A 72,089-nucleotide genomic window follows, 5' to 3' on the forward strand; every position below is an offset into this window, starting at 1 on the left:
TCATGTCCAGGGACGTGATCTTGAAGTAGGTTTTTGCGGATTGCCACTAGAGCAGTTAACTAGTACCTGATCCGTCAGATGAACTAGCCCCAACTACCATTATCCCTGTACAATATATAATTGTGTGTCTAAAGATATGCAATAAAATCGACAAAGTTATTGGATGATTGTAAAGTTGGAGATTTTCCTGATTCTTCGATTCAAGCAAAATCTCGGGGGCTACTGACATAGGCATCCCTAATGGGCCTGCCGAAGATGGTACCCGGGGTTTACAGAAGGCCCACAAGTCGAAGAATATGAAGTTCGGAAGCCCAGTTAGCATTAAGGGAAGTTAGAGTTGTATTAGAAAATATAGAGACTTGTAATTTTACGGGACGGGTTAGAAACCCTCCCGGACTCTGTAACTTGTGTGTTACAAATCCCTCGGCTCCGCCTCTTATATAAGGGGGAGTCGAGGGACAAAGAGAGGATCGAATCTATTGTCAACATAACCCTAGTTTCTTAATCGTCGAGTACTTTTCGGCTGAAACCTTTGAGATCTACTTACCCTCTACTTCCAACGAAACCCTAGTCTACAATACGTAGGCATTGATAAGTTAATACCTTGTCACCGTTCTGGTTCATGTTCGTAGGTAGATTGGATCTTACTCGAAAACCCTCAACCACGTAAAATATGCAAACCAAATTAGAGGCGTCTAACTTGTTTTTGCAGGGTTTGGTGATGTGATATGGCCATGATGTGATGATGATTATATTTTATGTATGAGATGTTCATTATTGTATTATGACAACCGGCAGGAGCCTAATGGTTGTCTTTAAATTTGTTAAGACCTGCGTGTCTATTCATCATGTAATAACTTTATTTCAAGTAGTTGTTATAGTAGCTATAAGTGATGGACAACCATGAAGTGGCGCCATGGACCTTGGTGCAATGCTGATGATGATGGAGATCATGCTCGTATGCTTTGGAGATGGAGATCAAAAGCACAAGAAGAAAGACCATATCATATCACATATTATGAATTGCATGTGATGTTAATCCTTTATGCATCTTATCTTGCTTAGATCGCGACGGTAGCATTATAAGATGATCCCTCACATTAATATCAAGATAATAAAGTGTTCTCCCCTCGTATGCACCGTTGCTACAGTTCGTCGTTTTGAAGCATCTCGTGATGATCTGATGTGATAGATTCCACGTTCACATACAACGGGTGTAAGCCATGTTGCACACGCGGAAATACTTGGGTTTGCTTGATGAGCCTAGCATGTACAGACATGGCCTCGGAACACAGGAAACCGAAAGGTTGAACACGAGTCATATGGATGATATGATCAACATGTTGATGTTCACCATTGAAGCTACATCATCTCACGTGATGATCGGTTTTGGTGTAGTGGATATGGATCGTGTTCCACTAAACAACTATGAGGGATGTTGTATTAAGTGGGAGTTCATTAGTAATTAGATTAAAACATGAACTAATTATCTTGAACATAGTCTGAATAGTATTTTGAATTAAATTTGTAGAATTGACATCTGTTTTCTACCATGCGCTAGTATTGTAATTGAGATAGAAATACTGTTAAGTCTGACAAGAAACTTTATGGACTGGTACCATATTGTTAAAGAATCAAGAAATAATTAAGTCCTATTGCAAACTTTTAGTAAACCTCACATTACTGATTCAAAGAGTAATGGTTTCAATTAGTACCTAAAATCATCTTGTCTCCGTGAAACTTGAAGTTCAAATCCGTTTGAAAAGCAAGGAGCTGGAAATTTTGTTTTCAGAAATAAGCAAGGTATGAGATATATGTGATATGTAAGACCTTATTGCAAGATGATAGAATATAATTTAGTGAGACTACATAAACTCATAAGTTTTATGGGAATGTACGAAGGTTGAAGACGCTAAGCGTCCCGATCCTCCAACTAGTTGGGCACTAACGATATTCGCATATCCATGAAGTGATTGTCCTTAGTATGCACCGTTGCTAAGACTCGTCGTTTCGAAGCATCACGTGATGATTGGGTGTTATAGATTCTACGTGTGCATACAACGGGTGCAAGCCAGATTTGCACAAGCGAATACTAAGGTTAAACTTTACGAGCCTAGCATGTACAGACATGGTCTCGGAAAGTCGTCATGATTTGATGGATAAAAATTATGAGTGAAATTGTTCATCACATTAAAAGGTTCCTGATAGTGAAATCCGGAACACTTGTCATATGATGATCAACTTCAAAGTAAGAACCTCAAGGTTATTGGTATTTGACCAACAAACCTAGAAGTTATTGATGTTGAAGTGTTTTTTCTGAGAATGAGGAAAGATTTTTGGCAGAAAGAAAGAAAAGACTAGAAAGTCTAGCTCAGGAGTATATAGATGATATACATGTTATGAATGTATTCCTTGTTTGGTCACACAATGAAATTCTTGGGTATTCATATTATCCCTGGGTAACTGGGGGGCCAAACCCAACCACCACACCCCCCTCCCCTCGAGCAGGCTCCCTCCCGCCGCTGCCGCCGGCATCTGCCGCGGTGGCGGTGGCCCCTGGCGCCGAAGGTGCTCGGGTGGAGGAGCGGCGGTGGCTCTTCGGTGCGGCTGGGGCGGCATCGGTGGATCTCGGCGTTGGCAGAGGTTGGGGAGGCGTCCCCAGCCTGGCGGCGGCGGCGCTACTCGCTGATGGCGGTGGCTTTGCTGCGGGTCTAGGTCCCCCACCTAGGCCCGCCGTCCTATGGTGGTGCGGATGGGCGTAGGGCGGTGGATCGATCGGCGGAGGGTTGCGGAGAAGGCGCTACGGCGGCGGCGGTCCTCGGTGGTTGCTGCCGGCGGTGGCCTCAATGCAGCCGGTGGCGGTGCGACCAGGGCTGATCGCGACTGTGTAGCCTGCTGGTTCCCAAACCCCAGGGTCGTCCGTCTTGCCGGATCTTCAGTGTGACAGGCGGTGAGGATGGCCGTTTGCGTGGGGGCTCGGCCTGTGTAATGGCGGTGGTCCTAGGGTTTCTCACGCGCCAAGACGAAGACCTTCTGGAGGTTGATCTTCTTCATCGAGCCGGAGTGATGAGTTCCGGAAGGCTCCGCCGGCGAATGGAACAGTGCATCTTATGTCTGGAGTTCGCTGGATCGGGTGGTATTCGGTCGCGCACACCCATGCTTTTATTCTGACCGTTTGGTTCTGGAGGGAGCGGCGTGAAGCTCTTTCTCTGTGTTGACATCAAGTGACTATGGATCCATGATGAAAGTCGGAAGAAGAGAATTTCATGAAGGCCGGAGGGGAGGACTAACTAAGGGAGGTTCAAGTCTCTGCGCTGTTGAGGGGCTTGCTTGGTGTCTAGGCTTCACATCAGCGGTATGAAAGTGGGGGCGACAACACATGTGAAGCGCAGAGTCCTACCTTTCAGGGTGAAAACCCAAGGTCTGGCCTTAACTGGTTGTGCCTGGCAGTGACCTTGGTGGAGGCATTGTTTTGAGAGTGGGGACTATCTTCAGGGTGAAAAACTAAGATCTTTTGATCGGGCGACGACGGTGTTGGAGCACTGTTCCCTTCTTGGAGGCGTCGTTTTTTGGAGAGCCTGCAATTCAGGTGTTGTCATGGTGGTGGATGTATTGCTGTTGTTAGGCCCGAGACACTGTAGCGGGACTTTTGTTTCTTAGTTTTCTTTTCCTTTTTTTGGCTGTGTGCATCCGTAGTGCCATTAGGGTGGTGCGGTGTTGCAGAGGCTGGGAGTAATTGGTATCTCTCGATATTAATATATTCCCTTTATCGAAAAAATGAGGTGTCATACAAAACAACGCAATACAAGAATACAATGGCCTAAGTGACTGACAAGGAATATGATAGGAATGCACGTCTGGAACAAAATAAAGTGTTATTGTGTTCGTCGTTGGCATTCTACCTAGCCCTTCAGATTTATAATAAAGAACTTCATAATTGTTATTTTGTTCTGGTCAAATAAAAACAATGAGTTGTTCAAATTATGACAGTATTCCATGTACGATGGATAAGTTATTATAAAACTTTATGGTGAAGCACACATGCATAACACTGACGCTAAAATGACATAAGGCAAATGATGTGAATTCCACTTATTTGTGGAACCACCATTTAGGTCATATTAGAAAGGAACGCATGAAGAAACTCCATACAGATGGATTTTTGGAGTCATTTGATTTTTGAATCGTTTGGCACTTGCAAATCTTTTCTAAAGTGAATGACTGAAATACCGTTCATAGGCCAAGAGTTGAATGGGAAATTAACTTAGTGGAAACATACATGATGATGTATGTGGTTCACTAGGCATATTTGTGTGCGGGAGATTCTTCTACTTCATGAAAACTTCCAACAATGAATTGAGTATATATATGTGCATATATTCGATAAGGAAGAAGTTTGAAACATTTGAATGGATTCAAATAAATTTCAGCATGAAGTGGAAATCATCGTAATAGAAAAGTCAAATATCTATGATTGGATCATGGTGGAAATATTTGAATTACGAGTTTTAGCAAACATCTAAGAGAGTTATTAAATTGTTCTACAACTCACGTCTCTCGGAGTATCATAGTGATGATGGAGTATCCGAGAGATGTATCCAAACCTTGTTGGGTTAATGATGAGATAAAATAAAATGATGCCATTATATTTTTGTGCATTATGCTTTAGTGACTACCGCTTTTACACTAAATAGAGCATCATCATAATCCGTTGAAATGACACCATACGAGTTATGGCATGGGTATAAACCCTAATAGTCCTTTCTTAAATTTTGGTATGCATAGCATAAGTAAATAAGTTTACAACCAAAATCATATGTCTTTGTTGGTTATCCCAGAGAATTGATTGGGAATTCTTTCCACTATGGAGACAAAAATAAAAGTGTTTGTCGATGTTTCTTACTTATTTCCAAGAAATTGTTTCTAGTGAAGTATTTGAGTGGGAGGATGATAGAACTTGGTAAGGTTTATGAACCTGAGCATAATGATCTGAGTAGCGCAGCATCGAAAATGGTTCCGAAAGCGGCCACGACGATCATGGCTCCCATGACTACAAAGTGATGTAGCCATGGAGATCGAAGTACCTATTGAACCTTGTAGGTACGGTTTAATTTGTGATCAAATAAATGATTTGTGGACAAAGGATTGATTTTGAACAATGATAAACCAACTACATACAAATAAGTTATGATGGGCCCTGACTCCGTTAAAATGGCTATGCGCCATGAAATCCAAGATAGGTGAATACTTTTTGAAAGAAAATGTATCTATAAAATTGATGGACTTGGATGGAATATCCTTGAAGAAGCTCGACTTGTCAAAAAGTTGTTTACGACAAAGTTCAAAGAGTTGACTACGATAAGATTAGATCTTCCGTAGCAATGCTTATAGTCTATGTGGATTTTTCTAGTAATCTCTACATATTTCTTTTATGAGATATGATAGTAGGATGGCAGAAATAAATTCCTTACCAGAAGTATGTATGAAGGATGTATACTAGATACAAACCAAAGAGTTTTGCTAGTCCGTGAAATACTAGATAAGTATACAAACTTCAATTGGATGAAGTGAGTATCGCGGAGTTGGAATCTTCACCGATGAAACAGTCAAAGAGTTTTTGATTTCATCAGAAACGATGAAGATGCTTGCATTTGCAAGAAATTAAGTGGGAGCGTTGAGACATATTTATAATACTTTATGTAGATGACATATCGTTGATTATAAATGATGTAATTATATACTTGATGTGAATAAAAGGTTTCATTGAGAATTAACTTCAATGAAAGAATATGGACTGAAACATATTTATTGTCAAAATATATGAAGATAGATTGAAACATATAATAAGTTTAAGTCAAAGTACATAGAATGAATATTGAAGTAGTTCAATATAAAAATATTAAGAAGGTGTTCTTTTCCATGTGGAGGTTTAACAAGACTTGAGTGTATTTGACACTCAATGAGGAAAAAACACACGAGTGATTATAGATCACGAATAATATGTACACAATCAGATGTCATGTGCTCTAAAGTGTTATGAGCATGTACCAGAATGATTCATGTGATGATCATTGGACGACAGTAAGAATATCCTTGAGTACTTTAGAAGAACCAAGGATATATATAGTTTTGTATGGGGTAATGACAAACAAATCGCTGTCAAGTGTTGCACCGATATTAGTTTGGTCACATATAAAAATGAATTTCAAATCTCAATTAGGCTAAGTGTTGTTTAAAAGGTAGCACAATGCTAGATTTAGAAGAGTTCTAAATATTGTGACGGATTCTACAAACGAAGGCAGAGTATGTCATTGTTTTGACAATGACTGAGGATGTTTAAGTCGAGGAGTTCTTTGAGAACTTGGTGTAGTTCCGATAGTGTCAGAACTTTGAAGCTATATTGTGTGTGACAATATTAGTGACATATTTCAGACCGCGGAATTAAGGTTCCACCAGAAGACTGAACATATAAGATTAATGCCGACTCATTTGGAAAATGAGTGATGCGTTGAGATGGAATGTCGTCTGATTAGCTTGCAAGCATGTGATTGGTTCACAAGAGATGATATGCCACGGTACGAGTAAAGAGTACTTGTCGATGACGAGGTTGAACAAGGTATCGTGATACCGATGATCGAACCTCGGACAAGTAGAGTATCGCGTGACAAAGGGAATCAGTATCGTATGTAAATGGTTCAATCGATCACTAAGTTATCGTTTAATATGTGGGAGCCATTATGGATCTCCAGATCCCGCTATTGGTTATTGGTCAGAGAGAAGTCTCAACCATGTCTGCATAGTTCACGAACCGTAGGGTGACACACTTAAGGTTTGATGTCGTTTTAAGTAGATATGGTATATGGAATGGAGTTCGAATTTTGTTCGGAGTCTCGGATGGGATCCAAGACATCACGAGGAGGTTCGGAATGGTCCGGAGAATAAGATTCATATATGGGAAGTCATTTTCCGGGGTTCGGAAAAAATCCGGTGTTTTAACCGGAGCTTCTAGAAGGTTTTGGAAGGACCGGAAGAGTCCGGAATATTGTGGAATGTTCCGAAAGTTTCCGAGACTACCCGGGCTGTCTAAGGAAGTCCAGAGGGTTGCATAATAGGTGTATCCATGTTTTCCTTAAGGGTTAAGAAATTTCCCCTAAGGCAGATTCGGATTTGGCAAAAGAGTCCTAGTTCTAGTAGGTTTCGGCTGACAGAAACCTACCGGAACTCTCCCAAACTTTGGGGGCAGAGGTCTTGAACGACCCAAGGACCTTTTCCACTTATAAAAGGAGGGCAAGGGGAGCCCCAAGAGGTGCACAAGTCGCAGCCCTTGCCCCCTCTCCCCAAACCCTAGCCGCCCCTTCCTCCTCCTCCCTCTTGCACGGCTATGGCGAAGCCCTGCCGGAGATCTCCACCACCACCGCCACCACGCCATCGTGCTGGTGGGATTCCGAGGAGGATCTACTACATCTGCTGCCCGCTGGAACGGGGAGAAGGACATCGTCATCAACACCGAACGTGTGACCGAGTACGGAGGTGCTGCCCGACTGTGGCACCGTCAAGATCTTCTACGCGCTTTTGAAAGCGGCAAGTGATCGACTACAACAACAACGAGATCTAATCTTGTAGGCTTTGGAAATCTTCGAGGGTTAGTCTCATGATCTTCTCGTTGCTACCATCTTCTAGATTGGATCTTGGCTTGCTATTCGTTCTCGCCGTAGGAATTTTTTGTTTTTCTATGCTACAAATCCCATCAACTTAAGCATGTTTTCTAATCCGAGTTTGTTGAGTCACTAATGCAACTTAAGCATCATTGTGAGAAATACAAAAAATAGGAATTTAAACTTGGAAATGAACAAGTATCCAACTTAAAACATGTTTGCTAATCCAAGTTTGTTGGCTCACTGATGCAACTTAAGCATCATTGCGGAACACACAAAAGTAGTAATTTTAAAAAGTTGGTGTTGTTCTTTTATTTTGGTGAGAATGCAAAATAGGAAATGAACAAAAATTCAACTTAAGAATGCTTGCTAATCCAAGTTGGTTGGCTAAGGAACACAAGTTAGGCCAAAAAAAGTTTGGAAACTCTAAACTAAGACAACTTAAGCGTCATTGTAAGAAAACCAAGTTAAGCATGTTTTACTAAATCCAAAAAATGTTGTTTACCTTACAGAGACAACTTTAGAAAAAAGCAGTATAAAAAATGTATCACTTAAAGAGTCTTTCTTGTCCAGGTGGGCAGTAGCCTTGTTGAAGTGTTTTTTCAACTCCTTCTCATTCCTTTTCAAATATTTGAGTAGATTCTCTAGGTAGTGAAAAAGCATGTGATTATGAAATACACATGACGCGGGGAGGAAACAAAAAAAACATGGTAGAGCAAGTAGAGTAAAAAATTCGGCTAAAGAAAAATTATGGATTCATACCGTAACCCTCAAAGGCATTACAATCTTCTTCACATTCCTCTCTTTCCTCAACATGATGGACTCGATTCCAAGTTCCATTACATTATTTCTCACTACACCAGAAGGCATCATTGTGTTGGCAAGCTCTTTCAGTGATACAAAAAACCTTTCATAGTTGATAATTATTGGAGATTTGTCAATTTCCTTGCCCCTCGTAGATCTCCGTCCATGGGCCATCACTGCATTGTACAACTCTTTGACCTCTGCTGAACATGTGAACAGGCTATTATCTTCGTACCTGATGTATGGTGATAACTGACAAATAGCTTGCCTAATTAGTCTGTGTCGCTTCTCTTCTGGCCTCTCAGCTGCTGTTGTGCTTCCCTCTGCTTGAGAGCTGGATGCAATGTTGTTTACCGTACCTAGAGGGGTCTTGAACCCACCGCCAGTAAGGACAAAGCTGTTGTCAGTAGTTGGTTGCTCCTGCATGTACCCCTTCTCCCTTTCTACCTTATCAACAACATCGCAAGCTTCTTTCCAGGTTGTTTCATCCCAATCATCTACTTCACTGCCAAAACGTTATGCATCCAAGTCAACTGGTGTTATACCACATGAGTATGGAGGGTTTGTGTCAATTTTTGCAGGGCTATCAAAACCAAGATCAAAAGTCGGAGCATCTGGGGCTCTGGCCAACATAGCACGTTTCCTTGTGACCTCTTCCATATTTTTAATCTTTGGTTTAGGAGGTGGATATCTTTCACGTGTAGGCCATGTAGCTTCTCTGTTTGCTGGAATCCCCTGCGGAAGTGGTGCATGTTTCTGTGGTGCTTGAATTACTTTAGTTTGTGGCACTCGGGAATGAGGCATGACTTGCGGGAATTGCTGATGTTCAACTCCTCTTGAAGATGCGGGCTGAAGTTGATTTGCTTTTGGTGGTCTTGCTGTAGGCATTTTATGGTTGGCAGTGACCGGTACATCGACATGTGCTTCAGCTCTTGCATCTGCACATGCAGTGACATGCTTGTTTCGTTTTTGCATATTTGATGTTCCATCTGCGATCGTTTTGGTAGCTTTTGTTGGCTCCGAAAAAATATGGTTTGATTCTTCAAGTACTCTACTTGGTGGCACTGCACAAAGAAGAAATGGGGGAAACAAAAAAAATTAGAAGATGTCCAACTATCACCCTATAAAAATCAACTATGCAACCAACAACATGCAACTGATTTTGCTTTGGGAAAAACCAAAAACCAAGGCAATACATTTAAAAAAATCAACCATGGGTAAAAAACAACTTTGTTCCTTATGTTGAGGAAAGTTAAGCATTGTTCTGTTACAAGAAGAAAAGAAAGTATGCTAGTAGAGTTGTGTGTTACTGAGACAACTTACTTGGTGGCACTGCACAATGAGGCGCGACTTGGGGGGATTTAGTTTTGGTGGCCTTACTGTAGGCATTTTAAGCTTGGCAGCGCCACGTGCTTCGATAGTTGCCTGAACCCTATAATTAGGAGCTGCAGTGACATGCTTGTTTTGCTTTACCATATTTGTTGTTCCATCTGGGATATTTGTGCTCACTTTCGCTGGTGCTGGTTCGGTTTATAATGTGACTGGGATTGTCGACTGATACGTCTCCGACGTATCGATAATTTCTTATGTTCCATGCCACATTATTGATGATATCTACATGTTTTATGCATACTTTATGTCATATTTATGCATTTTCCGGCACTAACCTATTAACGAGATGCCGAAGAGCCAGTTGCTGTTTTCTACTGTTTTTGGTTTCAGAAATCCTACAAAGGAAATATTCTCGGAATTGGACGAAACCAACGCCCAGGGTCCTATTTTTGCACGAAGCTTCCAGAAGTGCGAAGGAGAGACGAAGTGGGGCCACGAGGTGGCCAGACACTAGGGCGGCGCGGCATGGGCCTTGGCCGCGCCGGCCTGCTGTGTGGGGCCCCCGTGACGCCCTTTGACCTGCCCTTCCGCCTACTTAAAGCCTCCGTCGCGAAACCCCCAGTACCGAGAGCCACGATACGGAAAACCTTACTGAGACGCCGCCGCCGCCAATCCCATCTCGGGGGATTCAGGAGATCGCCTCCGGCACCCTGCCGGAGAGGGGAATCATCTCCCGGAGGACTCTTCACCGCCATGGTCGCCTCCGGAGTGATGAGTGAGTAGTTCACCCCTGGACTATGGGTCCATAGCAGTAGCTAGATGGTCGTCTTCTCCTTATGTGCTTCATTGTTGGATCTTGTGAGCTGCCTAACATGATCAAGATCATCTATCTGTAATGCTATATGTTGTGTTTGTCGGGATCCGATGGATAGAGAATACTATGTTATGTTGATTATCAATCTATTACCTATGTGTTGTTTATGATCTTGCATGCTCTCCGTTATTAGTAGAGGCTCTGGCCAAGTTTTTACTCTTAACTCCAAGAGGGAGTATTTATGCTCGATAGTGGGTTCATGCCTCCATTAAATCTGGGACAGTGACAGAAAGTTCTAAGGTTGTGGATGTGCTGTTGCCACTAGGGATAAAACATTGATGCTATGTCTGAGGATGTAGTTATTGATTACATTACGCACCATACTTAATGCAATTGTCTGTTGTTTGCAACTTAATACTGGAAGGGGTTCGGATGATAACCTGAAGGTGGACTTTTTAGGCATAGATGCATGCTGGATAGCGGTCTATGTACTTTGGCGTAATGCCCAATTAAATCTCACTATACTTATCATATCATGTATGTGCATTGTCATGCTCTCTCTATTTGTCAATTGCCCGACTGTAATTTGTTCACCCAACATGCTATTTATCTTATGGGAGAGACACCTCTAGTGAACTGTGGACCCCGGTCCATTCTTTTACATTAAATACAATCTACTGCAATACTTGTTCTACTGTTTTCTGCAAACAATCATCATCCACACTATACATCTAATCCTTTGTTACAGCAAGCCGGTGAGATTGACAACCTCACTGTTTCGTTGGGGCAAAGTACTTTGGTTGTGTTGTGCAGGTTCCACGTTGGCGCCGGAATCCCTGGTGTTGCGCCGCACTATACTTCGCCGCCATCAACCTTCAACGTGCTTCTTGGCTCCTCCTGGTTCGATAAACCTTGGTTTCTTTCTGAGGGAAAACTTGCTACTGTCTGCATCACACCTTCCTCTTGGGGTTCCCAACGGACGTGTGTTAATTACACGCATCAAGCATATTTTCTGGCGCCGTTGCCGGGGAGATCAAGACACGCTGCAAGGGGAGTCTCCACAATCCAATCTCTTTACTTTGTTTTTGTCTTGCTTTATTTTATTTACTTTCTTGTTTGCTGCATTATATCAAAACACAAAAAAATTAGTTGCTAGCTTTACTTTATTTACTGTCTTGTTCTCCATATCAAAAACACACAAAAAATTAGTTACTTGCATTTACTTTATTTACTTTTTGTTTATTTCATCATGTTTCCTCCTAAGTACACTCTAAAAGACATACCGGTAGGACGTGGGTCTATAATTGGGAGAGATAATATAGAAGATTTTTTCACTCATGTTAGTACCACTGAAGATTTTGAAGGTAGACACTTGGTGGAACTTGCTCCTACTTATGAAATTGCTGCTGCTTCTTTAGTTCACATGTTGGAAACTAAATTTGTTAATCTTAATCCTATAATCCAACACATGTTTCTCACACTTGGTGATATGGAAGAAGGGAAAAAGAAAGATTTTGTTTTAGAAACCCTTCTTAAAGAATTTGGTGGTGTAGCAAGAGAGGCTAGAAAAGTCTTTATTAAATATAAGATGCTTGGTTCTTGCACCAACTTTGCTAGTACCCTTGAAAAGATGGACATTGATAGAATAAAGTACACTAATAATATTAATGATGTAGGGGATATTAAGACATCAATACCTTGCAAGCTCGCAGGAATGTTCGAGGCACTAGAAAAGAATTATGATTGGATTGTTCCTGAAAATTTGTTTAATGAGAATAGCAAGCCTAAGAGTAATAAAAAGGGAGCCTCTGAAACTTACATAGATAAGATAACATGCATTGTTGAGGCAACTCCCAACACCCTTGGTAATAGTGTTGATGCTTCATCTCTCGATAACACTTGATATACACTTTCTGCGCCTAGCTGAAAGGCGTTAAAGAAAAGCGCTTATGGGAGACAACCCATGTTTTTACTACAGTACTTTTATTTTATATTTGAGTCTTGGAAGTTGTTTACTACTGTAGCAACCTCTCCTTATCTTAGTTTTGTGCATTGTTGTGCCAAGTAAAATCGTTGATAGTAAGGTTCATACTAGATTTGGATTACTGCGCAGAAACAGATTTCTTTGCTGTCACGAATCTGGGCAGAATTCTCTGTAGGTAACTCAGAAAAATCTGACAATTTACGTGAGTGATCCTCAGATATGTACGCAACTTTCATTAAATTTGGGCATTTTCATCTGAGCAAGTCTGGTGCCACTTTAAAATTCGTCTTTACGAATTGTTCTGTTTTGACAGATTCTGCCTTTTATTTCGCATTGCCTCTTTTGCTATGTTGGATGAATTTCTTTGATCCATTAATGTCCAGTAGCTTTGTGCAATGTCCAGAAGTGTTAAGAATGATTATGTCACCTCTGAACATGTAAATTTTTATTGTGCACTAACCCTCTAATGAGTTGTTTCGAGTTTGGTGTGGAGGAAGTTTTCAAGGATCAAGAGAGGGAAATGATGCAATATGATCAAGGAGAGTGAAAGCTCTAAGCTTGGGGATGCCCCGGTGGTTCACCCCTGCATATTTTAAGAAGACTCAAGCGTCTAAGCTTGGGGATGCCCAAGGCATCCCCTTCTTCATCGACAACATTATCAGGTTCCTCCCCTGAAACTATATTTTTATTCCATCACATCTTATGTGCTTTGCTTGGAGCGTCGGTTTGTTTTTGTTTTTGTTTTTGTTTGAATAAAATGGATCCTAGCATTCATTGTGTGGGAGAGAGACACGCTCCGCTGTTGCATATGGACAAATATGTCCTTAGGCTTTACTCATAGTATTCATGGCGAAGGTTGAATCTTCTTCGTTAAATTGTTATATGGTTGGAATCGGGAAATGCTACATGTAGTAACTCTAAAATGTCTTGAATAATTTGATACTTGGCAATTGTTGTGCTCATGTTTAAGCTCTTGCATCATATACTTTGCACCCATTAATGAAGAAATACATAGAGCTTGCTAAAATTTGGTTTGCATATTTGGTCTCTCTAAAGTCTAGATAATTTCTAGTATTGAGTTTTGAACAACACGGAAGACGGTGTAGAGTCTTATAATGTTTACAATATGTCTTTTATGTGAGTTTTGCTGCACCGGTTCATCCTTGTGTTTGTTTCAAATAACCTTGCTAGCCTAAACCTTGTATCGAGAGGGAATACTTCTCATGCATCCAAAATCCTTGAGCCAACCACTATGCCATTTGTGTCCACCATACCTACCTACTACATGGTATTTCTCCGTCATTCCAAAGTAAATTGCTTGAGTGCTACCTTTAAATTTCCATCATTCGCCTTTGCAATATATAGCTCATGGGACAAAATAGCCTTAAAAACTATTGTGGTATTGAATATGTACTTATGCACTTTATCTCTTATTAAGTTGCTTGTTGTGCGATAACCATGCTCCTGGGGACGCCATCAACTCTTTGTTGAATATCATGTGAGTTGCTATGCATGTTCGTCTTGTCTGAAGTAAGGGCAGTTTTCACAATCAAATGGTTTGAGTATTCATACTGTTAGAGAAGAACATTGGGCCGCTAACTAAAGCCATGAATCATGGTGGAAGTTTCAGTTTGGACATAAAACCTCAATCTCTTATGAGAATATTAACTGTTGAATGCTTAAGCATTAAAAGAGGAGTCCATTATCTGTTGTCTATGTTGTCCCGGTATGGGTGTCTAAGTTGAAGAATGATCAAAAGCGAGAAGTCCAATGCAAACTTTCTCCTTAGACCCTTGTACAGGCGGCATAGAGGTACCCCTTTGTGACACTTGATTGAAACATATGTCATGCAATGATAATCCGTGTTAATCCAAGCTAATTAGGACAAGGTGCGGGCACTACTAGTATACTATGCATGAGGCTTGCAACTTGTAAGATATAATTTACATGATACATATGCTTTATTACTACCGTTGACAAAATTGTTTCATGTTTTCAAAATAAAAGCTCTAGCACAAATATAGCAATCGATGCTTTCCTCTTTGAAGGACCTTTCTTTTACTTTTATGTTGAGTTAGTTCACCTATTTCTTTCCACCTCAAAAAGCAAACACTTGTGTGAACTGTGCATTGATTCCTACATACTTGCATATTGCACTTGTTATATTACTTTACATTGACACTATCCATGAGATATACATGTTATAAGTTGAAAGCAACCGCTAAAACTTAATCTTCCTTTGTGTTGCTTCAATACCTTTACTTTGATTTATTGCTTTATGAGTTAACTCTTATGCAAGACTTATTGATGCTTGTCTTGAAGTACTATTCATGAAAAGTCTTTGCTTTATGATTCATTTGTTTACTCATGACATTACCATTGTTTTGATCGCTGCATTCATTACATATGCTTACAATAGTATGATCAAGGTTATGATGTCATGTCACTCCAGAAATTATCTTTGTTATCGTTTACCTGCTCGGGACGAGCAGGAACTAAGCTTGGGGATGCTGATACGTCTCCGACGTATCGATAATTTCTTATGTTCCATGCCACATTATTGATGATATCTACATGTTTTATGCATACTTTATGTCATATTTATGCATTTTCCGGCACTAACCTATTAACGAGATGCCGAAGAGCCAGTTGCTGTTTTCTGCTGTTTTTGGTTTCAGAAATCCTACAAAGGAAATATTCTCGGAATTGGACGAAATCAACGCCCAGGGTCCTATTTTTGCACGAAGCTTCCAGAAGTCCGAAGGAGAGATGAAGTGGGGCCACGAGGTGGCCAGACACTAGGGCGGCGCGGCCTGGGCCTTGGCCGCGCCGGCCTGCTGTGTGGGGCCCCCGTGACGCCCTTTGACCTGCCCTTCCGCCTACTTAAAGCCTCCGTCGCGAAACCCCCAGTACCGAGAGCCACGATATGGAAAACCTTACTGAGACGCCACTGCCGCCAATCCCATCTCGGGGGATTCAGGAGATCGCCTCCGGCACCCTGCCGGAGAGGGGAATCATCTCCCGGAGGACTCTTCACCGCCATGGTCGCCTCCGGAGTGATGAGTGAGTAGTTCACCCCTGGACTATGGGTCCATAGCAGTAGCTAGATGGTCGTCTTCTACTTATGTGCTTCATTGTTGGATCTTGTGAGCTGCCTAACATGATCAAGATCATCTATCTGTAATGCTATATGTTGTGTTTGTCGGGATCCGATGGATAGAGAATACTATGTTATGTTGATTATCAATCTATTACCTATGTGTTGTTTATGATCTTGCATGCTCTCCGTTATTAGTAGAGGCTCTGGCCAAGTTTTTACTCTTAACTCCAAGAGGGAGTATTTATGCTCGATAGTGGGTTCATGCCTCCATTAAATCTGGGACAGTGACAGAAAGTTCTAAGGTTGTGGATGTGTTGTTGCCACTAGGGATAAAACATTGATGCTATGTCCGAGGATGTAGTTATTGATTACATTACGCACCATACTTAATGCAATTGTCTGTTGTTTGCAACTTAATACTGGAAGGGGTTCGGATGATAACCTGAAGGTGGACTTTTTAGGCATAGATGCATGCTGGATAGCTGTCTATGTACTTTGTCGTAATGCCCAATTAAATCTCACTATACTTATCATATCATGTATGTGCATTGTCATGCTCTCTCTATTTGTCAATTGCCCGACTGTAATTTGTTCACCCAACATGCTATTTATCTTATGGGAGAGACACCTCTAGTGAACTGTGGACCCCGGTCCATTCTTTTACATTAAATACAATCTACTGCAATACTTGTTCTACTGTTTTCTGCAAACAATCATCATCCACACTATACATCTAATCCTTTGTTACAGCAAGCCGGTGAGATTGACAACCTCACTGTTTCGTTGGGGCAAAGTACTTTGGTTGTGTTGTGCAGGTTCCACGTTGGCGCCGGAATCCCTGGTGTTGCGCCGCACTATACTTCGCCGCCATCAACCTTCAACGTGCTTCTTGGCTCCTCCTGGTTCGATAAACCTTGGTTTCTTTCTGAGGGAAAACTTGCTACTGTCTGCATCACACCTTCCTCTTGGGGTTCCCAACGGATGTGTGTTAATTGCACGCATCATCGACTTCCCAGTATCATTAGCTGATAACCTGCTTCTCTTTTGGTATTGAACTGGACGTTCGCAATGTACCACCTGCTTCTGTCTCAAGCTCTTTTTCTTCTGCTCTTCACCTTGGATATCCAATCTATGCAAATTAAAGCACTCTGTTGTGAGCTTCTGTATTGCCTCGTCACTGCCAAAGGTAGTAAGTGGTGGGTCTCTTTCCAGTGAAGACTGCTTATCCTTCTGTATCACACTCATGAACACTGCCTTTGAATACAAACGGGGATCATTGTCAAAAACTTCAGGGGGTTTTATGTAAGGAAGGTCAATTCCACGTCTTATCTCTGAGCCAACCAACTCTCGTAGTTCAGAAAATGGACTCCAACCTGATACATTTGGTGCATCATCATTGTCATGCTCCTGATCTATGTGCAACTGTACTAAGCATTCTTCCTCAGCCTTCCTTCTTGTTCTCTGAATCAAACCCTGAACTGACAAATCATCCGAACTTGTTTTTTCATTGTCAGAAGGCGTCTTCCTGAGATTGCTAGATGGTCCATCGTTTGATTTCTGAGGTGTCAGCCTAGCAGATCTTCTTGGAGGTGGTTGCAAGTCATCAGCTGGGTGTTTAACTTGTTCATTTTCCCATGTACCTCCAGTGCTATGGTTGCCAGTTCTCACATCTGCATCATCTTCGACTTCCATGTTGTTATCAACTTCATCTCCCCTCTTGTTATCATCTACATTGTCACAAGGCCTCTTCCTGAGGTTGCTAGATGGACCATCATGGGATTTTTTAGGTGTTAGCCTAGCAGATCTTCTTGGAGGCGGTTGCAAGTTGCATGCTGGGTCTTCGTGCTGTTCATCTTCCCCAGTACCTCCAGTGCTATGGTTGTCATTTCTGCCATCTGGGTCATCTTCATCTTCTCTGTTGTCATCGTCTTCATCTTCCCTGGTGTCATCATCGTCTTCGCCATCACTATCTTCTTCAGATTCACATTCTCCATTATTATCATCATCACCTTCGTCATCGCCATCATCCTCATCATGAACAACTGCATCTTTCTATTGCCTCTTCCTTCTACCTCCATGTTCTTCATCCATTAAATTCGCAAACGATTCGATAAATGTGCCAAGTATGTTTGATATGTCTGTGCACAGCTCCCCAACAATTAAAACGATTTTTCTTTTCTTCTGCATATATAAGGAAACTTAGTAAAAATGGATATGAATAACTTGGTTTACTATGTAAGTCAACTTACTGTACCACAAAAAATCAAATAAAACGTACCATGTTTTCATACTTATAAAAATTACTTGATGAACAAACTTAACTATGCTAATACAAACAAATATGCATGTATTTAGGAACAACCTAATGCATTTGTTTTACTCAAAAAAAGAGAATTATTTAATACAAAATTAATAAAAAAATAAAGTAAGTTGGATTCAGTAAGGATTTAAAAATTGTTGAAATAAAAATCTGCTGGATTACTATGCAACTCGAAGGGAGCAGAAAACACATAACCAGTGGAACCATATTAATCGGAAGAAAAATTATTGAAATGCATAATAAAAAAAAGCTCATACAAGTCAGCTTCCTGATAGAAAATGCAACTTAATGGCATGGATTAAACAAACTAAGACAAATTGCAAAATGCAACTTAATGATAATTACTTAACTAAATGGCATGATGTGTAAAGGCAACTTTGGCATATTGAGTATACAATTCAGTTTAGTTGCAACAAATAACTCAGTTAAATCAGTACGCAAACTTTAAAAATTCAACGTGTATACCTCACTTGCGAATTTCTGTGGAAACTTTGAAGATACAAATTTCTCTGCCCTGGTCATTCCAACAAAAAGAGAGTCTCTTCAAGTTGCACCAATTGTTTCTTTCAACTTTTCATGCAACACAAAACGAAAAGACAAATCCGTGTTAGTCAAAAGCAGTATATAAGAGTAATGCACAAAAAAAACCAAAGCTGAAAAAAAAGTTCATTGGTTGAAAACACTTACTCTCAGCTTCCCAAACTCGCCATTGCCTTTAGAGTCCTTGTGCATAACAATTTGTATGAGCCTATCGTTCCATGCTACAGTCCGAATGGGGCACTCTTCATCAGTTGTGACAGGCTCATCAACCACCAATGAATCAAGGTAAAGGATCTGCAAACAGAAAAAACATGATTTGGTTCAGCAAAGGAGAAAGTTCGTATCGTGAAAACACTATAGTATGGATCCCAAAAAAAGGATTTGGTTTGAAGTTTACCACTAGGTGATGCAGGCAACAACACACATATTTCTTCTTCACTCCCATCTTCTTTACTTCAGCAATGATTTGATCAATTGCAAACTGCACGAAGTTTAACCGGTGGAACTGATTGAGGTCAAATAAACTGGTGTAACATCTGAGACTTATACTTGGACTCATTGTATGGCTAATGAAGCAGCTGATTACTCCCGCAAAGTATGCACGGAGGAACTTCATATCTGCTGCTCCTCCCATGTCTGATATCATCTTGCAGCAATCGATAAAGTCTGGTGCTGCGCGATTCCTTCCAAGCTGAACATAAAAAAAGGAATGTTAGTTGAACCAAAAAAAACCATTGAATTACGAAAAAAAATATGTAAAGATTAAACAGAAAGTCCGTACAAAAAAACACACAACCTTAAAGCGTCGGGCAGCTGCAGGCTTCGGTGCTGCATTTCTGGATAGGTCGACAGTTGAGTTCCTGGCTGCGAAAGCAATTGGTGGAGCAGCAGCTGCTGCTGCTAAGGTACTTGTTTCTCGGACAACTCAAGAAACTTGTGGTAACCGCAGCCGGGACCGCTTATCATTGTCCTTATTCATAATTTCAGATTTTTTGACACTGTAAAATAGAGAAAATGCATTAGACAACTCAAAACTATGCAACTATAATCAACTATACAACCAACAACATCCAACTTAATGTGGAGCTACACACAAATCAAAACTAAAAAACTAAGAAGTCTTGAGTTGCGATTCTAAGTTGCATACACTAGTGTTAACTTGCATAGCCACTATTGTTAAGTTGTATATTCACTAGGGTTAAGCTGCATCCATTGTCCAACATAAAAATGTAGGTGTAACAAATATAATTACATTTTCGTACCTATTTTTGTCTATTTTGGGCGGCTTTGTTGATTTGTCCATTGTCCAACTAGGATTAAAAATGGTGCATCCATTGTCTAACTAGTACTAAGTTAGCTAGCACATTTAGGGCGAGGGTGCGAATTGGCAAGAACTTGGTAGTACCAAGAGCCGCAACTTTGCATTTGTCAACCATTATTTCTAATATCGTTTGTGACTTGATTTTTGAGATAGACAACTTAGTAGCAACTGAAATACAAACTACATAGCAAACGGTGCACAATAGGAGCATTGGTAGGCAAATTCACAAATAAAAAATACGTCAGTTCAAAAAAAATATTGATGCTAGCTGAAAATATTGAGCCAAGTACAACAAGGGGACTTAGGCGTACCAATATGTATCTTCACAAAAAAAGGTACGCAACTTAGTACTAATGCTACGCAAATTAAGCGCAGACCTCCATGGAGAACAAACACAACTTAGTGCTGTGAAGTAACAATTTACAGTCGGCAGAAAAATACAACTTATCATCACCAACATACAAAATAAAAGCAACTTATTGTTTGTCCGTTAATTGCATGCATACCCCCGACTAAGTTGCATTTGGTGTAGGCTTTAGTTGATGCTACTTCTTGACATAAGTTGATGCCACTCTTGTACAGAGAGCGTAGCTCCACAGATATGGTATGCAACTCAGCACTAAGGATTCTACAAAAGTTATCAATAAATGGAATATGCAAACTTAGTACATGTGTGAAAAACCAAACAAATTACCGTGTACAAACACGAGTTGACAGATGCGTGAGAGAAACAATTTATTCTTGTGTAAAAAACAACTTATATCATTCCTAGAACCAAATAAATGAATGCAAACATACAAATGCAGTACTACTATCAGCTAGAGCAAAGCGTCACAGCTAAATGCGGAAGAAATTGATGTAGCCCCCTTCGGACTCCACCTCCGCTTCTACCACGGCTTCTGCAAGCACTACATGTTTTTCAACGAGGGAAAGGGCGGGGAAAACAACTGCAAAAAAGCTCCACTATGTTTGCATTTGTTGTAACCTATAGTTGATGCCACATGGGGCAAATCAGCAGTACCAACAGCTTGACAGATACATAGACAGCTGGTAGCAGTTGCTAGGATTTTTGCAGCACTGCATCAATAACTGCTAGCACATAAATAGCAATCGAGCAATACAACCCTAACTATACAACCAAATTACTACTACCAGCACATAAACAAACACAACAAATCAAGCAGTACCACCAAAACTATACGCCAGCAGCCTCCCAGCAAAAATCCCAATGAAAATTAGTTCGTACTTGGCTCGAATTGCTCCTCAACAAACACATACCGAAATAATTTGTAGGGGATTTGACAATAGAAACTACATATGCATCGAATTGCTTCAGAAAAACGTACGAACATCAAAGCAAAATTTGCAGGGATTGGCGCTAGAAACTACCTCTGGAACCCGCCGAAAACTTGGTGACCTCGCACCCCGCCGACGAACGCACCTAGATCTCCGCTTTGTTGATCACCACCATCGCGCTCACCGCCGCGGATCTCGACGCCTGGCTACCGGAGTGCCGCGCACTCTCTGTTCGCGTTGACAAGTGGAACGGCTCGTCGCACGCGACCTCCCCCGCCGAAATACTCGCCGAACCCGGATGGGAAAGCCTCACTCCCTGACGCAGAGCTCGCCGCACTAACGCACGGCTCACACTACGCCAACGAGAAAAGCCTCCCTACGGAGAAACCTTCCTCACTCCCAGCGTCCGAGATCGCCGCCCCCGCCAGCGTCCGAGATCGCCGCGCTCCGCCACCAGAATCGCAGGCACCAGCACCCCCGAAACCCTAGCGCGAGAGGAATTTTGGGACCGCGATGGAGAGAAGGGAAGGAAGAGAAATGGGAGGATAAATTGTCGGCGAGGAAACGGAGTCTCTGAATCGACATGGAAGATGACAAAAACAGGTGGGGATCGGTCTCGGTTTCAGGTGGGAATGGTCTGGGTCCAGGTGGGTTTCGATCGCCAGACCCGCGTGAGATCCGTCCGTCCAGAGCGAATCCAACGGCCCACGAGCGAGTGCTCGGTATGATCAGTAGCATCCAAGAACTTTTTAGCAATTGGGTTTTTTTTTGCTTCAAAAGATTCTGATCTACTTGCCATTTCATAATTATGTTTGCCTTCCATGGAGCAATACGTCAGGGCCGGCCCTCGTCCAGGGTAGGAAGGGTGAAGCCGGGATAGGGCCCATACTGTTTACATTTTTACTTTTGGATGATTTGAAATATCTTAGACTTAGTCAACTTAACCATTGGATTAGCATTGTAATTCATTATACGGGTTCGGTAATGCGTAGGCATGATTGAGACACTTCTCCGATCAATGACCATCAGGGGTTCTGTGTAACGTCCTTGCCGTGGATCTCTCCGCTGGATTTGGGATTCGGGCTGAGGATTGGAGAGGAAGAAGAACAAGGGTAGGAGAGAGCAAAAGGGGATATGGAATCAAGTTTCTATTCAATGCGATAGAATCCACAACTCGAGTCGGATGGCTTGTAACACACCTCCTCCACACACACACACGATGACAACTGGCTAAAACCAACTCACACGGCCCAACAGCCCACTACGGCCTACTCGTCAAAGCCCATCTTCCTTCAGTTTGAATCCTGCCCTGCGTCTTGCTCGTGCCTTCTTCATCTTGCGCTTCCCAGGCACAGCTGGACCCAGCTTCAGCGCAGCAGTTGTGACAGTATCTCCCGCTGAAGAACGAGCTTGTCCCCAAGCTGGTGCAGATGGAAATCGTTGGTGGACTGCCTCATAGTCTTCCCAGGTTGCCAAGCCAACTAGTAAATTGGACCAACGAATTAGGACCTACACAAGGGCCGAATTACCTTTCTTTACCAAGTGTCTATCCATTACTTCTTCTGGGATCAAATTGTCACTGTCCAACGTGAGTGGCTCGGGCAAGGACTTGTACACATGAGTATGGGCATGTACATGTTCTTTGAGTTGAGATGCATGAAACACTTGATGAATTAGGCTACGCTCTAGCAACTGTAGTATGTAAGCTGACTGGCCAATCTTCTCTAGAATTGTAAAGGGGCCAAATAATTTCATGGATAGCTTAGGACATGGTCTGTTGACTAGGGAGGACTGATATATGGCTGCAATTTGAGGAAAACTGAGCCCCTACAAGAAACTCTCTCGGCGATCTGTCCTTGTCAGCATCAATTTTCATTTTGGTCCGTGCTCGGAGTAAATGTTGCTTCAAGAACGCTGAATGTTCCTCTCTTTCTTTGAGCCAACTTTGCAATTCCGTATTTGTTGCTTGAGCCATCTGGGAAAATTGTCCCATATGTGGTTCGCGTCCATACACTGCTTTGAAAGGAGAACATCCTAAGGAAGAGTGATGAGTTGTGTTGTACCGGAATTCAGCTAGAGGGAGCAAGTTTGCCCATTGTTTCGGGTTGTCATGAACTACACATCTGAGATACATCTCTAAGCACTGGTTCACCCTTTCTGTCTGGCCATTTGTTTGTGGGTGGTATGATGTGGACATCTGTAGCTCTGTGCCCCATAGTTTGAACAATTCTGTCTAGAACTTGCTTGTGAATATCTTGTCTTTGTCTTAGGTAATGGTATGTGGCATGCTATGTAACTTGACAACATTGTTGAAATAAACTTGTGCGACTGTAACTGTTGTGTATGGGTGTTTTAGTGAAATGAAGTGACTGTACTTGGTATATGTGTCAACTACTACCAAAATTACTTTGTATCCATTGGATTTTGGCAATCCTTCAATGAAATCCATTGACACATCCTCCCAAGAGCCATCGGGAATTGGAAGGGGACTGAGCAAACCTGGATATTTGCAATGTTCATGCTTGGCCTGCTGGAAAATCTGGCACTATTGTACAAAGTTGGCCACCGCTTGTTTGATTCCAGCCCAGTGGAACAGCTTCTGTACTCGCTGATATGTAGCATGTAGGCCAAAATGTCCTCCCACCGGAGAACAATGGAACACTTCGATCAACTTGGTCTGCAACCCAGTGTTTGCTCCCACCTAGATCTTTTCTTTGTATCTGATCAAACCATTGTTGAGAGAATATAATGGTTCCTCAGTAGGATTAACCGCTAACTTTTGTAACAACGTTTGAGCTACAGAATCCACTGCATAAGAATTAAGTATCTCTTGGATCCACATAGGGTTGGGCTGTAGATACAGATTGTAAGGCAAAGACATGGCCGACACGTGACAAAGCATCTGCATCTTGATTCTCCACTCCTTTATTGTACTGGAAATTGGACTGGAGGCCAACTAATTTTGGCATTGCTTTCTTTTGGACATCCGTTGTCAATGTTAGAGTTGTAATACGTGTTATAGTATGTAATACGTATACCATACATAGATGTGTATTGGATACGAAAACCATGTACTCCTATACCCCTATATAACACGCAACCCGTACGAGATCCAAGTACGGTTCCCTCAAACACTTTTACATGGTATCAGAGCAACCTCTTCCGTGACCTAGCTGCCAAGACACCGCCGCCGCCGCCGCTGAAGATCAGCCGCCGCCGCTACATCAAGCCTTGCCGCCACTGCAGATCATCTGCTGTCTCTGCCCATACACGTCCTACACAAAAAGCCCAAGACATCTCGCCGCCGCCGCTTCCGTAGCCGCCGCCGCCAAAACCAAAACCCAAACAAACAAAACCTACGATCTACATCAAGTCGCCGCCGCCGCACCTATTGTGCCGCCGCCGCATCTACGATCTACATCAAGCCGCCGCCGCCGCACCTGTTGTGCCGCCGCCGCATCTACGATCTACGTCAAGCCGACACCGTCGTGATCACGATCTGCAGATGGCGTCCTCGTCCTCTGCCACAACGCTCGCTGCAGCCCTTGGGGCTCCCCCCACACAACTCCTGACTCGAGAAAATGCTCTTATCTGGAAGGCGTTGGTCGTCCCCGCCCTCCGTGGCGCGTGCGTTCTCGAACTTGTCGAAGGCAAGGACAAGGCTCCTGTCAAGACGCTCGAGACCGAAGATGAGAACAACAAAGCGGTCACAATGACGAATCCTGCATACATGACCTGGATCGCCCGCGACCAGCAAGTCCTTCGCTGGCTCCTCAATTCCCTGTCTCCGGACGTTCTGGCACACGTTGTCGGATTGGAGTCATCTCCTGAGGTTTGGGAAGCAATCAATGCCCATGTTTCTGTCTCCTCGAAGTCACGGATCCAACACCTGCGGACTGCTCTTGTTGAAACAAAGAAAAATGACATGTCCGCCGACAAGTATTTCTCCAAGATGAAAGGCATTGCCCAGGAACTCGCAGCTGCGGGTAAACCACTTGATGATGATGATCTAGTCGGGTATGTCCTGACAAATCTGGGCAGCGCCTACCGCAACTTGATCACTGCCGTTCGCGCCAACCCCAACACCACCTTGTCCGACCTGTTCAATCAAGTTCAAGCCTTTGATCGCCTGCACAAAGATGAAGACAACACCAGCTTCACATCATCTGCAAATCTGGCCCGTCGTGGAGGTGGCACTCCCTCCCGTGGACGTGATGATCGTGGCCAGGATCGCTGGCGAGATGACCGTGGTCAGGACCGTTGGCGTGATGATCGCCCTCCTCGCCGTACTGATGATGGGCGTGGTCGTGACAATGGAGATCGCCGTGGTGGTGGTGGAGGCCATCGTGGCGGCTATCAGGGTGGCAATCAGGATCGGCGTGACAATGGGCGTGACAATGGGCGCCCCCGCCGTCAGCCTACACACTACGTGGACACCACCTGTCAGATCTGTGACATACATGGACATCCAGCCAAGGAGTGCTGGTGGCGTTATGGTGATGATCGCCGTGATCGTGACAATGGAGACCGCAATGCAAGCAAGGATGCAAACTTTGCATCTCATGGCGTGGACACAAATTGGTACTATGACACAGGCGCCACAGATCACATAACTGGGGAGCTGAAGAAGCTCTCTACTCATGACAACTATACTGGACAAGATCAAGTTCGCACTGCTGAAGGCAGAGGTATGCGCATAAGTCATATTGGTCATTCACAATTGCGCACCCCTCATGCATCTTTTAATCTCAATTCCATATTGCATGTTCCCAGTGCATCAAAAAATCTTCTATCCGTTCATTGATTCACTCTTGATAATCATGTTTTCATTGAGTTCCATCCTTTCTTTTTTGTGATCAAGGACCAGGCAACTCGACGCGTTCTGTTTAGGGGTCCCTGCTATGGTGGCCTCTATCCCTTGATGCCCACATCCAGCGTGTCTTCCAAGCATGCATACATCACAATAAAGCCGTCATCCTCTACATGGCATCGCCGCTTAGGACATCCCTCTTCATTCGTGGTTCAACAAGTTCTTAGGCAAAATAAAATAGCTTACACCCCAGAGAGTACCCCATATGTATGTGATTCTTGCCAGTTGGCCAAGAGTCATCAGCTACCATACCCTACGTCTAGTAGTCGATCCACTGTTCCTTTGGAGCAAATATTCTCTGATGTATGGGGTCCTGCTCCTCTCTCTGCTGGGAAACATTCATATTATGTAAGCTTTATTGATGATTTTAGCAAATTTACTTGGATTTATTTGCTCAAGAGTCGTGCAGATGTTTATCAAGTTTTCCTTAATTTTCAGCAATATGTTGAACGTAAATTTGATAGGAAAATTGTTACTATGCAAACTGATTGGGGGGGTGAGTATGAGAAGCTTAATGCCTTGTTTCAAAAAATTGGCATCACCCATCATGTCTCTTGTCCTCATGCTCATCAGCAAAATGGATCTGCAGAACGCAAACACCGCCACATAGTTGAAGTTGGCTTAGCTTTACTTGCAAATGCATCCATGCCACTCAAATACTGGGATGAAGCTTTTCTCACTGCCACATTCCTCATTAATTTGCTTCCTAGTAAGGTTATTGACCTTGAAACACCAGCTGAATGCCTTCTTCATATCAAACCCAACTATGATGCTCTTCGTGTTTTTGGGTGTGCATGCTGGCCCAATCTGCGCCCATATAACAATAGGAAGCTAGCTTTCCGCTCTACCCGATGTGTGTTTCTTGGCTATAGTCCTCGCCACAAGGGCGTTAAATGCCTTGACATGGCCACTGGCCGTGTATATATTTCTCGTGATGTCGTGTTTGATGAAAACGTCTTTCCCTTTGCATCCCTCCACCCCAATGCTGGTCCACTTCTTCGCAAAGAATTGCTCCTTCTTCCATCATCCACGACATCTCCTCATGAGGGTGCCTCTAATGTTAATGATCATGTGTCTATTGTGCCTATCACTAATACTCCGCAGGTTGCTGAACAAGTTGATGACAATCTGCTACACCGCCCTGTTCAAATTCCTCAAGAAACTGACAGTGCCTCTCAGTCAGAACACGACGAAAATGGCGCGGAAATTGATGAAGATTCGGTGGCAGACTCTGGGGAACATTCCCCCGCTCACGCTGATCCCGAAACGCCTCTGTTCGAGGCAGATTCTCCCGCCCTCGGGAGCCGCGGCCCTGCTGGCTCCGCGCGTGGCGAGCACACGCCGTCGCCCCATGCGGGCGCGCCACCTGGTGGCCGTTCTTCGCCCACCGCAGACGACAGTGGCGCACACACGCCTCCTCCGAATCAAGACCCGCCATCTGGTGGCTTGTCCCCGCCTGGGACTGCTGCTGCCGATTCCACTAATGATGACCACACATCGGGCGGATCTTCTGTGCATGGTCGCGGTGGGGCAGTTCCTGCTGCGCCTCCCTCTGGTGTTCGCACCAGACTTCAACAAGGTATTAGACAACCTAAAAAATATACTGATGGCACAGTTCGGTATGGCATGTTTTCAGCTACAGGTGAACCATCATCCCTCTCTAAAGCTCTTGGTGATTCAAAGTGGCATCAAGCTATGAAGGAGGAATACAGTGCATTGTTAGAAAATCAAACCTGGCGTCTTGTTCCCCCAAGCAGCAGCAAAAATTTGATTGACTGTAAATGGGTATACCGTGTTAAAAGGAGAGCTGATGGCACCATTGATAGATACAAAGCGAGATTAGTTGCTAAAGGGTTCAAGCAAAGGTATGGCATTGATTATGAGGACACATTCAGTCCTGTAGTTAAAATTGCCACTGTCAGGATTGTTTTATCCATTGCTGTTTCCAGAGGTTGGCACCTTAGGCAGCTAGATGTCAAGAACGCGTTTCTTCATGGTGTTCTGGAAGAGGAGGTCTATATGAGGCAGCCACCTGGTTTTGAGGATTCCACTACACCACATTATGTCTGCAAACTGGATAAGGCATTATATGGGCTGAAACAAGCTCCTCGTGCCTGGTATGCAAAGTTGAGTTCTAAGCTGTGTGCTCTTGGTTTTACACCCTCAAAGGCAGACACTTCATTATTCCTGTTTCACAAGTCAGGTATCACTATATTTGTTCTGGTTTATGTTGATGACATTATAGTTACTAGTTCCTCTAGCTATGCCATATCTGCTCTTCTCAAAGATTTGAACAAGAACTTTGCCATCAAGGATCTTGGTGACTTGCATTTCTTCCTTGGTATTGAGGTTAAAAGGGTGAATGATGGTCTTCTCTTGACACAAGAAAAATATGCTACAGAATTGCTTGACAAGGTTGGTATGCGACTTTGTAAGTCGGCTCCTACACCATTGTCCACCTCGGAACAATTGTCCCTTGAAAGTGGTACACCCCTTGGCACTGAAGATTGCACACAGTTTAGGAGTATTGTTGGAGCGCTGCAATACTTGACTCTGACTCGTCCGGATTTGGCATTTTCTGTTAACAAAATTTGTCAATATCTTCATGCTCCAACTACTGAACATTGGACAGCTGCAAAACGCATTCTTAGATATGTCAAGAGTACAATAAAGCTGGGAATTACATTTACTTCATCAACCTCCAATTTTCTCAGTGCCTTCTCTGATGCGGATTGGGCAGGTGACATTGATGATAGACGCTCCACAGGTGGTTTTGCTATCTTTGTGGGTCCAAATTTGGTTTCATGGAGTGCCAGGAAACAAGCTACTGTGTCCAGGTCCAGTACTGAAGCTGAGTACAAAGCATTAGCAAATGCTACAGCTGAACTGATTTGGGTAGAGGCCCTTCTTATGGAACTTGGAGTTAAATTGCGGCAGAAGCCAACTCTTTGGTGTGATAATCTGGGAGCTACATTTTTGTCTGTTAACCCAGTGTTTCATGCTCGCACCAAACATATTGAGATTGATTTTCATTTTGTAAGAGAGCGAGTTGCTAGAAATCAGCTGGCCATTCGGTTTGTCTCAAGCAATGATCAAGTGGCGGATGGTTTTACCAAAGTTCTTCCGGTCAAGAAACTTGATGAGTTCAAGCGTAATCTTAACCTGTTTGCAGGTTTAGATTAAGGGGGGCTGTTAGAGTTGTAATACGTGTTATAGTATGTAATACGTATACCATACATAGATGTGTATTGGATACGAAAACCATGTACTCCTATACCCCTATATAACACGCAACCCGTACGAGATCCAAGTACGGTTCCCTCAAACACTTTTACAGTCAAAACTTGATCTTCTAGATGCCAAAGACTCTTATGATCTGTTTTGATGACAAATGGTCCTCTAGAGATATATTGCCTCCATCTGTCAATTGCCATCATGATTGTTAGAAATTCCTTTTCATAAATAGAGAGTTTCTTATTAGATGATGGTCCAAGTGCCTTACTGTAAAATGCCATAGGATGTCCTTGTTGGCTGAGAATTTCTCCAATACCCGAGTCACACGCATTAGTCTCAATACAGAACTGCTTAGTGAAATCAGGGAGCACCAGAAGTGGTGTTGACATCATGGCCTGTTTTAAAGTTTGAAAAGCCTGGTGTCCATTGGAATGCATGTTTCTTTAGCAAAGCTGCCAATGGCTTGCCAATTATGCCATAATTTTGTACAAACTTCCTGTAATAACTAGTCAACCCTAAGAAACCCCTTAATTCAGTTGTATTGGATGGCACTAGCCATTGTGCCATTTCTCTGGTTTTCAGGATCAGTTGCCACTCCCTTGTCAGAGATCCCATGACCCAAATATTCAAGTTGAGGTTGAGCAAATGAGCAATTAGTTTGCTTGGCAAACAACTTTTTGTGTTGGGAATCTGTAGCACTTCTTGCAAGTGTTTAACAGGTGTTTTCAGGTCTTTACTGTAGACCAAAATATCATCCATGCATGGTTGTGGCTAAAATTAAGACGCAACGAGATGTTTTACCGAAACCCATTGAAAAATACAAGAGAATTCGAAAGCTAACTACAATCGATGCGTGCATACGCACATCCATGCATGGTTTTGGCTAAAATTGAGACGCGGTAGTATCTGTGCCTAGTGATGTCGATTCTGGGTTAGGAAGTGCAGCATAGGCTTGTGCAGCTGCTTCATGACCGCCTCCCAGCCAGCCTGCGTCGGGTGCACACTGTCCCAGTAGAAGTACTGCTCGGGGTTGGTGCAGACGGAGTAAAGCTTCTTCGAGTTGTTGCCCAGTTGCCCGCAGTATCCCTCCGGATCAAAACTCTCGCAGCACGGCGTCAGCTTGTGCTCGAATCGCTTCGACAGCTTCGATGAGCCTTCAGCTGCATATATACGTACAGAATCTGATGGAGTTAGCTGATGTAAACGTGTGTGTGCATGCGTGGATGCATATGAACACGAGCACTTACGGGGGGCATGATTTACGATTTTGGTGAAGGCGGTGTTGAGGTCGAGTATATGGACGTTCTTGGTCTTGCTGAGGCTTTCTGTCAGGTAGGTGTTGTGGAAGGACGCGGCCATGTTGGCACGGGCGTCGCAGACGGTGTAGTTGTTGGCCCTCGACAGCCACGGCGTGCAGCCGACGGGATGCAGGTTGTTCACCATGACCTTCTTCACCCCGAGCTTCTGCAGCCGCTTCACGTTCACCGCGATACCGTCCGTCACGTTCCTGATCAAACCGATCATCTGCAAGGAAATTTAGTTAGCCATCGATTATCTGAAGGGAAACTTAGTATAGATATGAAAAGTTGCAGACAGGTAGATTTACTAATTCACTGGTGTAGAACTCACGCTGCTGACGTCGCTGGAGTTGGAGGCGTGCGCATAGTCGTTGCCGGAGACGGCGACGAGCGCCACGGAGTCAGCGAGGTGCCATTTCGTGATGGACCCGTCGTTGATCAGCCTCTTGAAGTTGTAGATCTGCTTGGCAAGGGTCGGCAAGTTGTCGGGGACCTGGTACACGCCCGAGCCGCCGACGGCGAAGGTCATGCCGGACTGGTCGCAGTAGTGCTTCATCGTCCGCTTGTACGCCGGCGGGGCTTCGAGGCGGCCCAGCATTTGCGCTGCAACAACCACAACCCCGATGCAAGGATCGATCAGGGACACGGATGCACGATGCCATTCGCAAATCGTAAGTAGATGAGATCAGTATATGTACCAATGATATCGGACTGAACCAAGTAATTGGAGAAGCGGCCGAGCGGATTGCCGCCTCGACCTCCGTTGAAAGTGCCGTAGGGGTAGTGCCATTGACGCGACAAGGCGCTCCTGCGCGCCGTCTTCGGGAGGTTCCCGGTGTCCACGAAGGAATCGCCGAACATGAACATGGTGTACCAGTGATAGCCTCCCTGAACTTGTCGAGACTCCACACCTGCGGCTGCGTAGGATCGAAACGAGAAACGAAAAGCACCAATTAACCATCGGGACGGAAATGAAAAGCTTACAGTCTAGCTATGTGCGTAAAGAGCTGGTTTGGTACACGCACCGTTGAGTAGGAGGAGGAGGAAACCGAGGCCGCAGACGGCGGGGAGGAACGCCGAAACCTTCATTCTGAGGAATTGGGAGTGGCGTGGTGCCGATGGAGTGAAATGGCGAGAGATGCATGCATGTTCCACATTTATAGACCGGGGGAATGGGAGGGGAAGCTGATGATAAAGATGCTAACAACCACTCCCGCCTACAAATGTGGAACAAAGCATCTCGCCAATATTCGATCCGCAGCAAGCAAAAAAAAATGCGGAGTAGCAGTAGCTAGCAAACCGTAACTCCCGCGTGATCCAGGTCAATCGGAACTTGTTGTTTCGCGCGCGGCAAATTTTGAATAGCGGTGGGCTGCCAATTCATTTCAGAAGAAATAGTTTTGTTTCGCGGGCAATTTTGGGAACGAGACTACTCGAAAGCTCCCGCGCCGATGCCTGTCGCGCGCTTCACGCGAGGGATGCTTGTTTTCCTGAGATATTACTGTTTTTCCTGATTTTTTGGTTGATCTTTCTCGTTTTTCTCTTACTTTTCTTTTTTATTTGCTCATCATGTGCTTCCTGGACTACCCAGTTTATTTCTTCTGTTTTTAGAAACTCCGTGCTGGAGTGCATCCGGAAAACTCTCTGTAATGATTTGTTATGATTCTCAATAAAGTGGCCGAGTTATCTCAAAAAAAAAAAGTAGCGATACAGTGCATGTATACTTCTCTGACGGGGAAATGTTGTTTGCATCATGTGGCATGCATATACCTGGGCCGTACTGGAGAGTGGATACGTAGGCCGCGAGCTACACATACGCCCGTTTTTTGAGTGTGTGAAAATACTATTATTTTAGACATGTTGCAAAATTTTGCAACAAAATACCATCATATACACCATATTGTAATCTACAAATGTGTAAATTTTAAGAACGAAATATATTGTATTTTGGACTCAGCAAATAATAAATCTTGATTTCATCATTGGTGAATGGTAATGAACATTACAGTACTACAATCTAGATTTTGTCATTTTTACTAAGGATAAAATACAATGTATTTCAGTCTGAAAATTTACACATTGATAGATTCCAACATTCTCTACATCTATATATTTTTTTTTTCTAAAACTGTAGAATTAAAAGTTTTGAAGTTCCTGAAAAAAAAACCCAGCTACATGTAGCCCGGGCTACAAAATAGGTTTTCGGGCTGCACTGCCCATATACCTCATGCACGGCACATGCATATGGCACAGACGAGGTGAACACATAGAATTTATGGATGGTGATGCACGAGGACCCTGCATTCTTACTTGATTGCAGCACAACGCCTGCCATCTCAAATACTACTATCGAGGTAGTGCACCCGCGACTGTGCTAGGGGCATCGACTAATTAGAAGTTCAAACATATCCATCAAAAATCAAGAAACTGTAGAATATGGTTGGACACCTAAGAACCCTATAAGATCTCGGGGGTGAGAGGTGCTAGTTAAGGCAGTGTGTCAAGCTATCCCAACATTCTCCATGAATTGTTTCAAATTATCAAAATAATTGTGCAAAAAAAAAAATCTGAGTTGCGTGGCTCGTTTTTGGTGGGATGGTGATGATAAGAAGATAAAAATACATTGGTGTAAATGGGAGAGCATAGCATCCCAAGGAATCAGGAGGGGAGGGCGTTTTGGGATTTGTAACTGTAAGATTGTAATTGTCTCACAATTGATTGATTGTTTGATAGAATTAGAAGACATATATTTAAAGGTCTAATCGGCCAACTACTGCTAACCCTAACTTGGATTACAAGCAATAATAATAGCCTACCCCCCCCCCCCCCCCCCCCCCGCAGTATCAACGTGGGGTTCAACAACGTTGAGACCGAATCGAATATCACTGAACCGTTGAGTAGCAAGCTCCTTGGTGAAAATATCAGCAAACTAAGATGAGGTTGGAACATGAAGAACCCGAACTTGACCCAATACAACCTTCTTCCGAACAAAGTAAATGTCAATCTCAATATGTTTGGTCCGCCGATGTTGCACTGGGTTGCCAAACATGTAAAGTGCAAAAAAAGTTGTCAAAGTAAACACTTTTTTTGAGGCAAATCAGTGGGTTTCCCCACTGTGTATATTTTTAAATTTTCAAAAAGTCACATGGTACAAAGGGTTGTTGCTATAGGATAGCAACAAGAAACTATCTAAAAGACCATAGGTCTAAAAAGAGAGAAAAGAAAATAGAGTTGCCATAGTTATCTAAATCTCTCAACCTAAATTTTGAGACTAGCATAAGACTTCCTAGAAGCCTTATGAACAAGAAAGGCCAGCTCCTCTTTGAATGTTTTCCTGCATCTGTAAACATTGGGTGTTCTGCCCCTGGAAATAAATTCATTCTTCGTCGTCCAAATAGCCCAAGTAGTCAACACAATCAATTCCATGAAGAAAGGTACTTTCAACTCATGTTTTAGACTGGCAATGATATGGTGTATGTCATTCTACTGAGGAGATGTCCAAGAAGGGCAGAGACATTGCCAACACAATTTAGTAAAGGGGCGGTGAAAGAACATATGGTTTCTAGATCCTAGCTCATCATGCTCACACATAATGCAGGAATAACTAGCCCTTCCTTTGTAACATTGCTCTGGTGTTCAAGCGATTATGAACCATGAGCCAAAAGAAAACTTTATGTTTTTGCTGACAACACCCTTGCCATATCCATTTCAAAGCATATATTGTGCCACCAAAGTCCACCAGGGAACTATAAACACAGGAAAACTTTGTTGTCACAGCATTACCAAAAACTTTCCAAGTGTCCATGCCCATAGCTGGCTCAAGGTCCAGGATTAAAGCTTGAAAAAAGTGGAACTGCAGCAATGCTTCCTCAGACAAGGGAAAATAAAATAGATCAGAGGCTTCTGGCACAAGTAATGCTTGCTTGATAGAAATTCCTTCATCCTTGCAGAAGGAGTAAAGATGTGTCCAAGTGTCCTTGAGTGGTAGAGCTGACCATTTATCTTGCCATAGTAAAATGGAGTTTCCTTGGATGAAATCACACTGAGCCACCTCCTTGAAAGCTGGCAGCACTATCCACCAAAAAGAAACCTCTCTTGATCTTGCAGGAGGTAAGGAGGTAGAATAGTATAATTCCCAAGACATCTTGACCCAAGGCAAATCAGCTTTATTATAAAATTTATGCAGGTGCTTTATTAGCAGATAGTCATTTTGCACTGAGAGATTCAAAAGCCCCAACCCTCCTTGATCCTTTGGCCTGCAGACAAGATCATATGCTGCCAGTGGAGGATTTTTCTTCGGTAAATCTTTGTCTCTCCAAAGACAATGTCTTATGTACTTATCCACCTCAGTGAGTACCCATTGATAAACCTTCAAGGAGCATAGATAAAACATGAGCAGTGAAGAAAGGACTGAGTTAAGCATTCTAAGCTTACTCCCATAATTGAGGTACATATCACATGCTGAGAGCCTTCTCTGCACAGTTTGAATTAAGGGTAAGAATAATTCTTTCGTTGGTTTGGTTGTGCTTAAAGGCAACCCCAAGTAGGTGAAAGGCAAACTCCCTCTCTGGCAGTGTAGAGCATCAGTAAAAGGTGCAATTCTATCCTCAACAATATTAATAGGAATGATATTGGACTTTGAGTAATTAACTCTGAGACCAGAGATATCACCAAAATCTTGAAGTAGTTTCTGGAGATGCCTAAGCTGCTGCACATCAGCCTGTAGTATGATAAGAGTGTCATCTGCATATTGAAGTACATGTAATGAGGGTGAGCATTGCAGGAGCAATGGCCTAGTGAGCAGCCCATTATTCATTGCCTCATTTACCAGGGACTGAAGGACATCAACAACCAGGACAAAAAGCAGAGGTGAAAGTGGGTCACCTTTCCTAACCCCTCTCTTACAGTGAAAAGTGAAGCCAATAATACCATTAAGAAGGACTGAAGAGGTAGCTGATTGTAACAACAACTTAATCCAGTTACACCAGGTTGGACCAAAAACTTTTGCATGCAGCACAACTAAAATGAAGGAATGATCCACCTTATCAAATTCCTTCTCAAAGTCCAGTTTAGCTATGCCACCACTTCCTTTTTGGACTTATGACAGTGATGAAGATATTAATAGGCCCATGAAAGGAAATCTTGTATAGTTCTAGATTTGATGAACCCATACTGATTCTCATGAATGATACTCTAAATGACAGTTTGGAGCCGATTAGCCAACAATTTCATTAGCAACTTTAAGGTGTATTTTAGCAGGGAAATTGGCATGAAATCATTTACAGCCTCAACATTATCTTTCTTAGCACATGAGTTATAAAACATCCATTGATATTTTGGATACAAAGATTGCCTTGATGAATTTGATGACATAGATCATAGAAGTATATCTTGATGATTGGCCAACATTTCTTGAGGAATTTAGCATTGAACCCATCAGGCCCTAGAGATTTGTTATTGGGGAAATCTTTAACAACTGCATCAATTTCATGATGGGTGAATGGTGCTTCCAACAGTGCAAGATCCATATCACTAGGCAACAGATGGGCTATAGGAGTAATGGAAGCTGTGGGCTCAGATTGACCAAGTCTTTCCTTCTAAGCCTGTACCAATAGCCTCGCCTTGGCATTATGCTCACTAACAGTGACACCAGTAGAATCGGAAAGGGTAGGGTAGCAATATGATTCTTCCTTTTCTAACTTGAGGCCGTGGAGTGAAAAAAATATGGAACTTTCATCCCAACAGTAACCCATTTAATTTTCCCTCTTTGATCGAAACAATCGGGTATTTTCAAAGATTGGATGCAGTTATTAATTCACGATATTGCATGTACAAAATAAAAATTCCATTCTCGATTCTACGAGAAGTTTTGTGTAAGTGTTTGATTTGCTTCTCTTCAATGTAATTTTCATTTTCTCACAGTTTATCCTAATTATTGGACTATTATTTTCTGATTCAAATTGTAATGAAAAAGATAGACCTTGGTTGTATTTTTCATCTCATCAACAAGTTTAATAATATGAGGTGGTGGCTATGTTGGTTTGCATCGGGAGAATAGATGCACATGTGGGGCCAGGGAGAAGAGACAAAGGTTGGCTGGGGTTGTGTGCTTATGACAGGTGGTGCATAGGACACTTTGGTGAGAACGAATGAATGAGGAGCTACTAAATTTTTCGATTTGCAAAAAATAGTCACAATTTGATAAAATCTTTATAAAAAAGGATGAAAATTGAGGAACATTATTTGGTTTTTGCTCATTTCCTTAAATGACGACTGAGTTAGAATTGATGGGCGCGCGTTGGAGATAGAGAAACCTCGAGGGAATTCCGACAAGTGGGAAACAGAAGAGAAAGGCGCGACAATATCTTCATTCTTAATTCAATGTCATCGAAAGAGGAGGTCGCTACTGGTGGTACAGATCAACAGTGAGGCCCTCGCCGCGCAATACTTGCAGACAATCAATGCATTTTGCGATGCAATACACTACACACATATACATGTACATGGTTGTATTATTACTTGTATTTAGCAAGCAAATCAGAAGATTAAGGAAGCAAATAATTACTAGTACATACCAAGCAAGTCAGAAGATCAAAATTTTGCCAAAATTTTAAACTATGAATGACTAGGAACGACACTTTCGCGAACTGCGCTTGCAACTTTACCAGTACCTCCTTAATCTTATAATTTTCTTGGTACAACTAACTAAACTAACAAAATGAACTAGAAGCGGGGCTTTGAATCTCGCTTGCAATACCACCTATTGACCTAACACCACTTTTTTGGTCTGGCTGAAAATTTTCTCCAAAATTGTCTAAACCCTACTTAATTATCTACGGAAATCAGTACATTATGATGCTGATTGTCTGAAACTGACCGCCAGGGTTGTAACTCACAATCCCACCACTGGAGCAGGATGCTGGTGCGATCGCTGCGTCCGCCTCCCGCGCTGCCTTCGCTACGACCTCGGGCGGACCAACTTTAACGCGCAGGTAAGAACTATTAGAGTTATATTGTACTATAAGTATTGGGTATAGAGTAGTACTCTACCCCAATACGTATTCCTCCTTGTACATACCTATGGGGGCTATTCCTGGTCATATAAACACGTACCCGGTCTAGGGGTACGACCGTTCCTACCAAATTCTACATGGTATTAGCTTTTCCCTCGACACCTAGCCGCTGCCGCCTCAGGAGCTTCTCTCCCATCGCCGCCTCTAGGACCCTGATCGCCGAGCTATTCTCCCGATCGCCAACACACACGAATAGATGTTGGTTCCCTCTGCATTTCTTGGGGATCGTGCCTTCCAAAACCCACAACAACGAACACGACCTAGCCTCTACAGGACAACAACGACACCACCACAATCCGATCGCTTCAATCGCCCATGAACATCCATCTACAAAACCCTAGCCGCCCTCTGCCATGGCAACAAAACGAGCCTTTTTTCTGCCGCGACAACTGCCGTGGCAGAAACACCACCTAAATTCCTGCCACGACAGAAACCGTGACAATCTCAACACCGATGGAATCTTCGTCCACAATCGGTGCTTCGATTGGTGCTCCCCCTGCCAGCAAGCTCACCCGTGAAAATTTTCTCTCTTGGGAAGCTCAGATTATGCCCACTCTCTGTGGGGCTCGCGTGATGAGGCCGCTTGAAGTTTCTGATCCGGCGCCGCCCGAGTTCGTTGATGCCGAGGATGCTGACAAGAACAAGATACATGTTCCCAACCCTGCCTATAATATGTGGATCTCGCGAGATCAGCAGGTTGTGAGCTACATCGTCAACTCTATTTCTGAGGATATCCTCTCTCATGTCTATGGTATGGTCCATGCTGCTGAAGTCTGGAGTGCTATCCACGAGCTATTTTCTTCTCAGTCCAAGTCACGGGTTTCCAACATCCGTGGTGCACTCACCAACACCAACAAGCTTGACATGACAGCCCAGGAGTATATCACCAAGATGAAAGGGTTTGCTTCTGAACTTGCTACTATCGGGAAGACCGTTGATGATGATGAACTCAAGGATTATATTATGAATGGTCTTGATGGCTCCTACAATGTCTTTGTTGCTGCTCTCAAAGTTGTTCCCTCCACATCCCTCAATGATATGTGCTCTCAGTTGTTGTCTTATGAGAATCATGATGCTATGCTCTCCACCACAGGCCAGGCTTCCGAATCGTTTATGTCATCTGTTAATGCTGCTTCTCGTGTTCCGAACCCTGGTAATGGGGGAGGTGTGCCGAGGCCACTAGCGCCAGCGCCGTATCCTCATCATCCTTCACACCAGCTGGCACCACAGTATCCGCCGACACATCAGTACCCGCCGACCCCCAGTACCAGCCGCCTCCGTACCAGTCGGCCCCTCAGTATGCATCGGCCCCATACAAGCCTCCCTACCAGCAGCCGACCCCTTACATGTCATCATACCAGCAGCAGTTTGCACCATCTCCATTTATGTACCCCTACATGCCTCCTCCACATCAGCAGTGCCCTCCACGTTCTCCCTAGCAACCCCCTTAGCAGCAGTAGCGTCCACGTCAGGACCGCCCTAGGAAAGGAGGCAAAAAGGATCGTCCTTCCCACCTTGGTAGGATGGTGTCTTCTATCAGATTTGCAAGAAGCAGGGCCATCCAACTGATGAGTGTTGGTGACGTTATGGTGATGATGATGATGATGACTGATACGTCTCAAACGTATCTATAATTTCTTATGTTCCATGCTAGTTTTATGACAATACTCACATGTTTTATATACACTTTATATCATTTATATGCATTTTCCGACACTAACCTATTAACGAGATGCCGAAGCGCCAGTTCCTGTTTTGTGCTGTTTTTGGTTTCAGAAATCCTACACAGGAAATATTCTCGGAATTGGACGAAACGAACGCTCAGGGTCTTATTTTTCCACGGAGCTTCCAGAAGACCGAAGAGGATACGAAGTGGGGCCACGAGGCGCCCTAACCATAGGGCGGTGCGGCCAAGGAGGGGCCCGCGCCGGCCTATGGTGTGGGGCCCCCGTGCCTCCTCCGACTCTGCCCTTCCGCCTACTTAAACTCTCCGTCGCGAAAACCCTATTACCGAGAGCCACGATACGGAAAAAGTTCCAGAGACGCCGCCGCCGCCAATCCCATCTCGGGGGATTCAGAAGATCACCTCCGGCACCCTGCCGGAGAGGGGAATCATCACCCGGAGGACTCTACATCACCATGATCGCCTCCGGACTGATGTGTGAGTAGTTCATCCTTGGACTATGGGTCCATAGCAGTAGCTAGATGGTTGTCTTCTCCTCTTGTGCTATCATGTAAGATCTTGTGAGGTGCCTATCATGATCAAGATCGTCTATTTGTAATGCTACATGTTGTGTTTGTTGGGATCCGATGAATATGGAATACTATGTCAAGTTGATTATTGATCTATCATATATGTGTTGTTTATGATCTTGCATGCTCTCCGTTGCTAGTAGAGGCTCTGGCCAAGTTGATACTTGTGACTCCAAGAGGGAGTATTTATGCTCGATAGTGGTTTCATGCCTCCATTGAATCTGGGACAGTGACAGAAAGTTCTAAGGTTGTGGATGTGTTGTTGCCACTAGGGATAAAACATCAATGCTTTATCTAAGGATATTTGTGTTGATTACATTACACACCATACTTAATGCAATTGTCTGTTGTTTGCAACTTAATACTGGAAGGGGGTGCGGATGCTAACCCGAAGGTGGACTTTTTAGGCATAGATGCATGCTGGATAGCGGTGTATGTACTTTGTCGTAATGCCCTAAGTAAATCTCATATTAGTCATCATGATATGTATGCGCATTGTTATGCCCTCTCTATTTGTCAATTGCCCAACTGTAATTTGTTCACCCAACATGCTATTTATCTTATTGGAGAGACACCACTAGTGAACTGTGGACCTCGGTCCATTATTTTACATCTGAAATATAATCTACTGCAAACTCTGTTCTCTGTTGTTCTTCGCAAGCAAACATCATTCTCCACACCATACGTTTAATCCTTTGTTTTCAGCAAGCCGGTGAGATTGACAAACTCACTGTTAAGTTGGGACAAAGTATTTTGATTGTGTTGTGCAGGTTCCACGTTGGCGCCGGAATCCCTGGTGTTGCGCCGCACTACACTCCTTCACCAACAACCTTCACGTGGCCTTCATCTCCTACTGGTTCGATAACCTTGGTTTCTTACTGAGGGAAACTTGCTGCTGTACGCATCACACCTTCCACTTGGGGTTCCCAACGGGCGTGTGCTTTACGCGTCAACAATGACAAGCCACCAAAAGAGACCAAAGGTGCCTATGGAGTTGATACAAACTGGTACAAAGACACGGGTGCCACAAATCATGTCACTGGTGAACTCAACAAGCTCCATGTTTATGAACCGTATCAGGGCCGTGATCAAGTTAATAATGCTAGTGGACAAGGTATAGATATTGCTCATATTGGTCATTCTGTTTTGCACACCCCTGATAGCTCTATCCAACTTCCTAATATTTTACATGTTCCTGATGCATCCATGAGTTTACTTTCTGCTCATAAACTTGGCCTAGACAACATTATTATATAGAGATTCACCCCTTCTTTTTCTTGATTAAGGATCAGACAACGAAGCGTACTTTACAGGTCCTTGTCATGGTGGCTTATATCCTCTAGTTCCAGTGTCTTCAGACCTCTCCAAGCATGCTCTTGCCACCATCAAGCCTTCATCCTCCACGTGGCATCGTCGTCTAGGCCATCCATCTTCATTTATTGTTCAAAAAAATCTTAGGAAGCATAATCTTTCATGTTCTTTCTAAATAAATCCTTACATATGTGATCCATGCCAACAAACTAAGAGTCACCAGTTACCCTATCTTGTATCTACTAGTGTGTCTACTGTTCCTTTGGAACAAATATTTTCTGATGTATGGGGTCTTGCTCCTTTGTCTGTAGGAAAACATTCATATTATATAAGCATCATTGATGATTTTAGCAAGTTTACTTCGATTTATTTGCTTCAGAAACGTTCTGAAGTGTATCAAGTCTTTCTTGATTTTCAGTAGTATGTTGAGCGCTCATTTGGTCGAAAATTTCTCACCATGCTAACTGATTGGGGTGGTGAATATGAGAAATTGAACAGTTTCTTTCAACGTGTAGGCATTGTTCATCATGTGTCATGTCCTCATGCTCATCAACAAAACGGTTCTACAAAACACAAACACCGTCATATTGTTGAAGTAGGCCTTGATCTACTTGCTAATGCTTCTATGCCTCTCAAGTTCTGGGATGAGGCCTTTATCACAACCACTTTTCTTATAAATATGCTTCCTACCAAAGTCCTCAATAATGATACTCCCATAGAAAAACTCCTCCAAGTCAAACCCAACTATGAGCCTCTACGAGTTTTTGGTTGTGCTTGTTGGCCCAACCTTCGTCCATATAACAAACACAAACTCTTTTTTCGTTCCAAACGTTGTGTTTTTCTTATTTATAGTACTCTCCATAAAGGAGTAAAATGTCTTGATGTGACCATTGGTCGTGTCTATATTTCTCGAGATGTTGTCTTTGATGAGAATATTTTTCCGTTTGCTTCTCTTAATCCTAACGTTGGTCGCCGTTTACGTGAAGATATGCTTCTTCTTCCACCAGATAAATCCTCTTCAGCATGTAGCGATAGGGGTGTGCACACCAATGGTCACTATTTGCATCTTGTTCCTCTTGTTGTTTCTCCCCAGGTTAGTGCTAAAGAGTCTACAACTAGTTCAGAATCGGAACCTACGCAAAATTCTGCAGCAACAACATCAAATGGCACATCAAATAGTGCATCAGGTGCTGAGAACAAGACAACATTCGACCGGGACGATCCCGAGGCGAATCCTGCAAAAAAATCGGCATCGGATCGCCCGCCATCAGCCCCTGGCGCGGTCTTCCTTGCCTGCCCACGCGCGACCCCATCCGCGGTCGACAAGTCGTGCACCGACAGCCTGTCTCCCGCGCGTTCCCCATCGTCCACCGCTCCGCGCCAAGCGTTGCCTGCCATGTTGCTCCGGAACCGCGGCGCTCTCGCTCGACAGCGCAGAGCGCGTTCTCGTCGCCAGCTTCCCCTGCAGATTCTCCTGCAGCCAATGATTCTACCAATGATGGTGACAGCGACATGTCCCAATCAGATTCTATTATTCTGTTGCATGTGGAGGCTTCTCCTCCGGGATCTTCTATGCCAGCTGCTCCAATGCCTCCTCCTGCGGTTGGTGTTCAAACTAGGCTGCAAAAAGGTATTAAACATCTAAAAAATATACCAATGGCACTGTTCCCTATGCTTTTTTGTCAACTACAGGAGAACCAAAAAAATTGTCCGAGTCTCTTATTGATGCAAATTGGAAGCATGCTATGCAAGATGAATATGATGCTCTTGCTACCAACAATACCTGGCACTTAGTGCCTCCAAGCTCCAATAAAAATATCATTGATTACAAATAGGTTTATCGCATCAAGAAAATTGTTGATGGCACTGTGGACAGGTAGAAAGCGCGTCTTGTTGCAAAAGGATTCAAACAACGATATGGTCTAGAAGTAGCAGTCCTATTGTCAATGCTGCTACTATCAGAATTGTTCTTGTTATATCAGTTTCTCGAGGTTGGAGTTTAAGGAAGCTAGATGTGAAGAACGATTTTTTACATGGTGTTTTGGAAGAGGAGGTTTCCATGAAACAACCACCAGGTTTTCAGTCTTCCGCTACTCCAAATTATATTTGCCGACTTGATAAAGTTTTATATGGTCTGAAACAGGCTCCTCGAGCTTGGTACTCTCGCCTCAGTTCCAAGTTACATACTCTTGGTTTTCTCCCATCTAAGGTTGATACTTCTCTGTTCCTTTATGGTAAGTCAGGACTTACTAGGTTCCTATTCATTTATTTTGATGACATCATTGTTACAAGCTCTTCTGATTCGGCCATATCATTGAGTTATGATTTTTCTCTCAAGGATCTTGGAGATCTCCATTATTTTCACTACAAGAAAAGTTCTGATAGACAACGTCTCAAAATCGTCCGCTAAGGGGTATTTTTCGTCGCCTATGGGCCTAACCCGACGATATGGGTTCTGTTGTGGAAACTGCGTCAGGCAAAGTCCAACGACGTTTTTTTCGGTCCGTCGCGCTTGGGCGCCCTTCCGCCACGGAAAATCGGACCGTTGCGCAAGTGTTTCCGGGAGCCCGTTGACTGCTGATGTCATGCAAACTGACACGTGGCGTACGCAGATTAGCGCGGTTAACGGCGTTAACAAGCTGAAACCCCGTGGTAGATGGTAGGCCCACACGAGGCCTGCCATGTCTTAGCGGGCAGAGCCGGTGACATAGTTTGACCGGTCAACTATATAGCTGGGCTGGTCCATTAGTTACGTGGGCCGGGCCTAACCTCTAAGGTTGACTGGTCAAAACTTAAATGGGTCGGCCCATTTAACATGTGGGGTCCACCTTACAGCAACTGGGCCGGCCCAAGAAGCAAGTGGGCCGGGCCAAAACACAGGTGGGTCCCACTTTCCTGTTAAAGGGCCGGCCCATTTAGTGTGTGGAGTCCACCATATAACAAATGGGCCGGGCCAAAAACATAGGTGGGTCCCACTTTCCAGTTAAAGGGTCGGCCCATTTAGTATGTGGGGTCCACCATATAGCAAGTGGGCCGGCCCAACAAGATAGTGGGCCGGGCCAAAAACACAGGTGGGTCCCACTTTCCTGTTAAAGGGCCGGCCCATTTTCTCTGTGGGGTCCACAATAAAGAAATTGGGACGCCCAAAAATGAAATTGGGCCGGGCCAAAAGCACAGTGGGTCCCACCTTCTGTTAAAAGGCCAGGCCCATTTAGTATGTGGGGTCCACCATATAGCAAGTGGGCCGCCCAACAAGATAGTGGGCCGGCCAAAAACAAGTGGGTCCCACTTTCCAGTTAAAAGGCCGGCCCATTTAGTATGTGGGGTCCACCATATAGCAAGTGGGCCGGCCCAACAAGATAGTGGGCCGGGCCAAAAACACAGGTGGGTCCCACCTTCCTGTTAAAGGGCCGGCCCATTTACCATGTGGGACCACCATATAGCAAATAGGCTGGCCCAACAAGATAGTGGGCCGGCCCAATAAGCATGTGGATCCCACTATCGTGTAACCGGGCCGGCCTACTAAAGAAGTGGGCTGGCCCAAAATGAAAGTGGGTCCCACACTACTGTAAGTGGGCCGGCCCAATCTGTTGTAGTGCCCTACTTGTTTGACTAGTCAACTTGCATTAAATTTCATGAGCCTAAAATCTGATATCAATGATACACACAATTACATACACAAATAAAACAAGTAGGAAAATTACAAGGCAATTAATGTGCCCAAATAAAAAAATTACATAGAATCATTGAGGACTTCTATTAGCATCATCAATAACACGTTGACATTTGGCAATCGCCTTGATTGAATCTTGTGTACTCTTTGTCAACATATCAGCTACAGATCTTAAAGCAGCAATACCATGTCTTTTATAAAGTATAGCCTTGAGATATTCTTGTTTGATGAAAGCAATGGTCTAGGTTGACGGCTATGAGAAGATGCATCGAAGAAATATCGAGAACTTTTTGTGGGCCTCACTTCTAATGAAGATTGCTTCATCACAAGCATTCTGATAATAATGCAAAAAGAGTTAAACGATGAACTATGCAAACATTTATTATGCAATGTAGATATAAGATAATAACAAGTTGCATAAATAAGACAATGTATGGAACTTGTACTAAGCACAAACTTACATCATAATGTTGCACAGTGGTCTACAGATCCTTTTTGGCGACTATCTTCTAATGATGACTGCTTCATTAAACCGCATTCTGGTAACATTGCAAACATAGTTACAACAATTAACTATTCAAACATGTATTACGCAATGTAGAGATCAGATAACTTGACATGTAGCAGAAATAAGCACAAGATAAGATAAGATGCATGTACTAAGCACATCTTGGCTCATTGCAGGTCCTTCTCTTGCGTGCACTAGTCGTGGTCAACATGCCTGTCATTTTAGGTTCAGCCATCAAGTGAAATGCTAATCCTCCTGCTCCATTGTCCTTAATCTGTGTTTAGATATCACATTTAAGACAAAGTCAATTTGGTTTCAAATAACAAAAAACTTGAGCTGCCAAATGAATAAGCCAATATTTACCAGATATCGATTAAAACCAACTAGATGTTGCTTTGCATGAGATACGAATTTCAGACATTCAGATTTAGAGTAGGGTAATGCCAAGGTTTTCCACATAAAGTAAACTCGGCATTAAGAATGACCAAATGTCAAGTTCAAATCACCTTCGCAGCTTCTCCAAGACAAGCATATCAAATAGGCGTAAACATAGTAAAGCATGAATGGCATTGCTATGGCAGGGTTCCAAGTGTTAATCTCTTGCATAAGGAACAATGCATATAGGTTATAGATAATAACGGAAGTAAACTGCCAAAATTACCAACCAAGAACTCAGATTCCAACCTTCCCTAGCGTCCCCGCTGTTAATGTTGGATGTTCTAATAAGTGGTTCGCATGATCAATCCCTAGGAAAAATAACATTGACAAGTCAGTCTACGATAATACAAAGACCAGACATGCACGCAGCAATAACTATATAAGATAAAGACGAGGTATAAGAGCAAGCAGATTGGAAATGCACATAGCATGATTATAAAAGCAGTGTGAGAATAGCAGACACGAGAAAACAGCTAGCAGCTAGCGGTGAGCTAATGACGTGGTATAAGAACAAGCAGATTGGAAATGCCCATAGCATGACTATAAAAGCAGTGCAACAATAGCATGCAGTACAAAAACAGTTGGCAGCAAATGAATGGGTATAAGGCTATAAATATGTGGATGCACACAGGTGTCAGTAGAATGAACATGATGGTAGCGACCGGATAATGCTTTTGTACTGTACAATATTTAAACAAACTTCATGCGAAGCAACACATCAAGAAAGTTAACGGCATATGAGATCTGCAAATAACTACACAAAACATGGCTAAAGAAACACCGCGATCTAACGGGCCAGCGTACTAACCAAGCTGCAGCGGGGTGGACGGGGCGGCAACTTGCATTCCGGCGGCGGCGAACGGGGGAGACGATGAATCGACCCTGTTTCCAGAGAAGCGGGCGTTAGTGAAGCAGATCCGGTTGGCTGGCAAGGGATTCGGTGAAGTTGATACAGCCGCTGCGCCGAGGTAGTCGGTGGCGAGGTCGGCGGTGAAGCAGATCCGTCGGTGGCGAGGTCGGCGGTGAAGCAGATCCGTCGGTGGCGAGGTCGGCGGTGAAGCAGATCCGCCGGTGATGAGGGCGGCGGGGGAGCGGATCAGGTGGGTGGACAGCCAACACGATCAAGGCTACGCTGTGGAGGAGTATGCCGGCGGCGAAGCAGATCTAATCTTGTAGAGAGTCGAGCTTTGGCGTGTGAGCGTACTTTTGAGCTACTGGGGCGAATGGTGGGGGGGTGGGAGTGGGCCCGTGGGGAGGGTTCGGGATCTAGGCAAGATATTTCATTGTTACCGAATGAGCCCTCCATGGTCGGTGGGTTGTAGCTTCCGGACCAGGGTTAAAAGGGTAAAACTGGTCACGGGATTTTCGAATGGATGCGGCGGGATGATTTGGCGCGCGGCCGAAATTTTCAATTTCAAGCTACGAGCAGAACGACAAAAATAATGTTCTTCCCCAGGGAGCTCTCATTTCTTCCTCTTCTCTTTCTCTCTCGAGTCTCTCCCACTCCCCCGGCTCCTCTCCCCCTTCTCTCCGGCGGCCTCGCCGGCCGGAGACGAGGCCGACTTCTCTCTGTATATTGTACACCCTCCGAACTAAATTAATTGATTCAACTTTCCTTAGACGTGTATGTATCTAGAGTAAAAACATGTGTGGATACATCCATATTTAGATAAGCAAAGTTGAGTCAGCTAATTTGGATCCGAGGGAGTTAGTGTTGTTGTAAGCTTAGATCCGAGTGTTTCCCATGAGCGAGAATGGCGCAATGGAGTCGGGGATCTCGTCATCGGCTTCGAGATCTGGCCTATGGTGAATACGGCGGATCTTGCCGGCCAAACCCGATCTGGTGCCATCAATGTGATGGCGCTAACGGTGAGGCTTGCTTTGGTCAGTGCTTCAGATCTGGCCAATGGGGAAGTCAAGCTGCTAAAGTTCACAAGCTCGGGGCATACGACGGCGTCATCCGTCTTGCCCGTGCACATCTTGGCCTTTCAAATGGCCCTTCTCGAGCCAATATGCCGTTGCCGAGGCCCTTCTTCTCCTTCGTCCTGGCGACTACCGGCGACACCGTCCCAAGTGGTGCGTCCCCGGCGACGGAGTTCTTTGGAAAGGATGCGGGCCGATGATCGATGTGCGGTCGAGAAGGACTCGATTGATTTTCTTCTATATGTTTTGGGGTCCTTTTTGTAAAGTTGCAGGTTCTATTAGTTATTGTCTAGTACTTTTGGTCCTCTATGTAATTTTTGGACTAGTTTCCATTGGCAATCGATAAACTTGAATTTTGACAAGTTCACGGGGAAAAAAATTCCTTTGCACATATGGCCTATCATGTATAAACATTCTTGAGATTTAAACTATATGTAATGTGCCATGCATTAACCCTAAACCATATATATGTAACTAACCCTAGCTGATCAAACCCTACTTAATTAAAACAAATAACCCTAAACTATACGCATGCACTTTATGCGCAAAGGCGCGGGTGCCTCTAATAATGTGTGTGCGCACTCGATCGATGATCCCTAAACCTTATACAACCCTGAAACCCTAATCCCTAATCCCTAAACCCTAAACACCCTAAACACTAAACCCTATACCCTAAACCCTAACCCTAACCCTAAACCCTAATTAAACCTTATATATAGGCCAACGACACTTAATTGTGCATCAAGCAGGCCAGGGGTGCCTCGCGGTCCTCTAATTAAATTAAATGTGCCATGCATTAACCCTAAACCATATATATGTAACTAACCATAGCTAATCAACCCTACTTAATGAAAACACATAACCCTAAAGTATACTAGCTATAACCCGATCTAATAAAAACATGCTCTATATATAGCAGGCTAGCTAGCAAACCTTAGATTAACACCAATTAATATATACATGGCCTATATCGATCATGTTGTATAACATATCCACGAGATTCATTAATTAATTATATAATTATCGTGATAAATTAATTAACTCTAATTTTGACAAGTTCTCTCGAATGAAAACACATTTGATTAAGTTGCCTCATAATATATATATAATTAGTGTGCATGCATGGCCTACCATGCATTCGTGCATATATTTTAATGTATATTTGAACATATTCTTGGGGATTTCAATCTCTCTCTCTCGATCATCTATATATCGTTGGTGGCCAAAAAACACACATATATATGCATGCAATTTATGCGTAAAGGCGCGGGTGCCTCTAATAATGTGTGTGCGCACTCGATCGATGATCCCTAAACCTTAAACAACCCTAAAACCTTAAATCTCTAATCCCTAATCCCTAAACCTAAACACCATAAACACTAAACCCTAAACCCTAGACCCTAAACCCTAACCCTAACCCTAACCCTAACCCTAAACCCTAGCTAACCCTAAACCCTAATTAAACCCTATGTATAGGCCAACGACACTTAATTGTGCATCGAGCAGGCCAGGGGTGCCTCGCGGTCCTCTAATTAAATTAAATGTGCCATGCATTAACCCTAAACCATATATATGTAACTAACCCTAGCTAATCAACCCTACTTAATTAAAACACATAACCCTAAACTATACTAGCTAGCTATAACCCGATCTAATAAAAACATGCTCTATATAGAGCAGCTAGCTAGCAAACCGTAGATTAACACCAATTAAAATATACATGGCCTATATCGATCATGTTGTATAACATATCCCTGAGATTCATTAATTAATTATATAATTATCGTGATAAATTAATTAACTTGAATTTTGACAAGTTCTCTCGAATGAAAACACATTTGATTAAGTTGCCTCATAATATATATATAATTAGTGTGCATGCATGGCCTACAATGCATTCGTGCATATATTTTAATGTATATTTGAACATATTCTTGGGGATTTCAATCTCTCTCTCGATCATCTATATATCATTGGTGGCCCAAAAAACACACATATATACGCATGCACTTTATGCGTAAAGGCGCGGGTGCCTCGATCTAATAATCTGTGTGCGCACTCGATCGATGATCCCTAAACCTTAAACAACCCTAAAACCCTAAATCCCTAATCCCTAATCCCTAAACCCTAAACACCCTAAACACTAAACCCTAGACCCTAGACCCTAAACCCTAACCCTAACCCTAACCATCCCGCCCTAGCTAACCCTAAACCCTAATTAAACCCTATGTATAGGCCAACGACACTTAATTGTGCATCGAGCAGCCCAGGGGTGCCTCGCGGTCCTCTAATTAAATTAATTAAATGCGCCATGCATTAACCCTAAACCATATATATGTAACTAACCCTAGCTAATCAACCCTACTTAATTAAAACACATAACCCTAAACTATACTAGATATAACCCGATCTAATAAAAACATGCTCTATATATAGCAGCTAGCTAGCAAACCGTAGATTAACACCAATTAAAATATACATGGCCTATATCGATCATGTTGTATAACATATCCCTGAGATTCATTAATTAATTATATAATTATCGTGATAAATTAATTAACTTGAATTTTGACAAGTTCTCTCGAATGAAAACACATTTGATTAAGTTGCCTCATAATATATATATATATAATTAGTGTGCATGCATGGCCTACAATGCATTCGTGCAAATATTTTAATGTATATTTGAACATATATATTCTTGGGGATTTCAATCTCGATCTCTCTCTCTCTCGATCATCTATATATCGTTGGTGGCCCAAAAAACACACATATATACGCATGCACTTTATGCGTAAAGGCGCATGTAGTGCCTCTAATAATGTGTGTGCGCACTCGATTGATGATCCCTAAACCTTAAACAACCCCTAAAACCTTAAATCCCTAATCCCTAATAATCCCTAATCCCTAAACCCTAAACACCCTAAACACTAAACCCTAAACCCTAAACCCTAACCCTAACCCTAACCCTAAACCCTAGCTAACCCTAAACCCTAAACCCTAGACCCTAGACCCTAGACCCTAAACCCTAGACCCTAAACCCTAACCCTAACCCTAACCCTAACCCTAACCCTAAACCCTAGCTAACCCTAAAACCATAATTAAACCCTATGTATAGGCCAACGACACTTAATTGTACGTGCATCGAGCAGGCCAGGGGGTGCCTCGCGGTCCTCTAATTAAATTAAATGTGCCATGCATTAACCCTAACCCATATATATGTAATTAACCCTAGCTAGCTAATCAACCCTACTTAATTAAAACACATAACCCTAAACTATACTAGCTAGCTATAACCCGATCTAATAAAAACATGCTCTATATGTAGCAGCTAGCTAGCAAACCGTAGATTAACACCAATTAAAATATACATGGCCTATATCGATCATGTTGTATAACATATCCCTGAGATTCATTAATTAATTATATAATTATCGTGATAAATTAATTAACTTGAATTTTGAAAAGTTCTCTCGAATGAAAACACATTTGATTAAGTTGCCTCATAATATATATAACTAGTGTGCATGCATGGCCTACAATGCATTCGTGCATATATTTTAATGTATATTTGAACATATATATTCTTGGGGATTTCAGTCTCGATCTCTCTCTCTCGATCATCTATATATCGTTGGTGGCCCAAAAAACACACATATATACGCATGCACTTTATGCGTAAAGGCGCGGGTGCCTCTAATAATGTGTGTGCGCACTCGATCGATGATCCCTAAACCTTAAACAACCCCTAAAACCTTAAATCCCTAATCCCTAATAATCCCTAATCCCTAAACCCTAAACACCCTAAACACTAAACCCTAAACCCTAGACCCTAAACCCTAACCCTAACCCTAACCCTAACCCTAAACCCTAGCTAACCCTAAACCCTAAACCCTAGAACCTAAACCACCCTAGACCCTAAACCCTAACCCTAACCCTAACCCTAACCCTAAACCCTAGCTAACCCTAAACCCTAATTAAACCCTATGTATAGGCCAACGACACTTAATTGTGCATCGAAGCGAGGCCGGGGGTGCCTCGCGGTCCTCTAATTAAATTAAATGTGCCATGCATTAACCCTAAACCATATATATGTAACTAACCCTAGCTAATCAACCCTACTTAATTAAAACACATAACCCTAAACTGTACTAGCTAGCTATAACCCGATCTAATAAAAACATGCTCTATATATAGCAGCTAGCTAGCAAACCGTAGATTAACACCAATTAAAATATACATGGCCTATATCAATTTTAATATATATTTGAACATATTCTAGGGGATTTCAATCTCTCTCTCTCGATCATCTATATATCGTTGTTGGTGGCAAAAAACACACACGTACATATATACGCATGCACTTTATGCGCAAAGGCGCGTGTGCCTCTAATAATGTGTGTGCGCACTCGATCGATGATCCATAAACCTTAAACAACCCTAAAACTCCCTAAACCCTAAACACCCTAAACACTAAACCCTAGACCCTAAACACCTAAACACTAAACCCTAAACCCTAGACCCTAAACACCGTAAACACTAAACCCTAAACCCTAAACCCTAAACACCCTAAACACTAATTAAACCCTAAACCCTAGACCCTAAACACCCTAAACTAAACCCTAGACCCTAGCTAAACACCCTAAACACTAAACCCTAAACCCTAAACCCTAGCTAACCCTAAACCCTAATTAAACCCTATATATAGGCCAACGACACTTAATTGTGCATCAAGCAGGCCACGGGTGCCTAGCTCGCGGTCCTCTAGTTAAATTAAATGTGCCATGCATTAACCGTAAACCATATATATAACTAGCCCCTAGCTAATCAAACCCTAGTTCATTAAAACACATAACCCTAAACTATACTAGCTAGCTATAACCCGATCTAATAAAAACATGCTCGATCTATATATAGCAGCTAGCTAGCAAATTAAACGGTAGATTAACACCAATTAATATATACGACATGGCCTATATCGATCATATGTTGTATAACATCTCCACGAGATTCATTAATTAATTATATAATTATCGATGATAAATTAATTAACTTGAATTTTGACAAGTTCTCTCGAATGAAAACACATTTGATTAAGTTTCCTCATAATATATATATAATTAGTGTGCATGCATGGCCTACCATGCATGCATTCGTGCATATATTTTAATATATATTTGAACATATTCTTGGGGATTTCAATCTCTCTCTCTCTCTCGATCATCTATATATCGTTGTTGGCCAAAAAAACACACACATATACACATGCACTTTATGCGCAAAGGCGCGTGTGCCTCTAATAATGTGTGTGTGCGCACTCGATCGATGATCCATAAACCTTAAACCCTAATTAAATAAACCCTAATCCCTAATCCCTAAACCCCTAAACACCATAAACATTAAACCATAGACCCTAGACCCTAAACCCTAACCTCCTAACCCTAAACCCTAAACCCTAATTAAACCCTATATATAGGCCAATGACACTTAATTGTGCATCAAGCAGGCCAGGGGTGCCTTAGCTGTGATCCTCTAATTAAATTAAATGTGCCATGCATATATATATGTGTTTAATTTGGGGATTTCAATCGCTCTCTCGTATGTAGATCTCTCTCTACCTCTCTCTCTCTGTCTCTCTCTCTCTCTCGTTAATTGGTGGCCAAGAACACACACATGCACTTTGTGCGCAAAGGCATGCGCCTCTAATAATGTGTGCGCAGTCGATCAATCTAGTTTTGATTAATCATAGCACACAAATAAAGAAGTTGTATTTGAATCCACACAACCTAATCTAAAACACATAACCCCTAACATGGCCTAATTAATTAACCCCTTCTCTCTACCTAATTAGTGGAAATTGCACAAAATCAAAAGGGGTCCCTCACTAATTGTGCATATCTGCTAGATTGTGATAAACTTTTGCCCCATATATATTTGGTGGATGGGTGCATCTTGGCATGTAAAACAATTAGTGTTTGCAAATGGCGTTGTCAAAATTTATGTACAAATGATTTCTTTCCATCCAAAGTGCATAAAATGGGAGTTTTAATGAAGAAAGTACAAATAAAACAGCTCAACATGCTTCCACACCCCGATTTCCACACGAAGTAGAGCATATTTAAAGGATAATTCCAGAGTTTTACTATTTTTCAAGCAACTTTGCTAATTTTCCCCCACTCACATGACTTTATGTCGATTTAACGAAAATATGGCGAATTTAAACTACATGGGCGGGATAGTTTGAATTGTGCGCGCGGCTGTTGCGGTCAGAAACCCACTGGCGAGCAGCGACGGGCAACACAGTAGAGCCGGGAACAACTTAGGGCTGCGGTTGGCCCTGGTCCCTCCGAGCGACGGCCCGCAAAGCCTCCGGCACGCACGTCCGATGCTGGTGCAAGGGCGTGCCACCTGACCTATACCTGGTCAGGAAGGTGATGGAGATGCCTCGCTTAGTTTCCTGCATGGCATACATGTAAACATTAAATACGAGCCTCGATCGGCTCTCAGGTTATCCTGTGAATCGGCTCAAGGAGCCGATCCACCCATGATTCGTACAAGGTGCACGAATATATGGTGGTCCTGCTTGATCAAGATAAAGCTAAAGCGATCTACGACGATTTAGGGTTTTCACTGCATAATCGGATCATCCTACTCACGATTGGGCCTCGCGGTCACGTACGGTGATCGTAAGCCGGTCCTAGACAAGGCCTAAAGACCAACACGGGGTTGATCCTCGGAACATCCTGTCTAGGACTAGCAAACGACACCCTACGCGTCGCTGGATCCTCCAACCCTTTGTAAGGCCTAACTATTGCAGATATTAAACTAATCCTTGAAGAACAAGGAGCAACCGTAACGGATCGGATCTACTAAATAATGATCAAGCGGGGTGCCGCCCCTACACCTAAGATAGGTGTAAGGGCGGCTAGATGCATAAGGGTTGCACTACGACAGCATATGATACGAAGAACAATGCTAACCCTAACACATCTAAGATAACTACGTTGCTCGCCATCAAAAAGGCTTCAGTACGAGCAACGCATGAACAACGACATAAGCTTGTGCTGCCTAGATCGCAAGATGCGATCTAGGCAGCATGATGCTTACCGGTAGAAACCCTCGAGACGAAGGAGTTGGCGATGCGCCGAGATTGATTTGTGGTTGAACGTTGGTTGTTGTTTATTCCATAAACCCTAGATACATATTTATGGTCCGTAGACTTTCTAACGTGGGAATAATCCCCACCGTGCACGAGACAAACTCTAACTAATCGACACGTATCCTACTATATTACAGATACACGGGCCAACTAGCCCAAACTTTGCATAACAGGCCGATTCACGTATTTCTTCCATATATATATTCTTCAAATCCATCTTGATCGCGGCCCACCTCTGACTCGGTCAAATTCTGGTGATAACACATGCCCCCCTGGTTTTGGAATTGATAATTCCAAAATCACTCTGCTTTTTCTTCGTCGGGTCATGTCGTGGCAGAACCGTCACAGTATCCTTCATCATGATGCCTTGCCTTCTCAACTTCTCCGCGTGACCTGGCAGTTTTTTTTCTTTTAGGCACCACTTCCTTAAACCGCTTCGTGGCATTGAATTTCCACTATATCCCCTTTTATTTAACCGCTCCGAACAGTTTACTTCCGCATCCCCTTCGCATTAGCACCCCAAAAGCCCTCCTGCGCCACCATGTCTTCTTCCTCCTCTGCTTCATCGGATCTTTCCACCCAGTCCTCCTCGTCCCGTGAGCCGACGCCGGAGCCGAACCAGGAGGAGGTTCACGCGGCCAACACCTGCCGCGCCATCGAGGCCGGGGAGGAGCCCAGCCATGACTTCTCCGTCTGGTCTGAGGACGACAAGTCCTTGACCGACGGGGAAAGCGACCTCCGCTTCCTTGCCGACGGGGAAACGGAGGAGGTGAGCGATGACGATCGCTTCTCCTGCGACGACTTCACCTCTCCCGAGGAGGAGGAGGAGGAGAAGGATGAGGAGGAGGAGGAGGACGACACCTCCCCCGACGAGCCGCCGGCCAAACGCTTCTGTCCCTGGCCGGGGAACCTCAGTGACTTCGACAGCGATGACGACGACGCTGACGAGGAGGACGAGGACAATGAGGGCCCGGTCGGCGGCCGCTGGAGCAGCGACGACGAGCCTGCCGGGAGTAGCGCCGACAGCGGCGACGACGGCGACGACGAGGGCAGCGACGGCCCGTAGATAGGACCTTTAGCATAGGATCAGCAGTAGTAGATGGGGCAATGTATCCCCTAGTACTTCCTTTTGAGAGCAATCAGCTCTTTATGTAAGAAATCTTGCTTATCAATGAAGAACTTCTCCCAATTTGATTTTGCCGATTCCTTTGAGCTTAATTTAGCCGATTTCCCCTCATACTGATTCTGCCGATCTGTCCCCTTAGCCAATGCGTAATGAGCCGATAATATTTATCGGTCCTTTAAAATCCATCCTTCAATTCTTCAACTGATGATTTCGAGATCTGGTGAATAATGTGAAGTCCTCAAGAGAACCTTTAAATTCTTCCAACCAGGCCTAATGATCTTCTTTTGCAAGAACTCACCATTTTTGAAGAAGGTTGCGACGAAGGATCAGCCGATGGTACCCCAATCGGCTCCTAAACAGAGCATCTACCAGGCCCGCTGCCCCCCGAGCCTTGCTCAAGGCGAGAATATCGGTGAGGATGCACCAAAACCGATCACCTTTCTTCCCTCGAAAGCCGATATATTTCTTCTGACAGCACTGCTCAACTAGCACAAAGGGTTGAAAATCCTCGACAAGAAGGTTCAGGCACCAGAATCGGCTCCAGGCAGCTGAGGAAGCTCTCATTGTTTTACTCCCTCGAGGAAGCAGAAGGCCCCACAACTGAACTGGACTTGGTGAAGATCCGCGCCTTGAACACGTAGCCAGTAGATCCTGCGTAGTTATACTAGAGTCGATGGTTGCGCATCGGCTTTGTCTCTTAGTTCTAAAGTCGATGTCCTTGCATCGGCTGTATATCGTGATGATGATTTTTTTTACTGGCCGATTTTTTCTATCGGCCCCCAATGTTTCACTGCACACATGTTCATCTGCACATGTTCATCTGATTAGGTGCCCCCCGAGCCGAATTTGTCAGGTAACTGCAGATATCGGCTCTGTAGTTTAGCCAAGGCACCGCATTTGCACGTCGGCTCTGGTAGGACCAATGTTGATTCTTCTTAACTCATCAGCCGACGTAAAACCGCTGCCAAGTGGATTGATGTTGAACACAAGCAGAACATGTGGTGAGGATAATTTTGGCCGATTGCTGGAATCGGCCTCCATATTGATCGAAGCGCTCAATGAAGGTTTCGTAACGTTCCTTCATAGATCTTTGGGGGCCGATCCCAAGGATCAGCCTCGCCGCATTTGTTCATCGGTTTGCTCTTGCTACACGGTCAGGCCAGTGGATAAGACCAGCTTAACCCTGCCCTTTGTCACGTCGATGCGCTCGCAGTCGTCCACATTGGGTGCCTCGTGTAATCCTGGAGCACTAAGCTCCGTCAGAAGGATGAACACCATGTTTGTGCCAGCCGATGTCTCATCATCGGCTTTCCTTTGCTTGGGGCGCCACTCCATTTTCCGTGGTTGACCCTCTTCATCCAGGGTTCGCTGAATTTTCGCGGCTAGATCAGGCCGCGCCTTCCTTAGCGTGTGCAGGTATAACCTTTCGGCTTCCTCCAAGCCGCGCAATCGCTGAACCCTACGCTTTTTGGAGGAGCTGAGTCCGTCAGGGCACCACCTTGGTCGGTGGTACCTGTCTTCTTCTTCTTCTCCCTCGTCTTCCAGATCCTCGAGATCTTCCATCCGAGGGGACTCAGCGCGTTTGCTTCGAGGCGGGAGAGGCCCTAAGCGTTGGAACACGGACACGTTGGCTGCCTCCTTCTTCTTCTGGTTACATTCTGGGCAATTGCCGATTGTAGGCAATCGGCTCATTCCTGAATCCCAGCAGTGTCTGAAAAAGGGGCAGTCCCAATGCCTATCTTCGTCATCTTGCTCCCTTGACTTTTCCTTGGCACGGCGCTCGTACTCCGCCTCATCGCGATCACGCCGACGATGTCTTCTGGCTTCTCTATCCAGACGATCTCTTTCATCATCGTCGCTGGATCGTCGGCGTTGGCTATATTGACTCACATACTTATTGAGGAGGTGATCAGAGAGGGGTCGCTGATATCTTATGTTCTTCACTTCTCCCTCTGTGACGTAGCGCTTGCCATCATGACGGAGCCGATCGCGTGGAGCGGCCTTCTCTGTGTCCTTGCTACGAGAGCAGCTGCCCTCGTCTCCATCCTTGCCAGAGTGGTGCCCAGGTCCTACCATGTTGATACTGAACGAGGATCCGTCGGCAACCTTCGTGGGTAAGTGTACTCCACCATGTTAACGGCGGGAAAGAGGTGGGTGTCGACCTTCATGGCGTACTGGTTGAAAATCAGACGTCCTTGTTCTATCGCCATTTGGATCTGCTGACGCCACACCCTGCAGTCGTTGGTGGCATGGGAGAGCGAGTTATGCCATTTGCAGTATGGCTTTCCGTTCAGCTCCTGTGCCGTGGGGAATTTGAGACCTTCGGGTATCTTCAACTGCTTCTCCTTGAGCAGGAGGTCGAAGATTTGCTCAGTTTTGGTCACGTCAAAATCAAACCCTCTGGGCGGACCTGGTGGCTTAACCCATTTGCAGGACACGGGGTTGCCCCAGTCCATTCAGCCACTGCTACCTCTTGATCTCCCACCAGAGCCTTCGTCTTCATCTGCCTCAACCAGGACTACCGCACGCTTGAATTTGTCCTGGTACAAGTCCGGTGGCGCTGTTCATATGCCGATAGCTTCGAACCATGTGCGCCAGTGAAGGGTAGTCTGCTTGGGAGGCCATATCCTTGATTTGTGAGGCAAGGCCCACCACTGCCAACTCGACTGCTTCCTTTTCAGTCACACGAGCCGAATAACATCGGTTCCTTAGATTTCTGAAGCGCTGGATGTATTCTGCCACGGTTTCTCCACGCTTCTGACGTATCTGTGCTAGATCGGCAATGCCGGCCTCGGAAGCTTCTGAGTGAAACTGCATATGGAACTGTTCTTCCAACTGCTTCCAAGTCCGGATCGAGTCCGGTGGCAACGAAGTGTACCACCCGAAAGCCGATCCCGTGAGGGATTGTGCGAAGAACCTCACGCGTAGTGGATCCGACGCTGAGGCCGTTCCTAGCTGGGCCAAATATCGGCTCACATGCTCGATGGAGCTGGAACCATCTGATCCGCTGAACTTGGAGAAGTCAGGGAGCCGATACTTGGGTGGTAGCGGGACCAACTCATATTCATCGGGGTACGGCTTGGAATAGCCGATTGTCCTCCTTTTCGGCACCATGCCGAACTGGTCCCTCAGGATCGCGCTGATCTGATCCACGGTGCTGGCTGTAGGAGTCGAACTCTGAAGATTCGCCGGGGTGGCGTACTTAGCCAGCCATGCTTGATTTTCCAGCTCTGAGCCAACTGCAGGAGCTGGGCTCTGGAGGTTCGTCGGGGTGGCATACTTAGCTAGCCACATCTGCTTCTCAAGATCTGTCGCTGACGTTCCTCCTGCTTTCCCAGAAGTCCTCTTGTCGCGGCCTTTGGTTTTGTGAGTGCCCACAGGATCGGCACGTATGTGCACATGTACCCGTGAGGGATCTCCTTAGGCGCCTCATGCAAGAGCGGCAGTCACTAGGGTCACCACCGATCTTGTAGACGACGAATGCCGGTGAATTCGGCACTTCTGGTGCTGCCAACGCAAATGGCAGCGGTGGACGGGACTGGAGTGGCATCTCTCCTTGGTGTGTCCCGAGAGCTGGTCCTGACGGAGAGTACTGGTGCCTCATGATCTCCTGGATCACCCGAAGAGCGACACGCTCCAAGGTGTTCACCAGGTTCTCAGAGTGGCGGTGTAGCGAGTGAGCCACCAAGTAGTTGATCTCCTGACGTAGGGACCTGGTACGTTCTTCTGACGGGGCAGAGAGGTCTATCCCATAGAGCGTACCATCAGGCGAGAACCCCTTCCACCTGATGCCATGTGAACGGGTTCTGTGAAAAGAGCCGATGAGGTCGGCTTCGAGGATGGCTTTGACCTCGTCATACTTCTTCTTGAGCTCGTCGGTCAGATCCTCGTACGTGGATCGGGGTGCCGTCCGCCATCTCAGATGTAGATGGCGATGTGGTTGATGACGAAGCTGGTCCCCTTTAGGGCGTGCCAGAATGTGTTGCGGTCGAAACCCACCGGCGAGCAGCGACGGGCAACACAAGAGAGCCGGGAACAACTTAGGGTTGCGGCTGGCCCTGGTCCCTCCGAGCGACGGCCCGCAAAGCCTCCGGCACGCACGTCCGATGCTGGTGCAAGGGCGTGCCACCTGACCTATACCTGGTCAGGAAGGTGATGGAGATGCCTCGCTTAGTTTCCTGCACGGCATACATGTAAACATTAAATACGAGCCTCGATCGGCTCTCAGGTTATCCTGTGAATCGGCTCAAGGAGCCGATCCACCCATGATTCGTACAAGGTGCACGAATATATGGTGGTCCTGCTTGATCAAGATAAAGCTAAAGCGATCTACGACGATTTAGGGTTTTCACCGCATAATCGGATCATCCTACTCACGATTGGGCCTCGCGGTCACGTACGGTGATCGTAAGCCGGTCCTAGACAAGGCCTAAAAACCAACACGAGGTTGATCCTCGGAACATCCTGTCTAGGACTAGCAAACGACACCCTACGCGTCGCTGGATCCTCCAACCCTTTGTAAGGCCTAACTATTGCAGATATTAAACTAATCCTTGAAGAACAAGGAGCAACCGTAACGGATCGGATCTACTAAATAATGATCAAGCGGGGTGCCGCCCCTACACCTAAGATAGGTGTAAGGGCGGCTAGATGCATAAGGGTTGCACTACGACAGCATATGATACGAAGAACAATGCTAACCCTAACACATCTAAGATAACTACGTTGCTCGCCATCAAAAAGGCTTCAGTACGAGCAACGCATGAACAACGACATAAGCTTGTGCTGCCTAGATCGCAAGATGCGATCTAGGCAGCATGATGCTTACCGGTAGAAACCCTCGAGACGAAGGAGTTGGCGATGCGCCGAGATTGATTTGTGGTTGAACGTTGGTTGTTGTTTATTCCATAAACCCTAGATACATATTTATAGTCCGTAGACTTTCTAACGTGGGAATAATCCCCACCGTGCACGAGACAAACTCTAACTAATCGACACGTATCCTACTATATTACAGATACACGGGCCAACTAGCCCAAACTTTGCATAACAGGCCGATTCACGTATTTCTTCCATATATATATTCTTCAAATCCATCTTGATCGCGGCCCACCTCTGACTCGGTCAAATTCTGGTGATAACAGCGGCAAAGGGAACCGCCTATTCCTCAACCTTGTGCACGGCAAATTACACACGCAACTCCATTAAACGCCACCTACCGACCTTAATTATCACCCCGGCGGCCCGGCCGCATGACCCCCCACCCACCCCTACACAACTTATCCCCGTCCGTGCGAAGAGCTTCCCCTCCCCGTCCCGTCCGTGCGAAGAAGAAGCTTCCCCTCCCCGTCGTTCTTCTCGAGACGCACCGGCGGTCAAGTTGATCCACGGTAGGGCTGTTATCTCTAGCTCAATCATGTATCGGGCAAGACGGCCTAACGATTTATATTTTCTTGATGCTGCTAAAAAAATTCGTCAGTATGCTCGAACTAATTGGCACTTTATAGTTTTCCGCTCGATTTGTCATCGATCAATTTGTTCATTTGCGTGGGCATATAGAGTCAGTTCTGCACTCGATCCGTTAATTTGCTGAAATGTCATGGCAGAGTTTTGTACACGATCTGTTTGCTAAAATGTCGATGGGCATTTTTTGTTTTGTACTCGACATGATTGCTGAAATGCATAATCATGTAGTATAGTTTTGTACTCGATGGATATACATTTCCTACTTCGCCTTAAATTAATCACCAACCACTGTATCTCATAATTAAACAGATGAATGAGAACTGGGATACTGCATGGACCCTTATGTTCCCCTTCATAGATAAAGGGTGTTCAACCCTTTATGGGGTTTATTAGAGCTCATGAAGGTCACAACCTGGACGTGTATTGCCCGCGTTGCACATGTATGAATGGTGAGAAGAGGCCTCACCCTGTAGTGGCAGATCATTTACACATTTTTGGGATGGACCGCACATATGTTAGGCAGGTTTAGCATGGTGAACCATATAATGATCCTTTAGCAGGAGAAGCAGATCTTGCTAACACTGTATGTGTGCTGGCATATGTAGTTAATTATTTATATTGATGCTGCCGCTGTTTCAATCAATAGTTTGCATTGCTGTGCAAGGTTCTGTACTCAAATTTAACTTGTTGCGATGGATGGACGGGAAGGAGAGAAAAAGCGCTTGCTTCAGAAACGGGTTTCAGCTCGGGACATGTCTTTGTGCCGATGAGAAGGTAAATATGTAAAACGGCATTTGTTCAGGTTGCATCCCTTAGATGTTTGTCTAATCGGTTGATGTACTAATTGCAGAAGCATAGAGTTGAAGAGGTCTCTCAGTTTGATGGGAGATTTGAAGATGAATCTCAGTTTGATGCACCTGTGGATGGTACTGATGACGAGCCTTTCATAGATGAAGGTCCTGCACCTGAGATTATCCAGCCTACAGAAGGAGGCCGTGGACCGAGTACACAGCTTTGCGTTGAAGTGGATGCACGCCCGGAGATCATCAGGGGCGTCCCGGTAGTCTCAAGACCACCCAGCCACGATGCACTGTGGATGGTACCGATGACGAGCCTCTCATAGACGAAGGTCCTGCACCTGAGATTATCCAGCCTACAGAAGGAGGCCGTGGACCGAGTACACAGCTTTGCGTTGAAGAGGATGCACACCCGGAGATCATCAGGGGCGTCCCGGTAGTCTCAGGACCACCCAGCCCTGATGCAAAATGTTGAGCTACTTTATGATTCGTACTCTTATGTTCTGGTGCTGTAGTATGTTATGATTTGTACGCCTTTGGTGCTAGATTAAGCATTCAGTGGATGATCGCGTTGCAAAATTCGACACCCACACAATCAGTTCATCGTATGAGTAGTAGCACAATTACTTCTACAGCGATTCCTGCCAGCGCATTAGTTGGTAGCATGAAACACTTTCAGGTACTCCCCTCTGATTCATATTAATTGACTCAATTCTATCTAGATATGGATGTATCTAGATGCATTTGTTAACTAGACTAACAAACTTGAGTCAGTTAATATGAATCCGTGTAAACCGCCCAGTCCTCGAGCAGCTAGTTTATTGACTCTGGACTCCAAGCCTCTCGCGGCAAGCCATCGACGAAGCTTTGACCAGATCTTGGCCCGCAATTTTTTGTGTGTGGCGAATAGCAAAGCTTTGACCAGTTCCTCTCGGGATGCAGCATGCCGGTGAGCTTGCACGGTTGCCATGAGCACTTTCCGGCGGAACTTCCTCTTCAGCGCCCTCAAGCCGCTGCTGCGAGACAGCACGCAGTGCCTCGAGGTGGACGGAATTCTGGATCTCAGGGCGGGGGTCCGCATCGTCCGGGAACGATCTCCAGCGGGTTAACGAGGACATGCATGGCGGCCAGGGGATTTGTTTTTTTTTTTTGGTTTGAGCTTGGGATTTGGGGTTTTTTCGGATAGGGGAGGAGGAACCGAGGAAGAGGAAGGAACAGCCGCGTGCTTGGCGCGTGGCGGTGTGCTTGAATTTTGAATTTTTGTGAAATGTTTCATTTCCCCGCTACAATTCGGGGGTTTCTTGACGCGCCAATGCGTCCCGCCGGGCAGCTTCAAGTGAATTTGTGGTGCCACGCTATGGGCCCTAGTTTCAGTGAGACATGTAATGACTAGTCACATCAGTAAGTTCACTGTGTAATAAAATATGTTACCCCTCCCCTTTATGTAGCACCCCTTCTCTCCCGATCGAGTGCCGATTGCCGACGAATGCAAGCCGCTAGCTCGATCCCCTCCTTTCGCCTCCACCGTCCAGGCATCCAGCTTGGAGGGGCAAGCTGCATCTAGACCAAGCGGATTAGGTAGGACTAGTAATGTTCTTTCCTTTCTCGAGATCGGTTCTTTTTTCCTCTCCTCGATATCTTGCGCATCTCTTTCCTATTCTGGGCAAAGGGGTGTCTTTCTGGTCACCCTCGAGCTGGGAGTGATTGATGGGGGTGGGGGGCAGGGGCTACCTTTGCTTGGATTGGGGTGTTCTTCCTTTATTTGTCTACATTTGCAACCTTTGTAGTTTCTGCTGATCCTCACTGTATCTTTTGTCAGCTTGTACAGGAAAGGTAAGACCTCGGCGGTGGGGGCAATGGAGCGTAAGGCCACCACGCATGTGGGCAGTTGGCTGAGCTTGAGCTGCGTCCCCAGCCCCGCGAAGCAGGTACTCCGTTTGCTTATCCAGTCTTTACCTTTTAAGTGTCTCTCTGCATCCTCAATCTGTTCCTGTTCTGGAATATGCTTAAAGTAGCACATGTCTTCAGGTGTTTGTGCGTAAAGCCTCTGTGACACCATGCTCTATATTCTCTGTATCAGGTTGGTACCTCCAAGTTCCGTGCTGAGGCTATGGGGAACGAGAATAGCGCCCCACCTGCTGCAGGAGCATGGCCCGATATGCAGCACAAGAAGCGAAATGCCACTGCCGAGCTGGGCAGGGACCGCCCAGGGGTAATTTTTTTTAACCAACTTACCATGATGTAGTCTGAATCTGATACTCCCTCAGATCCAAATTAATTGACTCAACTATCTGTAGATACGGATGTATCTAGATGTGTTTTAGCTCTAGATACTACTGCCTCCATCCCAAAGCTTTGGGCTTATATTATTTTTAGAAAGTCAAACTATACCATGTTTGACTAAGCTTTTACCAAAAATCAGTAACATGCAAAATACAAAATTAATATCATTAAATAGATAATAAAATATATTTTCCTACGGTATCTACACAGTATTATATTTGTTGATAGAATGTTCTAAAATTTTGGTCAAACTTTGCTTGTTTTGATTTCTCAAAAATAAATAAGGCTTAAGCTTTTGGATGGTGGTAGTACATTCATATCTAGACAAAGCTGAGTTAACTAGTTTTTTGTCTGTCCATAGCTAGTGTTCACGCTGCAAAAGGCTAAGAGCATCCACTATATGCATCAGTCTATCTCATACAGTAATTCAATATCACTGCTGAGGTCTGCCTTTTGTTTTGCTATTCATATGCAGACTGAAACTTTAGGGCCTTTACTCGAAAGGAAGATCAAAACTGCGGCTGATCAGGCTGCCAGTATGTTGATGCCGCCCCATCTTCTAAATGCCTCTACAAGCACAAGGCCACGCGCCACCGGGTGGTGATCTTTTAATGAATATGGTATATTTTCTTAATCCACAAAACATGCCTTGATTTTTCTCTCGTTTATTGTCGGCTTTTTCTATGCTTGCCAAAAGTTTACAACAACAACAACAACAACCAAGCCTTTCAGTCCCAAACAAGTTGGGGTAGGCTAGAGTTGAAACCCATAAGATCTCGAAGCCAAAAGTTTAGAAACACCAAATTCGTTTGCTTACAATCATCATACAGTAATGTTCATCTACTCCAGTTCCCCTAACCCAACAAAAAAATGATGTTAATTACGATTTTTAGATTAAAAGAGCACCATTAGGCGCTGTTAATTACGACTTTGAGATTAAAATGTCATTTGCAATTGTTAATTACAATTTTGAGACAAATGGTTAGTTTAACCTCGATCTCTTCGCTCTCCATTTATCCCAACCGAACAAAAATTTAACCATTCCATTCCTCTGAAATGGAACCATTCCATTCCATTCCACGCTGTTTCGTAACCGAACACACCCTTGCATTGTTGTGAACTGTTGTCCATACACGGCCATACCCTTCCACTTACATCCAAAGACTATATGCATCAGTCTGTCTCGTAGTCATTCAATATCACCGCTGAGATCTGTTCCCATTCTTATGCGAGGCTAAAATCGCCGCGCCTTTACTCAAGTGGATGCAAAATGAGGCTAATGAGGCTTTGTGAGGACGATGGTGCCGGCACCATCTTCGAAAACCTCTACAAGCACGAGGCCATGGGCCACTCGGGTGGTGACCTTTTAATGAATCTGGTATATTTTCTTAATCCACATACATGATTTCATTATTATCTGTTTAATTACTGTTGGCTTTGTCTAATGCTTACCAAAAGTTCAGAAACACTGCGTTTGCTTACAATCATCATACACTAATTTTTCACTTTTCAGTCTGTCTCATCCAGTATATAAACTGTTGATTTCCATTGGCTTCTTTTGTAATCATTTGCATTGTTGTCAACTGTTCTCTATGCACAACCCTATTCTTCCACTTACACCCGCACTATTTGCATCAGTCTATCTCATAGATTTATTAAATATCAATGATGAGTTCTATTGCTATTCATATGCAGGATGAAACTTCTGTGCCTCTACTCAAATGGATAAAAAATGATCCTGATGAGGCTGCTGTGAAGACGATGGTGCCGCCACCATCTTCTGAAAACCTCCTCAAGCACAAGGCCACGGGCCAGCTGGGTGGTACCCTTTTCGATAGAAGGTATATTTTCTTAATCCTCATACATGATTTGATTTTTGTCTGTTTATTGCCGGCTTTGTCTAATGCTTACCAATAGTTCAGAAACACACACACCTATTCTTACACTTACATCCAGCACTATATGCATCAGTGTCTCATAGATTCATTTTATATATCACTGCTGATGTCTGTTGCTCTTCAATTTTCATATGCAGACTGAAACTGCTAACCCTTCATTGGTCAAAAGGATTGCAACTGTTGCTGATGAGGCATCTGCAGAGGCTGCCACCAAGTTACTGTCAGCCCCACCTTCTGGATGCTTATATACAAAGGCGAGTCCAATAGGGGGGCTTCAACAGGCTTGAGCCTGCCCTCCGAAAATGTAAATCTTTTTTTTACTACTAGTCATCAGGCCCATTAGCAGCTGAGCAGGCTTCCAGGGTTCTAGGTTCCAGCGCAACACGAACACATCGTATCGAACAGCCAGCGTAGGCTGTGTAGCGCATCTCTTCCCTCCCCATTCCCCAGCATGGCAGCACGGAACACAAGCAGAGCAGCCACGACCGGCGAGGCGGCGAGCCGGCGACAGAGGAGCCACGGCACCGACGCCGGGAAGGAGGGGCTGGGGGTCCAGCCAAGCGCCGCAAGCCCGCACGGCCGCACCAATAGAAGGCGACGCGCGGACGGTGGACGCACCGAGCCCGCCAGCCGCGGATGGGGCGCATCGTGAGCATCCTTTCCTATCCCTCTGTTATTTATCTATGTGTACTAGTTGTCTAGCTCCAGCCTCCAGTTAATTTATCTATATGTAATATATTTTCAGATTTGTTAAAATGAAGAGAAAGCATGGCAGCATCCTTAGCTATTATATGTTTTCAGGTACATGTTTGTTTACTAGTTTTATTAGATTGTATGCTTTTAACTCGAAATTTGTATGCTGGAATTATCTTACAGATATTGGCCTATTTTGTGGTATTGTATGCTTTTAACTTGAAAATTTGTGGTATTTTATCTTATATAATTTTATGTCTTGTATATTGGCTTATTTTCGTCTTTTAGTAGTCGTTTAGTTAGTCATAGTCAAGTTTGAGCCCGCCCTGCAAAAAATTCCTGGACTCGCCGTTGCTTATATAAGCTCAAGTCCAAGGACCAGCCGGGCCGTAACCATCCAAGGGTTCGGGTATATTTTCTTAAGCCACATATACATGCCATGATTTATGTCTGATATTATCACCGGCTCTGTCTAATGCTTTTTGGAATTCGGAAACACCAAATTAGCATGCTTATATTCATCATACACTAATTTTTCACTGTTCAGTTTGTAACATAGTGTTATGCACTCGCTTCTCAACATTTGCATTGCTCTGAACTATGCACTTTACACAACCTAATTCTTCCACTTACATTCAGCGCTACGCACCAGTAGTACCTCCCATGTTTCCTTCACCATCCCGATGCCGAGCTTGCGGGAATATGGCGGGCCCATGTACATACCCCGCATATAACACCTCCTATGGCTCTATCTACCTTTCTAGTAGCTCCTTCACAGAGTTACAGGTATGTATTCTCAGTGCTTTAGCATGAATTGGCATATAGTAAAGTCTTATTTTTAGTCTTCCTGCTTCTTACATTTGTATCAATTTTCACATGCAGACTGTACCTTGTGAACTTCGTCCAATGATTAACCAGATGTGTCCGCATGAAGGGTCTTTCACTATGCATGGCAATGGCAAATTGATGAACACCTACACGGTCTATGAGGTGTATGTCTACAAGACGCAGGCCATCACATATTTGTATGGACATGATTGGAGAAAGTTTGCTTTTGACTACGGTGCGAAGAAGGGCGACGAGCCGAGGATCAGAAACTCAAACGGGCAGATATACGTAATCGCTTCTGAGTTGGAGACACTTCCAAATATATAATATGTAACTTTTTTCTACTCATATCTTTTGATAACTGTTTCCGACAGTTGTTCTAAACCATTCCCTCTGTTCTAGCTTGCTGGGTTTAACATGATCAAAGCTGCAGATCCCACGATGGAACATGAGCGGATGTCACAAAGGGCAACCACACCAAAGACCGGCACCGGCTTCCCACTCTCCCCGCATCAGCACCGGTTCCCTCGTACCAGCTCTGTTTACGCATCTACCCAGCAGTCCCCTACATCAGCATTGGTTCTGTAGAGGCCCCATATACTACACCTGCCCAAAGAGCTCCTCGCATCAGCCTTGGTTCCTCTAGCTGCACCGTTTACTGCACCTGCCCAATGAGTCTCTGCATCGCACCGGTTCCTCTAGAGGCACCGTTTATCGCACCTCGCCCAGCAGTCTCTTGCATCAGCACCAGCTCGTGTACCAGCCTGTGCTCCACGCACCTGCCCCACCAGATCACCGAGGTCTCGGCTCATTGCTTTGTGGCCACCCGTGTGGTGACCAGGACGCATCTGAAGGCTATGTTCGTGAGTATATGACAGCATAACTGCTCTTATCTTGATGTCTTCTCTGCTCAAAGTCTCACATGGTTCAGTGCATTGGTGCCATTGACTAATTTTTGGTGGTATCTCTTGCTTTGAATCAGAAATTGCCTAAAAGTATCTCCAAGGATCTCAATGCTGGCCGAAGGGGCAAGATATCCCTCGTCATGGAGAGTGAAGGTCTCACCGTGGAGGGACGGTACTCCGTCAGTCCCACAGAGATGGCCGCTTAGGCTGTTACTTCCAGGTGGAAAAAGTTCATTGACGGTGCCAAACTTCGCATTGGATCAAAGTTGAAGGTCAAGATCTTTCGATGCCGCCGTGACATGCTTTGGTCATAAAGTTCGCGGTTGTCTAGTTCTGTTGCCCCATGAGCCCTTAGCAAATGCATTTGTAGTTATACTTATATAAGGTTATCTTATACGAACTGCTAATTAATTGTATGGGTGGTAAAACTACGGCAAGCTTTTGCTCTTAGCAAGTATGTATGTATGATCAGCTATTATGATAACTAATGTTTGTGTTCATCTTAATTTGCATTTCCGTTTTAGAAAAAAACTTAATTTCTATTTTGGCTGACCCGTTAGAGAACTATCGATTGAACCCACAACATGATTCAAATAGATTCATTACACCGAGCCACATGTCTTGACCTTGCTATACACTACTTCCATTAATCAGTGCAAGAAGGCTTACCTGAGCTGCCTGAACCATGGCAGATTCGAATCCACCTTATCTATCTAGAAATACAACCTTTGCAGAAAGAGGATTTGCAATATGGGGAGGCTGACATTGGGGACCCATGAGCCAGCGGCGTCGTCAACGTTTTAAAGGTGGCAGGAGATCGAAAGAAAAATAAGCCAAAAATCAGTTGGTAAACAAATTCAAGAAAAGAAACATTTACCTTTACGAGAGGATGACATGCGGGACCCATGAGGCAGCAGCTTCCTCTACTAGTTCTAGGCTGCAGGGTATCAAAAGAAAAAATGAAATAGCCATAAATTAATTATGGTCAAAAATAAATCCATCAAAGGAAACTTTTATTGTTCATAGAGGATGACATGTGGGACCGACTTGCCAGCTGCGTCGTCATCGTTTCAAAGGGGGGGGATCAAAAGAAAAAGGCAAATAGCCGTAAATTAGGGGGAAAAATAAATCCAACAAAGGAAACTTTTATTGTTCATAGAGGATGACATGCGGGACCCATGAGCCAGCAGCTTCCTCAACGTTTCAAAGTCGGCATGAGATAGAAAGAAAAAGGCAAGTCACATAATATCAGAGCCAAAAATAATCCAAGAAAAGAAACTTTATTGTACATAGAGGATGACATGCGGGTCCCATTTTGTAGCAGCGGTCTCAACGCTTCCAAGGCGGCACAGGACCGAAAGAAAAATGAAGTAGCCGTAAATCGTGGTGTGAAAAAAAATCCAAGAAAAGAAAGATTTCAATTGGGCTGTATCTGGACATCCGGGCCTTCAAACTATCCTGCTGGGCCTTTTGACTCGTACAATTTCAGCCCACTCCAAAACAGAAAGGTCGGATTTTTCTCAAAAAAAAAACAGGAAAGTCCTATGCTTCGCAAAAACAAAAAACAAGGAGATTCAACATATAAGTTTGTTTATGTAGATATAAAGATTTAATTTATCCATTTGCAATAGCTCGTAGCGAAATACAACGTTTATTGTACGCAAAATAAAATATCACATGTTTCTTGTACGGGAGGCTGACATCGGGGACCCATGAGCCGAACAGCGTCGTCCAACGTTTCAAAGGCGGCAGGGGATCGAAAATAAAAAAAGCCAAAAATCAGTTGGTAAAAAAATACAAGAAAAGAAAACATTTATCGTTACGAGAGGATGACATGCGGGACCCATGAGGCGAAAGCATCCTCAACGTTTCAAAGTCGGCATGAGATCGAAAGAAAAAGCCAAGTGACATAATATCAGGAGCCAAAAATAATCCAAGAAAAGAAACTTTATTGTACATAGAGGATGACATGCGGGTCCCATTTTGTAGCAGCGGTCTCAACGTTTCCAAGGCGGCACAGGGACCAAAAAGAAAAATGAGGCAGCAGCATTCTCAACAATTCCAAGGCGGCAGGGGATCAAAAGAAAAAAAAGGAAATAGCCAGAAATTAATTAGGGGTCAAAAATAAATCCACCAAAGGAAACTTTTATTGTTCATAGAGGATGACATGTGGGACCGACCTGCCAACAACGTCCTCATCGTTTCAAAGGGGGCAGGGGATCAAAAGAAAAAGGCAAATAGCCAGAAATTAGGGGTCAAAAATAACTCCAAGAAAGGAAACTTTTATTGTTCGTAGAGGATGACATGCGGGACCCATGAGCCAGCAGCTTACTCAACGTTTCAAAGGTGGCATGAGATCGAAAGAAAAAGGCAAGTGACCAAATATCAGGAGCCAAAAATAATCCAAGATTTATTGTACATAGAGGATGACATGTGGGTCCCATTTTGCAGCAGCGGTCTCAATGTTTGTAATGCGGCTTGAGATCAAAAGAAAAAGAAAGTAGCTAGTAATTAGGGGGTGAAAAAAAAATCCAAGAAAAGAAAGTTGATGGACATAGAGGATGACATGCGGGTCCCTTGAGCCAACAGCTTACTCAACGTTTCAAAGGGGGCAGGGGATCAAAAGAAAAAGGCAAGCCAAAAATCAGAGGGTGAAAAAAAATCCAACAAAGGAAACTTTTATAGCACATAGAGGATGACATGCGGGTCCCATGAGCCAGCAGGTACCTCAACGTTTCAAACGTGGCATGAGATCGAAAGAAAAAGGCAAGTGACCAAATATGAGGTACCAAAAAAAACTCCAAGAAAAGAAAGTTGATTGCTCATAGAGGATGACATGCGGGTCCCATTTAGCTGCAGCGGTCTCACTGTTTGAGAGGCGGCAGGGGATCGAAAGAAAAAGGCAAGTGAACGAATATGAGGTGCCAAAAATAATCCAACAAAAGAAAGTTTTATAGTACATAGAGGATGACATGCGGGTCCCATTTAGCAGCAGCGGTATCACCGTTTGAGAGGCGGCAGGGGATCAAAAGAAAAAAGAAATTGCCAAAAATCAGAGGGTGAAAAAAAACCAAGAAAATGAACTTTTATAGTACATAGAGGATGACATGCGGGTCCCATGAGCCTGCAGGTTCCTCAAAGTTTCAAACGTGGCAGGAGATCGAAAGAAAAAGGCAAGTGAAAAAAT

General features: G+C 44.1%; 1 protein-coding gene across 1 annotated transcript; it reads right to left on the reverse strand.

Moving 5' to 3' along the window:
- Positions 1-30,111: 30,111 nt before the first annotated feature.
- LOC127347987 (GDSL esterase/lipase At5g03610) lies at positions 30,112-31,678 on the reverse strand. Its single transcript, XM_051374135.2, has 5 exons — positions 31,594-31,678; positions 31,267-31,485; positions 30,900-31,171; positions 30,518-30,794; positions 30,112-30,430 (listed from the first exon to the last, which is right to left on the reverse strand). The coding sequence occupies exons 1-5, from the start codon at positions 31,655-31,657 to the stop codon at positions 30,183-30,185; spliced, it is 1,080 nt and encodes a 359-aa protein (XP_051230095.1). The 5' UTR covers positions 31,658-31,678; the 3' UTR covers positions 30,112-30,182.
- Positions 31,679-72,089: the final 40,411 nt, after the last annotated feature.

This window comes from Lolium perenne, chromosome 1, assembly GCF_019359855.2.
Source record: "Lolium perenne isolate Kyuss_39 chromosome 1, Kyuss_2.0, whole genome shotgun sequence".
Classification (NCBI taxonomy): domain Eukaryota; kingdom Viridiplantae; phylum Streptophyta; class Magnoliopsida; order Poales; family Poaceae; genus Lolium; species Lolium perenne.

Coding starts and splice junctions, on each gene's coding strand:
- LOC127347987 (XM_051374135.2), bottom strand. CDS start 31,657: ATGAAGGTTTCGGCGTTCCTCCCCGCCGTCTGCGGCCTCGGTTTCCTC. Junction 31,486..31,593: donor CCTCCTCCTCCTACTCAACG/GTGCGTGTACCA, acceptor GATCCTACGCAG/CCGCAGGTGTGGAGTCTCGA. Junction 31,172..31,266: donor GGTTCAGTCCGATATCATTG/GTACATATACTG, acceptor TGGTTGTTGCAG/CGCAAATGCTGGGCCGCCTC.